The sequence below is a fragment of the Dromiciops gliroides genome, chromosome 6 (genome assembly GCF_019393635.1).
Source record: "Dromiciops gliroides isolate mDroGli1 chromosome 6, mDroGli1.pri, whole genome shotgun sequence".
Classification (NCBI taxonomy): domain Eukaryota; kingdom Metazoa; phylum Chordata; class Mammalia; order Microbiotheria; family Microbiotheriidae; genus Dromiciops; species Dromiciops gliroides.
The window spans coordinates 254,606,273-254,678,361 of NC_057866.1; positions in this window are offsets into that span (position 1 = coordinate 254,606,273).

Consider the following 72,089-nt stretch of genomic DNA (forward strand, 5'->3'; position numbering starts at 1 on the left):
AACTTTCCCCTACTCTTCGTTATTTTAATTCTTCACAGCCAAAGGTACATATTTTAGCCTTTGGTTATTCCCTCTCTTGCTCCTGCCCATGCTAAGATCAGTTAGTTAGAAAGGACATTAATTTCTCATTATCCTGGGATCAGATTGTTTTCGAGACAACATTCTAACTCAGTCAAAGTATCTCATTAGAGCTGCCATGCATATTGTTACCTAACATTGCATGCCATTTTTCTTTTGAGGTGCATTTACATAAACATTTCTAATCATAGCCCAATAAAGAGATGTGGTATAATAATTTATGACTTTTAGGTATTATGTCACATGAATCATAACATATGGCATTGTGTAGTACAATGGCAATCTGGGCTTCAGAGGGGCCCTGGAAAACCTCTAGTGAGATGTGAATCAGCCAAACTTGATTGAAAACCCCATCTACCCTAATCCAGGTTTACACCTTTCACTCAGCACTCAGAACTCTCAGGCAGATGGTACAATGGAGGAACCCTTATGTTAGCAAAATGTCGAAACTCTTTTGCTAGACTCCCCAATTGTTAGTAATGCAATTTTTCAAGCACCAAACATCAAAACAATGGTAAGGAATGGTAGCAATAATGGTAGTCACTAATCAGAGGTGCAATCCTATGTGTATTTTTCCCCCAGCCTCCAAGGAGAGTTTAATGAAAGGAGGTTTACAACTTTGTTGCCTTTGAATATATCCATTCAGCTTTTATAGAAAATCCAAATTTGCCAGGTTTCATTTTCCCAGGGCGAACAAGAAAACATTTAGTCAATAGGGTTGAAAGGAATGCACCACCAACATTAATTACTTTCATCTCAACTTTCTTTTCAATTTCATTTATTCATTTGAAATGGATGCTATGAGCTAGACTCCCTAAAAAGGCAATACGAAGTATGGTCATGTTCTCAATCCATTAGATGACCTTTAGCAATATAATGACTTCATAATCATTAAAAGTGTCTGGAGGCCCAGATATGTCCTTTCATTGAACTGAGAAAGTCCCAGTGAGGAAACTCCTTCTAACAATGAAACTTTAGTTTAAGGAGATGGAGACGTAATCTGATATAGCTCATATAAAGCTAGCTTTTAGACAATCTGGGCTCAAGTCCCATCTTTGATCCACACTGACTATGGCCAAAGGCAAATTTTTAACCTCTCAGTGGCCCCAGGCAACTCTTTAAGACTGTCAGTTGTAGAGAAGGTGTTACTCTACTTTAGTAGAGGGTCTTTTCCCATAAGAAGTTCTTTAACACAATGGCAGGTGTGATACAAAATATAAGAAAAATAAGAAAATACAGTGATTAAACAAAAACATCAACACATATATAAAAGGAAATAAAGTTATAGTATCCAAGATAATAATCAAAGGTAATGTATTAGCAGAAAAAAGGCATAATATATTTTGTTTTAATGGGGTCTTGGTTCTATTACCATAAAGGAAAAAGGCAACCAAAAAAAATTACCATAATGGAAAGAAAAGACAAGGAAATTAGAGAGATACTATGTCAAGATATTATCTCAAACTCAAAAAACACTTATGGAAGACCAAAGCTTGTAGAATGAATCAACACTATTATCTTCTGCTATATTTTTCTTTGAATATATATTTTTATAACAATGAACAGAAACCCATGAAGAATCAAGTGACTCTCATTGGCTAATTTTTTTTTCCCCTTCCCATCACTGAAACAGCAAGTTGATGTAACTCTTAAGAATTTCATTGATTTCAAATATATCTTAAGGCCTAATGATAAATTGTATTTTCATCATGTGCTTGGTAATTAAGCATAGTCCACCCCACCCCCAATTCATCATTATCAATCACACCACTGAAGACTGTACATATTTCTCTTCTATTGTGACAGGGATTCTTGGCCATAACTAGAAAAAAAACAAAACAAACAAGAATGAAATGAGCTAAGAGGGATAACACAGAATTCCACTTTTTAATTTAGAATGTTACAAAACAGCTTTCATTTTAAAAAAATTCTGACAGTTTATATTCAATTTTTCAACTAACAGATGTTTATGTATAAAACTACATGATTGAAATTCGGTGTCAAGGGGTTTAGTCTTCCAATGCAGCTGAAGTTCAGTGCATTAGTAGATGCTACAGACCTTGAAAAATTCCCCATTTAATTACATAGGATAATGAAAATAATCATAATTACAAAAAGTATAAACTTTAATACATAGTTCATTTCTAGAGTCAGTATGATGTTATTAGTGCAGAGGACTTAAATTTCACTTCTGTCTCTGACAACTATGTCACAATTTTTTTAGCTTTATTTCCTCATCCATAAAATCTATTTATAATAATATTTACATTATCCACTCTGATGTCTCATTGTAATCTGCACACAGAGCATGAGCTCAGAAATATTTAAATACAACACAAAAGAATCTATTGTTTCTACAGGAGAATGTATTAGTTTTCCAAGGACCAACCCAGATAGCTAAGCATGGAGATGTTCCTCATTGGTAGACTGATTGCCTGATAATCATTTTAGTTTTCATCCTGATACCTCATGAAACATAAATATTAAAAAAATGTTCTTTCCATTGCTCCTGTCACAGTGTTCAAGTGGTAGGAAAGGGGAAATAGGATGCTAGGAATTGCAGTCATTGGACTATAGATAAATTTCAATTTGACTGTTGGTCTTAGGCAAGATCCTTGTCCAAGTACCAACAAGTGGAGATATTACTAGATATAAACCATCCTAATCCTGATATTCTTTTGTTTTAGGCAGACAGGGTTAGGTGTCTTGCCCAGGGTCCCACAGCTAGTAAGGATCTGAGGCTAGACATGAACTAGGCCCTTCTAACTCCAGCTCCAGTGCTCTATCCACCACACCACCTAGTTGCCCTAGTTGCCCCTTCAATCTTAACATTCTTTCTATAAATGCTATAATCAAAAGAAAGGAAGTTGGGGGCTGCTAGGTGGCACAGTGAATAAGGTACCGGCTTTGGATTCAGGAGGACCTGAGTTCAAATGTGGCCTCAGACATTTGACACTCACTAGCTTATCAAGAGGAGAGGAGAGGAGAGGAGAGGAGAGGAGAGGAGAGGAGAGGAGAGGAGAGGAGAGGAGAGGAGAGGAGAGGAGAGGAGAGGAGAGGAGAGGAGAGGAGAGGAGAGGAGAGGAGAGGAGAGGAGAGGAGAGGAGAGGAGAGGAGAGGAGAGGAGAGGAGAGGAGAGGAGAGGAGAGGAGAGGAGAGGAGAGGAGAGGAGAGGAGAGGAGAGGAGAGGAGAGGAGAGGAGAGGAGAGGGAGAGGAGAGGAAGTTGCAGCAAAAAGAAAGGATGGTTCCCTTTCTGATACACTTGAGATCTTATGGGTTTTATTGTTTTTCCAAAGCACCAAGAAACCAGATTACATAATATATTTGGTCAATGCTTATTGAAGTAGTAATATTAGGTATTTAAAAAAGAAAACAGACCAACATGAAGTTAACTGCAGTGCATTTACCATCATCACTTACGAAGAATGAAATGGTAGAAAATTCATATTAATTTGATAATGTTCCAAATTAAATCCAAATATATATTATATATAATAATATATCCATAATATTATATTAATACATAATAATATTAATAATACAATAATATTAATAACATATTATTATTTAATATATTGTTGATATTATTATCTTAATAATATATGTTGTTATATTAATAGATAATATTATATATTTATAATATACATATTATATATATACTCTTTCACAATGTTGACTTCAATGCAAAGATGGGAAAAGGAAAGGATGAAGGAGAATATATTTTAAAGTCTACTTCAGGAAGTCAGAATTAAAAAGGGCAAAGACATGTAGAAGCTTCACACATAAAATCATGAACAGTTTTCTAGAGAAGTGAATTTTTAGGCACTAGACATGCTAAGCACCAAATAAGACTAAAAAATGAAATAGATTATTTTTAACAGGTCTAAAAACACTTATTATTGGTATGGGAGTTACTCCTGAGTCAACTGTCTGTATACAGTGAGACTATGGATTCCTTAAAGTTAATATCAGAAATAGTAAAATAATAATTATAACAATCACAACATTAATAAGGAAAAGATATGGCATACAATTGAAACAACTTAATTCTGTACCATTTAAATAAGAAATTGACAATCAAAAATAGGAAATGGACAACAGCAATGATATCAACATTGAAAATAATAATTTTATTCAGAAGTTTAAACAATGTACATAAATTGCCACAATGAGAAGACCATAAAAAGATGAGAAAATGCTTTGGTAAGCAAAATCCATCTTATTCCCAAATAGAGAAAGACATAAGCCAAAGGCAACCCTAGGTTAGAATATAAACTAATTTCTAAAGTTCTAGGAAGGATGATAGACAATTATGAGAAATATTTTTTTCCTGAAACAGAGAGAAAGGTAAAACCAGTTTAAAGAAAGCTTGGCAGGATATTCAACTAATAAAATTCTTCCTAATATCTTAATTTATGAACATGAGAGGAGGATGCAAACCAAAATAATATTGGAACAGATCTGAAAAATCATTATAATAAACCATCAAGGCCAGTGGAATAAATATATTTGGACTCTAAAATTGCTATCCCCAGTGTGCTTTTAGATGTGATGTTTAAAATCTAATGTAGATTCTAACCTGTGCCCCCCCCCCAGTTTTTTTGGGGGAAACTGGCTAAAATTTACTGGTAAATTCAGTAAGAGTTTAGGCTTTTTAGTATTTATTAAAGAGTAAAGACAACACATGGGATCCCATAAAGCCAGAAAAGTCCAACTACTTTCTATCTATTTTCCTCTCTTTCTCTGTTCACCTTTTCTCTGTCTCCCACCAAACTAAAGTCCCAAATGACAAGAGGGACCCTCCTTTTCTCCGTCTCCCAACACCAAGCCAAAGTCAGAAAGCAAAAGAGAAAGATCCAGCAAGCCAGCCTCTGCTTCCTATTTCCTGTCTCCCTCCCCAAAAGGGTAGGTCCTTCAAGCTGATTGGTTGAGAGTGGTCTCCTGTTGATGGCATAGTCCACAGTCTCTGAGAAAAACACCCCACTCAGGGTTGGCCAGGCACGGTCTTGATTTAATCATTCTTAAGGAGGTTCTCAGTCAGTTTCTCAGTCGCCAAATTCAATCAATTTCAAATCAATCTTCAAGTGGGGCCCCTGGGTATCTGCCAAATCCCATTATTTTATCACAAGAGGAACCAGGAATTTTTTTAAATTGTATTTTATTTTTAATTTATGAACAAAAATAAGCCTCTCCTTAACATAGTATATTGAAAAAGATGATTGTATATGAAACTACAAATAGGCTATGAGTAATATGCTTTTCCTTTTAAATATACAACAAAATTGTCATATAAATTTCTTTTTTTTCTTCCTTCCCCCCTTACCCTAGAGATGGATACCATTGGACACAAATAGGTATGTGTATATACATATGTGTGTGTAAAATTGTTCCATATATAAAATTATTCTATATATCTAATTATTAGTTCTCTTTCTGGATGCATAAAACATCTTTTTATATGTCCTTTATAGTTAATTTGGGTATTTATAATAGACAAAATAACTTATTCACTCAAAGTCATTCTTAAAACAATATTGCTGTTGCTGTATAGTGTTCTCTTGATTCAACTCATTTTGCTCTTTATCATTTCTTGCAAGTTTTTCCATGTTTTTCTAAAATCATTTTTCATCATTTCTTATAGCAAGTATTCCATCACAATCATTTATCACTTGTTCAGCTATTCCCCAATTTATGGGCATCCCTCCAATTTCTAGTTCTTTGCCACTACAAACAGAGTTACTATAAACAGTTTAGAACAAATAGGTTCTTCTCAGTAAGGAATTCAAAAAAGACACAGGTATGAACTGAATATGAAGGGATGATATCTGTAAAGCATTTATGTTTTGTTCTTCGTGAGGCAAACTGGGTGGGGTGTATTATATCTAGGGCCAGATTTGGGCTTGGGGCCTATTGGGTCCAGGGCTGCTGCTTTGTCCAATATGTCACCTAACTAACCCAAGATGACATCTTTAAAATAGGGTTGAGGTGTAGGAAGAATAGACTGGGGGAGGGGGAAGAGGAGAGATGGTCTGGGGAGAGGTAGTTCACATGAAGGAAAAAGAAAAAGGTTTATGAAGGGGAGGGGAAGAGGGGGAAGGAGTGGGGGAGTTAGTTAACCTTAATATCATCAGAATTGCCTCAAAGAGGGAGTAACATACATACTCAAGTAGGCATAGTAATATATTTTTGCCCTGAGGGAGGGGAGGGAGAAAAGGGGTGGAGGGGAGAAGGGAAGGAGGAAAGGGCAGATTGGGGGAGAGAGCAGTAAAAAGCTAAACACTTTCAAGGAAGGTGAAGATGCTCTGCATTACCGCACATTACTGAATAGCTTGATTTCAGAGGGACGGTTGAGGAGAGAGGGAGGAAGAAAAATTTAGAACACATAATTAGCTCAAAGACCTTAATCTCATGAGAGTGGGCTCAAGGAGGGCATAACATTAGCACCCAAGTGGGAGGAGTAATCTAACCCTACAGGAAAATAGGAGGGGAAGAGGATAAGGAAGGAAGGGTGAAAAAAAGGGAGTGCAGAGTGGGAGAGGGGACAGTCAGAAGTAAAACACTTTTGAGGAAGAATAGATTGAAAGAAGATAGAAAATAGAGTAAAAATCATGGGAAGGGAATAGGATGGAGGGAAATAGTTATGATGATTGATTATAATGGCACAATGTATGGTACCTACTTTGCTGAGCTATCATGAAGAAAATTCTTTGTCAAGTGTTAGGTATTTTATACAGGTTATGATGAACAGGATACTATCAGAAAAACCTGGAAAGACCTACATGAACCAAAGCAAAGTGAAATGTACTGTATACAAAATAACAGCAATAGTGTAAGATGATCTGCTGGGAAGCATGTGGTTATTTTCAGCAGGGCCATGATCCAATATAACCCTGAAGGACTTATGAAAATCGCAATCCATCTACAAAGAAAGAACAGATGGTATCTGAAAACAGATAGAAACACTTGTTTCTTTTTTTTTTTTGACAATTCCTTAATCTGAAGTTTTGTTTTTTTAACTGTTTTCTCTCACAACCTAGCTAATGTGGGAATGTTTTCCATGACTACTCATGTATAATTTATTTTGAATTGCTTGTTTTCTTGTGGGTGGGGGGTAGGAAGGGAAGGAGGAAGAGAAGTTGGAACACAAAGTTTTAAAAACTTTATGTCAAAATTTGTTTTTGTTTTTTTTACATATATTTTAGAAAATAAAATTCTATTCAACTATTTAAAAAAAACAAACAAAAAACCCCCAAATATGTTCTTTTCCTTTTCCTCTAATCATCTTTTGAAATAGACCAAGTCGTGGTATTGCTGAGTCAAAGGGTATAAATAGATTAATAACTCTTTGGGCATAATTCCAGATTGCTCTCCAATATGGTTGGATCATTTTACAATGCACCAATAATGAATTAGTGTCCCAATTTTTCCACATCCTTTCCAACATTTGACATATTCCCCTTCAATCATTTTAGCCAATTTGAAGGTATAAAATGATATCTCAAGGTTGTTATAATCTGAATTTCAATAACAAATAATGATTTAGAGCATTTTATATAACTATAAATTGCTTAATTTTTTCATACATAATTGTGAATCTTAGGATATGAGGCATAAGAAGGAGGAAAAGATACTAATGGTATAGGAAAAAAATATTGATATGAATTTAAACAAAAAAAAAATCTGTGTAATCATCAATTACTATGAGTCTATATTACTATTCTCTCAGCAATATAATTTTTTTCTGAGATACACCAATATAAAAACTTCTCTGTTCTAGATGCAAATGCTCATAGGCACATAGATTGTACAGTGGATATAGTGTTGGACCTTTAGTCAGGAAGACCTGTGTTCAAATTGTGGGGACCAATTTTTAATTGGGGAGTGCTAGCTAAGCGGCTCGCCACAATATTGGGGCAAAGAAGGAGACCGGCAGCCTCCCTCAAAACAGAACAAGATTTATTTTAACAAGAACGAACTTAAAAACACACACACACACACACACACACACAAACAGGATCAGTAGGATCAAGGGAAAGGAAATAAAATGGGGAAAGGGAATTTATAATACCTGAAAAAATACCACCACCCAGGAATCAGCTGAAAATATGCAGCAGAATGCCTGTTGCTTTCCAGCTTCCACCTAGAATGCCCAATTCTCCTCCCCCAAACCTAGAAACACCCCACACAGCCCCAGCCAATGGGATGGCCACTCTGACAGTCACATGACTGCCCTCACTAGGCTTCCAATCATTGTAATTTTGCCAGGCCCCTGTAGGCGTCAGTGAGTGGTGATGATGTGAGGTGCCAGGGCCCTGGCAACGGCTACAACCAGTGGGTGGAGCACCACGTGGTTTGCGGAGCCCGAGGCCAGTGCTCACTGAGGCATAAAAACCTCAAATAACAATTAATTCTTTACAAAATCCAGTCTCAGACATTTACTAGTTATGTGACCAAGCCAAGTCACTGAACTTCTTTGTGCTTCCATTTCCTCATCCAAAAAAAAAATGGAAGTAAAAATAGTACTTAATTACCAGGCTTCTGGAAATAAAATGAGATATTTGTAAAGTGCTTTGTAAACCTTGCAGCACTATATAAATGCTGCTGCTTCTGCTGCTCTTTTATATTGTTGTTGCTGTGTGTAATAAACTCAGAACAAGAACAAAAAGTCACCTGTACTAAAACAAAGGGTATTCTCAATGAATATACTAGTAGAGAACAAGAAATTGTTCACAAGCAATATTCAGCAATAAATTACATTTCAAACAATTCATATTTAAATGAAAAATACAAAGAACCCCAAAGTGCTTAATTTTTTTTTTATTATGAAAAAGCATTTCATTCGAAACAGCAGAACTCCCCCTTATAGGTTCTCTTCAAACAAGGTGCCTTACTTATGTATGGCATGTCATTCATAATTGCTCAAAAGAAATAACAGAACGCACTCTACTTAATGAACTTCTGATTACACATATCAGTCAAGGCATAAAGCAAGGTATTGCTCATCAAAGGGTTACCACTGTGATGAAGGAAATAGTGCAGAATACAAATAGAAAAGGCAGGCCCTATGGGTGGCAATGTCCTCCATATGCTCCTATATGCTGGGGACATTGTATTGGTTTTCTCAAACTTCAGAATAGTCTAGACCATACTGGAAGGATCAAAACAATTGTTTTGAATGTTTAATAAGTGTTCAGTGCTGTTCTAAGTGTTGATGATCTATATAGAAAAAAGCTAGATAGTGTTTTGTTTTGTTTTGGTTTTGGGGTTTTGGGGTTTTTTTGGTGAGGCAGTTGGGGTTAAGTGACTTGCCCAGGGTCACACAGATGGTAAGTGTCAAGGGTCTGAGGCCGGATTTGAACTCAGGTCCTCCTGAATCTAGGGCCAGGGCTCTATCCACTGTGCCACCTAGCTGCCCTAAGCTGGATAGTTATTGACCTCAAAGAGCTCACACTCTAATTGGAGGAGACAAAACATATAAGAGAGTTGAGCTACAGATAACATGGAAAGTCCTGGAAGGCCTAATCTCAAATCAGCTGGTCAGATGCCCCACTGACCATTATTAAAACAACAACAACTCCCTGTCTTGTTGGTTTGTTTTTTGTTTTGTTTTGTTTTTTACCTACTTTACCTTTGTCAGAGATGTTTTAAATATGGAGTATGGGAAAGATAGAACAGGAGAAAAAAGCAAAAGTTTTCAGAGACCGTACTCTAACAGCCAGTAAATTTGTCTGAAATTCCAAAGTAGATCATGAAGGAGATATTTATTAATCATCTGGACAAGAAAACAATGATTACCATGTACCAACATGGATCTTCAAGAAAAATTAAAAAAACTCATGCCACTTTCAACTTCTTTCCTGTTATTATAGGATTACTAAACTTGTAGATTAGAGAACTATCATAGATAAAATTTGACTAGATGTTGGAAACATATTTGGTAAAGTGTTTCATGATATGGTCTAGAGATGGATGCTAGAAGATAATATAATTGGACAGAGAAATAACAAATCTAAGATCGTAAAGACAGGAACTTGCCTGATCTTTCCCAAATTCCTCTCCAAACAACTTTAAAATAACACCTTAAAATGGAATTCTGGAGTGGCAGAAGTAGCAACAACAACAACAAAAATGGGATGAAACAATTTTCCAGAGAAAGACAATTTAGGTCAGCAGGAAATATCCATCTCATTTGGGTGAGAATGGATCACAATCCAGCAACCAGTACATTAGTACAAGCCCTACATCAGCAAAATAAGGAGCAGACCTTGGGGACAAGTGGTGGCAGCAGCAGTGGCAGTGGCTTTTGGAGCTCTCAGCCCACAGATAGTATAGGGGTGAGTGAATAATCAGTCAGAAGTAGACTACATAACACCCTTTGTTGGCAGTAGCTGTAGGACTCTCTTTCATTGCCCTGAGTCATTTAAAATATTGTAGGACTAGCCTGTTTCTGCCCAAATTATTGGGGAACTAGGCTGGGGTTTTCTAAAATATTGCTATTTATAAATTAATGGCTATTGTACCCAATTAGCATTTATTAGATCATATTAAACATTAGGAGAGCATTTAATACAAGTTAAAAAAGCCCCAGTACCATATTGTTTCTAAGAGAGAGCACATGGCTCCAACCAGAGTCCAGAAGTTGTACATTACCTAAAGAGAGAACTGAGCTATGGGACATCCTTCTTCCTACCAGACAGCCTTCATCGCTCAGCATGCCACAGTCTCTTTTCCTCTTCCAATAGAGGTCACTCTTACACACTGATCAAACTTAATTGACTAGAATCCTTCACTTCCATTGGTTTACATGACCTGAGGGTGGTGCATATTTAAATGAGATGTACCTAGCAGATATCAAGGCCCAGTGCAAAGACAAACCTCCTGAGGGCAAAGGCAATTTCAAATAGGTGTGGTTTCTATCTCCATTTCTATTGATCCAACCATAGGCTCTTGGGCTGGTCCCAAAATTGCAAGTGGGGCTGAAGAGAAAGCTAAAACTGGGTCCCAGTGTCCTCCAAGAAATCCATTATCAATAATTATTTTCTCACAACCCATACATAGTTTTGGAGCACATTCCCAGGGAAAGGAGGAAAACTAGCAAAAGCAGAGACTCTGGCCACAGTTCAAAGGCAGAAAAGAGTGCTTGTGGTTGCTCACAGACCTGAGCATAGGCCAGGAAACAAGTGACCGTAGCTTTCTTTAGATCATACCACCTTGGAAGAACTGAAAATTTACAGATCCCCCAAAAGCAGTTCTGAAAAAAAAGTAACATGAAAAACATGAAATTTGGAAAAGTGGCCCCTCCACCCAAATTTAACATAAAGTTAAAAGTCAATAAATAGGTAAAAAATGATCAAAAAACAACAACAACAGCAACAGAACTTGACCATAGAAAGAATATGATGACAGGGGATATCAAAATACAAATTCATGAAAATAACAAAGTCAAAACAGCTATATCCAAAGCCTAAAAGAAAAATGTGAATTGGTTTCAGGCCCCCAAAATTTTCTGGAAGAGTTCAAAAAGAACTTTAAAAATCAAATAACAGTGGTATTGCTGGATCAAAAAGCATGTTCAGTTTTATCTTCCTTTGGGCATAGTTCCAAATTGTTCTCTGAAATGGTTGGACAAGTTCATAATTCAATCAACAGTTTATCAATGTACCTATTTTCTCTTATCACTTCCAGCATTATTCATTTCTGATAGGTACGACATGGTACTTCAAAATTGTTTTAATTTGCATTTCTCTAATCTATGGTGATATAGAGCATTTTTTTAATATGACTACAGAGAGCTTGATTTCTTTTTCTGACAACTTCCTATTGTATATTTCGACCATTTATCAATTGGGGAATAACTATTATTATAACAAATTTGACCCAGTTTCATATCTATTTATGAAATGAGGCCTTTATCAGAGAAACGTGATTCAAAAATGATATTACTTCATTGTTTATGGTACCTTTTAGCAAAATGTCATTTCCTGATTATCTCTTTCAATTAGGTCAATTTTATTTTTGCTTTGTTTGAGATCTGGATTGCTACCCCTGCCTTTTGCACTTTAACTAAAGAATAATAGGTTCTGCTTCAATCCTTTATTTTAGCTCTATATATGTCTTTCTGTTTCAAGTGTGTCTCTTGTGAAGAATGTATTCTTGGATTCAGTTTTCTAATCCATTCTTCTACCTGTCTCTGTTTTATGGGTGAACTCATCCCATTCGCATTCACAGTTTTGATTTTTTTTTCCCTTGAAAGATTATACTTAGTATAGCTGGATACGTTATTCTTGATTATAATCCTAGTTCCTTTGCCTTCCTGAAAATCATATGACAATCCCTTTGTTCCTTTAACACGGAAGCTGCTAAATCTTGTGTGACACTGACTGTGGCTCCATGATATTTGAATTGCTTCTTTCTAGTTACTTGAATTATTTTCTCTGGAATTTGATTTTGATTTCCTGGGAGTTTTTATTTCAGGATCTCTTTCACATGTATTGCTACATTCTGTCAATGTCTATTTTACCCTTTGGAACTAAAATATCAGGGCAGTTTTCCTTGATAGTTTCTTGAGAGATAATGCCTAGGCTTTTATTTTTAATCATGGCTTTCAGGTAATCCAGTAATTCTCCAATTATCTCTCAATCTATTTTCCAAGTCAGTTGTTTTTCCAATTAAATATTTTACCTTTTTCTATTTTTTTTTCATTTTTGACTTCATTTTATAGTTTCTTGGTGCCTCACATTGTCATTAACTTCCACTTGTCCCATTATCAATTTTAGGGAATTATTTTCTTCAATAAGCTTTTATATCTCTTTTCCATTTGGACAATTATGTTTTTTAAGTACTTCTTTCCCTCAGTGAATTATTGTACTTCTTGTTCCATTTAACCTACATTGATTTTTTTAAGGAGTTCTTTTCTTCAGAAATTTTTTTCTACCTCTTTTGCTATTAGGCCAATTCTATTTCTAAGGTGTTATTTCCTTCAGATTTTTTTGTACCTCTTTTTCCAAGCTGTTAATTCTCTTTTTATAATTTTCTTGCATCATTCTTATTTTTCCCCACTTTCTTCATTAGCACTCATCTCTTTCTATAACTCTTCTAAGAATTCTTGTTATATTTGGGTACTGTTGACATTTTTCTTTAAGACTTTGCTTGTAGCTGTTTTCACATTGTCTTTTTCTGGCCATCATAGTAGTTTATTGTGGTTAATTTTTTGGTGCTGTTGTTTCCTCATTTTTCAGTCTATTTCTTCACTTTGAACTTTATGTTAAATTTGGGCTCTACTCACCTGCGATTGGGAAAGAATTATCCCAAGCTTTGTGTATTTTATACTGCTATTTCCAGAGCAAATTCTGGGGGCCTTCAAGTTCTTGGTGCTTCCAAGGTGGTGTGATCTGAGGATAGGTGTGCTCAGTGTTCTTCTGGACTTTGTTGTGGTCTTTACCCAGTATAGGTTTCTGAACCACTGTAGCCACATACCTTGATACTTCTTTGAAATTGAAACCAGGGCCTTTGCTCCCATTTGACTGAATATAGGCACCTCTTTCCACCCCTGAAACTATGATTCAGAACTCTCTATGGACAGTAGAGTTGTCAATCAATGCTAGATGTACCCAGGGTCACCAAAGAGTCCCCTGTCATCATTTCTTGACTAGTTGTCTGACCTCCTTATGTTCTCTGGACTGAGAGATCCCAAAACTGTCACTGCTTCTGCAGCTGATGCCACTTGCTCCAGGCCAGTTTCCACAATGATGTCATAAACCTCTCTTGCTGACCTCCTAAATTTTCATAGGCTGGAAAAATGTCTCACACTGAGCTTTGGTTCTGGTACTCCAAAATTTTACTTGAAGAGTTATTTTAAAGTTCATTGGTGGGGAATGTTGGGACAATTCAACTGTGTTGTGCCCCGTATTCTGTGATGTTAGCTTTGCCCCTGAGGAGATAAAACAAAAATGAGATCTCTTTCAATTCTAAAATTCTGTACTTTTATGACAGATAGAGTAAATGTATTATTTATCTGAAAAATAAAGGATAACCTTAACAAATTACAGAATCTTGTTGTTATCTTCCCTCATACAAAATAGCTTTAAAATGGTGGTACCTAACAGTGAGAGACAGAAAGTTAACTTCCTTAAGAAACACACTATCCTAAGAGCCCTATTATTATATGTATGAGGCAATATTTCTTGTGAATAGTATTTCCACATCAACTGCAAAGTAACTATAATGACACCAAATATTTATATAAAGAATTTTTTTTTTAGAAAAAAATTGAAACAGCTTTTTTTGCCTTTAGGTTTTTTGTCCTTTTGTTTTAAACTGGGCACCATCAGACAATAGCTTTGTTTAAAAGCCCATCTTATTCAGAGGAAAGGGATTTGAATATTCAGCAGGGCTCCAGGCTAGTGTTTCTATGGCTAGGTTTTGTTTTTTTTTTTTGTCTTCCAGGAAGCCCTTGACAAAGGTCACAAACAATTTGCTAGTTCCTCTTATTAAAATAAAGATGGAAAACCTTGATGATAGCTCTGCCCAGAAGCTAACTTCATCATCTGTAGCGGTTCCAACATATGCTTGTGAGATAATGAAAAATATAGCATTAAATACAGTGGCAGATTGAATCTTGTTTCAGGGTAAATATAGTAAGTCATTTTTTTTCTTCCTCATTTCCTCAGATCCTGTTTAGCATTAGACTGCTAATATCTTCACTGATACATGACAAAACCATCACATAATATACTTCATTTCAGACCAGCCCCCCCATAAAAGTGAGCAATGGAAAACCAGGGACATTATTCACATATTCATAATAATGAAGTGCTCTAAGCCAGCTGTCTTCCAGAAGGCCATGATACCTAGGTGTTTGCAGGAACTAAGAGGTCCAGTTCCTGAGAAGCCCCACTGCTGTTTATCTCATTTAAGTTTTGGGAATGATTGTAGTAGGATCTAAGAAAAATCACAGCACTTTCCATTGAAAATATCTTAGGATATGTTTTATGGTATAACTATACTGATTTTTAATATATTCTGTTAGGATGAAATTAAATTTAGAAATATGAAAAATAAAAGTCTATTGGTATTAAAAAGAAGGAAGAAAGGAAGTAGGCTGGGAGGGAGTGAGGGAGGAAGGAAAGAAGGAAGGAAGGGAGGGAAAAAAGAAGGAAATAAATAGGGAGAGAGGAAGGAAGGGAGAAAAACATGTATGAAAATAGATTTCTTCTATTACTTTTGAACTATAAAATTTTATTTAAGAATTGTTCCATGTATGGGGCAGCTAGGTGGCAAGGGGCAACTAGGTGGTGCAGTGGATAAAGCACCAGGCCTGGATTCAGGAGGACCTGAGTTCAAATTTGGCTTCAGACACTTGACACTTACTACCCGTGTGACCCTGGGCAAGTCACTTAACCCTCATCGCCTCAAAAAGGGAAAAAAAATTATTGTGCCACATGGACTCATGGACTTTAAGACAGAGCAAGGGGTCAGCTAGATGGCACATTGGATTAAATGCTGGCGCTGGATTCAGGAGGACCTGAGTTGAAATCCAGCCTCAGACACTTGACATGGACTAGCTATGTGACTTTGGGCAAGTCACTTACCCCTCATTACCCCCCCACACACACACACACACAAAGACAAAGCAAGACACTGAATGGGACACTTGAAAGTCAAATGTTTGACCTTCCAAAGAACTGGAGATATGGACAGATATCACAAATTTACTCCTGCCAATTTGACAATAACAACAAACCTTGAGAAGAATGTAATTGAGCTGGAATTTGCCTTCCTGGGACCTTCCCAAGAAATATGGACCCCCCCCCCCCAGGAAGAGGAGAAAGAATAAAAGTAGATAGAGGAGAAGTAGGAGGTGTAGGAAAGAGGAGAAGGAAATCAGATAACAGCAATCTCTTAGGCTTCTATACTTGGAGCTGGCTAATAAGATGAAGAAAGGATGGAAATTCATTGGAAAAGAGGTAAACTCTGTTGTCATTTGAGTTCTTATCCTCCAGTGTCATTTATATCGTGAGAGGCCAAAACAAAAGAGAAAGACAAGTTGAAGAGATGCTTTGCTCTAAGAAGTGACTTGGCTACTATTCAACATGAAGAATCTTTTTGTGTCAAGAGAGGGTTGGCCAGTTTTATCTGCATTGCCCAGAAAGCCAAGTGGAAGAGCCTAGCAGTCATCTCCCTAAAGGGAATTATTTGACTACAAAAGAGTAAGATTTTCTCAGTATTCTATTAAGGGTTATTGTGAGTTTTAAAATCTTATATCTGTATTATCAGTCTAAGCTTAGAAGAGGAGTAGATTTTCATAGCAAGAGAATTGTGAGGACTAGAAGGGAAGCAGCTAGCAAAGAAACAGCCTTATCTGGAGAAGATTTTCTAAAATATCCAAAGACATCAACACATTCAATTTAAGAGTTGTGAGTTGCCCCCTGCATACAGGTTTCCCCATGGGCCTCCCTGATTGGTTCATACAAGTATGCTCATGCTCTCCAATATAAAGTACATGCATTAGTAGTAGAGTGTGATTCAGGTTTATAGATGAACTATGATATACTATTATTGAATCTACTTTATTTTGAGTAAGTAGGTTGTTATAATTATTCTTCCTTTTGTTTTATGTTTGAGTCCTTGCATTATGGTTGCTGATTTTATCTTGTTGGGAAACACACTAATGAGTGCTTTATAAGCTACAGTTGCAAGTAATAGGGATATATTATATTCATTTCCACGCAGAACCCTACACACACACACACACACACACACACACACACACACACACACACACACCAGGGTCCTTTGGACCCTAACAGAGTTTGAATAGTCATCATTTTACTGGTTCCTCTCTGGGAACCCCATACCTTCTGATGAAAAGACAGGATGGGGTAAGTGAACCAACCCAGAAAATAAGAGTAGAGGCAGTGGCTACATTGCATATGTTTGCCTGAGATTTCTTGGGGGGTTACTTAGCACTGGCAGGGACTTACCATTTGGGGTTTATGGGATTCCTAGAGCCACAAGGATTCAAGAAGGAAAAGTGATTTTTTTAAACAAAGTTTTTTTGTTGTTGATGTGTTTTCCTTTTACGAATCAGATCATTTCCTAGGATATAATTCTGATTACTTGAATTTTTAAGTATTGATATTCATTTATATGTCTGTTAATATAAACAAGATAGAGGATAATGTTCTTAGAACATCACTGCTTTGCAATGCAGATAGAGCTACTCAGAGGAGACTTTGTTGAGGGAATACCACCTGAAGGAATAAAGTTATCGAAGATATTTTATAAGATGCAATTGAAAACATAAAAGAATTTGAAGTATTAACGAAAAGGCATGAAAAGTAAGATAAAACCTTATTAATTTTCAGTAAATTATCTGAAATGTAGACACCCAACATTCCTAATAGGATAGGGGTTTCAGAAAGTGATTGGAATCTGATTATAAAAACCTCTCAGAGAGGAGAAAAGGATTCTTCATGGATTTAAAATGATGTTAATTAATGAAAGAGTATCCAGAGATAAATTATTAGAATTAACTTGGAATAAAAATCCATTTGAAATGCAAGAAACAGCTACAGATGTTAATAAGCTTCCCCACATCATAAAATATAATACCACATTACACTGGAACCACAGACCTAGGTTAGGACTTTTCTCAGAAAAAGTGCCATGCCCCTGCCTTTGTAAGGCACAGGGGACATTTGAGTAAGAAACATACCTGAAACCTTTCAATAGTGGCAGAAAAGTAGATGATCAGAAAGTTTTTAAAGGCACAAAATATAAAGACTGACCTATGTGAAATCATGCAGAGATGAGAAAGGCAATTTGATATTGGCAGGACACTTCAACCAGCATAAGCTCATTTTTCATTCAATATACAATCCAGCAAAAATGGAATTTGGAACTTGAGAGGACAGTCAACTTCACAGACTGTTAGTAAGTAGAGCATTAAGAAATGAATAATCAGATATGATTAGACTGAAGCAAGTGTGCCCTGGAATACTATATACCTAAAAATGTATATAATAGGACTTGATTATAAACAAACATTGACAAATTTTGCTGAGTTCTTGAAAACAACAAAACATTTTTAATAATAATATTCAAATATTAAATTAAAATTAAATGTAATTAAAATATTACACTCCCAAATGTAAAAATGAAATAATTCATGAAAATTCAACATTTAACTGAAATGAAAATTAATTAAAATTTAACATCCCATGCAGAGTAAACAAAGATCCAGGCCTTTTTTTTTTTTAGTGAGGCAATTGGGGTTAAGTGACTTGCCCAGGGTCACACAGCTAGTAAGTGCTAAGTGTCTGAGGCCAGATTTGAACTCAGGTACTCCTTACTCCAGGGCCAGTGCTCTATCCACTGCACCACCTAGCTGCCCCGATCCAGACCTTTTGTTGGACATTAGCCATAAGGAGCTATGTTAAATTTTGGGGAAAATGACTAAGAAAATACTTATTTTTATATTTTTGGTGAGGCAATTGGGGTTAAGTGTTACCCTGGGCAAGTCACTTAACCCCAATTGTCTTACCAAAAAAAATTAAAATTAAACAAATATAGTAAATTAAACATATAGTTTTCAAATCTGTCCTGCTTGTCTGTGACTATTTCTAACTTTTTAATTATTTTCTGTGCATTTTTTAAAAAAAGAGATATCACTTATTCTCTAGTCTTTTCATCACTTATGACTCCATCTTTTGGCTAGAATTTTTAAAAAACCTCGGCATGCTCACTGGCCTGGGGCTCTGCAAACTTCACAGCGCTCCACCAAATGGTTGTAGCCGTTGCCATGGCGCTGGCACCTCACGTCATCACCACTCACTGATGCCTACATGGGCCTGGCAAAATTATAATGATTGGAAGCCCAGTGAGGGCAGTCATGTGACTGTCAAAGCAGCCAGCCAATTGGCTGTGTGCTGTGTGTGGTCAGCCTGTAGTCTGCTGGGAAGAAGGGAGGTTTTTTGCCATTCTATCTTGAAGCTGGAAGGCGACAGGACGCTGGTGTGTGTTCTCAGCTGATTCCTGGGCGGTGGTGTTGTTCATGTTGTGTAATTTCCCTTTACCCATTTTATTCCCTTTCCCTTAATCCTACTGATCCTGTTTATGTTTTTTTTAAGTTCATTCTTGTTAAATAAATCCTACTCTGTTTTGAGGGAGGCTGGCTGTCTCCTTCCTTGCCCCAATATTGCAGTGAGCAGCTTAGCTAACACTCCCCAATTAAAAATTGGTCCCTACAATCAGAAATGCTTGGAAGTCTTCTCTATTAATAGATTTACTTTCCCCCTATAGGAGTAGATTCAACTTTGCAGGACAAGTTATTCTTGTAAGCCCATCTCTTTTTCCCATGGAATATTTTAGTCCATGTTATATTATTTATAGTGTAAGTTGTCAGATCTTTTGTGATCTTGGCTGTGGTTCTATCCTTTTTGGATGTTTGCAGTATTTCTTTTTTCCTGCAATGTGGGAGCTCAGGATTCTGCCTTTGATACTCTTGGGACTTTTTTCTCTAGGGGGTGAATGGTATGTGTTTTGGGTCCTTAATTGCACTCTGATGCTAATAGATTTTGCCAATTTTCATTTCCAGAAAATTTTCCTAAAATTTAATAAAATTTCCTGAAATGTAATGTTAAGGGTTTTTTTTAAATTATGGTTTGTTCTGTTTTTCCAATCTTGTGATTCTTTTGAAGTCTCATGGAGTCATTGACTTCTGTTTGGTCTACTCAAGTACTCGTGGGTAAAGTTTACCACTTTCTGTTTTAACTATTTATTTTACTTTCAATTATATTCTACATAGATTTTTTTTTTCATTTTAACATTATTGTATCATTTCTTCTAGGTATTCATGAAATCTCTCAGGAAAATCTATTTTCTTTTGGGACTGTTTTCTCATTTGTTAGGGAGCTGTTCTCTTTTTCTGGCGGGGGGGGCGGTGTTGGCTCTCTAGATCTGCAATAATTTTTGATACTGGTTCTTTCCTTCTTTATTATATTCAACCCTATGCTAGTCATAGCCCAGTCTTTCCCCACTCCCTATTCTAGTAAAGATATTCAACCTTATGGTTTGCTGTTTTTGTTTTTGTTTGTGTTTTTTTCTCCCACTACATGTGGGTGTTTACACTTCAATGCTAAACACCTGGTTAAAATATTTGTAAACAATTATCACCTATTAATAGCTTACCAACCCTACTCAACTTTCTTTTCTTAGTCACAACTCCATAGTCACATACTTTTCTTCCTTATCTATCCTTTATTCCCAACTCTCTCCCCCTTATCCTTCTTGAGTCCACTTCTTCATGTCCCACTCCTTTAGTCCTTCTTTATTCTTTCTTGCCTTCTTTGTCTTACATCCTGTCCCTCTTTCATCTCCTGGTAAAATCTGAACTAATAATTGGGCCTTAAAATTGCTCTTTTAATACTTCCATATTTGTTCTTCCCAAATTCAAATTCTTATCTATTTCACTAGTCCAAACCCTCCAAATCCTATAGGATTTCTTTGTCCTTATTGAATTTGTGTCCTTTTCTTTTCTCTTGATGCTTCTAACACAAAAGTCAGAAAAGTGACTTGCTTTTTCCTTTGTAAATAATCAAGTTGAATTTTTGACAAGTTTGTATAAACTAATACATTTAGAGCTTTAACCCCTCCCCCCCAGTTATCTAGTCCATCCCTCTCATTTAACACATGAGGAAACACAAGGCTAGAGATGTGAAGAAATTTGCTACAACCACAGTAGTACACCTGCCTTTAAAGGATTTTAGGTGGCACAATACTGGGCTTGGAACCAGGAAGATTCATTTTCATGAGTTCAAATCCAGTCTCAGATTGTGTGACCTTGGGCAAGTCACCTAACCCTGTTTGCTTCAGTTGCTCATTTATAAAATGATTTTGAGGAAAAAATGGTAAACTGCTCCAGTATCTTTGCTAAAAAACAAAACAAAAAACAAACAACAACAAAAAAGAAGTCAGGGTCATGAAGAGTCAGACATGACTGAGATGACTGAAGAACAACAGCTTCCTTTAAAATATATTGTTCAATTTAAAGAGAGTGGGGCTGGTAACTTTCTGCAACTCTGCCTCCCTTAAATCCAATTCAGGTGCAAGTAAAGACATCACCCTGTGCTATCACTGGTCCTCTTCAAAATAAAGGATGGAGAATAACCATATCACCTCTAATTATCATGATCATAATTGGGCTTAATAAAAGTTCTTTAATATGAGTTTCCCAAATATCCCATGAGGTGATGTTTATGTGTCTTTATATGTTACAAAGAATGGCACATAGTAGGCACTTGTAGAATCTTGTAGATGATTTATTCTTGCCTTTGGACATATAATAAAACTGATTCCATTTACTCCTTTTTTAAAGGAAAACCTCTGAGCCACCCTTTCTTTTAACTGCAAGTTCTCTATAGCTTCTAGCTTTACTTAAAGGGAGGATATCCATCCTGACATGATTCATTTTCCTCCAGTACTATATAGATTTAGTGGTCATCAAACAAGTATCTCACATTTAAAGTGCAAACAGTTCAGTTATTTTTATAGACAATTTTAAAACTGTCTATATCTGTCTATTTATTGACAATATAAAAACTGTCTGTATTCATAGCCCCCTTACACTCTCACTTGTCAGAGTCACTACAGAAGCACAAAGGAGCCACATTGAACTGGGACATTTTGGGTTTTACTTTGTTCCATGAGTTTCCATGGCCAAAGATGACTAGATACTTTGTCCTTAGCTATTTTTTTTTCTGAAAGTTGACACATTCTGCCACCCAGTCTGTTTGCATAGCCTTCCTAGGATGGTATTCTCTGTCATATCTTGAATTGCACTAGCATAGGCTTCAACTCCCTAGATTCACTTACACATCATTATGGCTCATCAGTATAGAGCCCTGATTGATGCAACAAGGTGTCCCCGATGATTTGTTAGCATAAAAGTGACATATCCCTGCAAAAAAGTGACATATCAAAATTTATGAATAAGAAATATGGTTTGTTTGATGCTGTGAAATGACAAGATGAACCAAATTTTCTGTCTATAGAGCATGCATCCTGAGTACCTTACTGTATGGCGCGAAACATGGACTATGTATAATAGACAAGAGAAGAAGCTTAACAGCTTCTACATGCACTGCCTTTGGCACATCCTTGGCATATCTTGGTCAGATAGGATCACCAACACAGAAGTGCTCCAACGTGTGCAACTTTCAAGCATCTACATGCTACTGAAACAAAGACGGCTGCACTGGCTCGGTCATGTGCACCGCATGCAAGACAGGCGCATTGCTAAAGACCCACTCTATGGCAAATTAGCCTCAGACCAAAGACCTGCTGGACACCCCCAGCTTCACTACTGAGATGTATGCAAGCGAGACTTGAGGGCTCTGGGAATAGACATCTGCAGCTGGGAGGAGATGGCCAAGGACCACACCCGATGCAGTTCAGTACTCAGGAGTAGCTTGCACACAGCTGAGATGGGCCTTCAAGCTCAGGAGGAAGAAAAACCAATGAGACACAGGAAGCTACAGGCAACAGAGAGTGCAGTTTTCTGATGTCCTCATTACAGCAGGAGCTGCGGTTCCCATACCAGACTACACAGCCACACTGTGGCCTGTGACTCAAGACACTGTCCATGGTCGTCCATGACTGGTGGAAGCCTACTATACTATACTACTATGATGCTGTGAACTACTATGAAACATATATTAGAAAGAAAAAAGTCTGAACATGAAATGACCTATTAGAAGAATGTTTCAGTGGAGGAAAAAGGTGGTACTGAGAGTGTATATTAAATTGTAGCAGTGGCAATAGAAAGGATGTGAAATATAGAAAGGAGAGGATATTAACAATAATTAATTTGGTAACTTATTGGAATTGGAAAGGGTAGTGTCACAGATAACTCAGATTTCAAACTTGAACCTTACTATAAATAATGATATATAAGATAGAAATAAATACAGGTTTAGTCAAAAATATAATAAATTTGGTTTTAAATATATCCAGTTTAAATTGCCAGTGGAATATATAGGTGGAACTACATTATAGGCAGTGGGAGATAAGCTGAAAAAATGCATTTTAGTGTCATTTGGAGAAGTGATAATTAGCAGGAGGAGGAGGAGGAGAAGAAGAAAAAGAACAAGAAGAACAAGAACAAAAAGGATGAGGAGCAGGAGGAGGAGGAGGAGGAGGAGGAGAAGAAGAAGGAGAAGAAGAAGAAGAAGAAGAAGAAGAAGAAGAAGAAGAAGAAGAAGAGGAGGAGGAGGAGGAGGAGGAAGAAGAAGAAGAAGAGGAAGAAGAAGAGGCTCCAAGTGAGGGAAGATTAGAGAGAAAAGAGGTACATGAATAGACCTTTGGGGAACACCTTAAATGACTCAGAAGAAGATGAAGATCCCAGGCAAAGAACAGAGGACAAATGACTAGAGATGTAGGAAGAGACCCAAAAGAGTACATTATTTATGAAAGGGAGGATGTAAGAAATGCTACCAAAAAAAAAAAAAGTCAAGGAAGATGAGAATGAGGAGACTATACACTGTATTAGTCATTTGGAAGTTAATGGAGAATTTAAGTTAGTTTTAATAAAGTAGAAGGGGGAGAACATCAAAGAGAAGAGAAGTATTGAAAATATTAAAGTATTACATTGTGCAATTTTCTAAGAAGTTTGGCAATGAAGGTGTGTGTTTGTGGGGGGAATGTAGGAGCATTTTAGTTTCCTTCAAAAATCAACTAACATAGCATCTCCTACATAAAGTATTTACTGATCTCCATTGTCTTCATCTGAGGCTGGATTTGAACTCAGGTCCTCCTGAATCCAGGGCCGGTGCTTTATCCACTGTGGCAACTAGCTTCCCCCAGTATTCAGTTTTTTGGGGGTTTTTTGTTTTGTTTTGTTTTTGTTTTTTTTTGTTGTTGTTGTTTTTGGTTTGGTTTGTTTTGGTTTTTTATGGTGAGGCAAATAGGGTTAAGTGATTTGCCCAGGGTCACACAGCTAGTTAGTGTTAAATGTCTGAGGCCGGATTTAAACTCAGGTCCTTCTGAATCAAGGGCCGGTGCTCTATTCACTGTGCCACCTAGCTGCCCCAGTGTTCAGGTTTTTAAACTCATCCAGGAGGCCTAAAATCCTTGGTTTTATTTTTTTAATACATCCTGTAGTACAAATTCATTTTACTAGTATAGAGATCATATTGGAGAATGATAATTAGCAAAAAGGGAAGAAGGAGGAGAAGGAGGAGGAATTTTTGGAATTCTCTTTTCACTGACCTCAGTCCCTATACCAAGAGGCTTCTGACAGAACAGAGCTGGTCCCAGCTATATGCCAGTCCCCCGTTTTTCAAGCCTGCTGCAGCTCCCACCATACCCTAGCCCCTTTCCTTTGTTCCCTATGCTCTTTAGTTCTTTGAGGCAGAACAGGCTTTGACCTCTCCAAATTTCCCCTTCTTTTATAAGTGAATGCATGGTGTTAAGGCCTACTGCTTATTTTCAGAATGATGAGCAGCATGTGATTACAGAGACCACAGCACATCAAGGAAAATACCAAATGGGTCCCAGAGAACAAGCTGGTAGACTGAGTTGCATGCCCCATAAAAGAGTAGGGGCTGGTGAGTGAGGGATTGAGTAAACTCATTACAGATGAGTGTTTTCTGCTATTCATAATGCTATCCGTGTTAGGATCCTTGATGTCTTGGCTTATGGATACAGCCATAAATGCTTTACTTATTTTGCATAATTGCTACTTGTGGATGTTTTCTTGAGCTAGAAAGGAATGAAGATTTCCAGTTTTCTATTTTGTTGGTTCCATGAACCAGAGGTCTACAAATTGTTTCATTAAAACTACCGACCAATAGCTACAGCGGTGCCATCTTGCTTGGCTTATGTATGTTTTTGTAATGTGTTAAATTATTTTTGATATTGCAGCTTTTCAAAATTAACTTATTAAAATGTCACTGAGGGTAGAAAGTTGTTCGAGAAGGAAATTTCTTCCTAATATTTTTCTTCCTAAATTTTAAAACATTTTCCAGAATATGTACATATAGTTATCATTCCTCTTCCTGCCCTAATACATAAGGAAACATCTGTTATCATAATGGTACCTCCACTGACAATATGCAGACTGTAAATGAGACCATAAAAGCATTCTAAATCTTGAGATGTGCATGATTACAACTGAAATATAAAAGGGAATCACAGGTATTCCATCATCTCGGTCAATGGCTATAATTCCAAAGGCAGGAAATGTAGATTTGATACTTTCAACTGGATTGAAGAGGAAGGAGAAAACTATCCATGAAAATCTGCCAAAACTGGTACCATACAGCAGGACAAACAGGAAACGTAAGAAAAGAAGCAATCATTTGAAGGAAACAATACCTAAGAAGAAAGCCAGCAATAACATCTATGACTTCTTTCCAAATATACAAAGTGTAAACAACAACCAGGGTGAATAAAGAGTTCTTAATGTAAGGCATCAATCTAGACTTCATTTCATTGAGCCTTGTTGATTTGCAAGAAACGTTTTCAAATGTTTTCCTAAAATCACTAAGCAACTCAGATTTTTAAATATTTGTATAAAAGATACAAGCAAGAGAAAGTAGGATTTAGACTGACTAGGTCACTTCGAAGAGGTTCATCGCCAGGTTGGCCACATGAGAATTACATGCAGATAGATAGATAGATAGATAGATAGATAGATAGATAGATAGATAGATAGATAGATAGATAGATAGATAGATAGATAGATGGATGGGTGGATATTAATGGAATAATGAAAAAATCTAAACTATATGTCAGTTGCACTTTTCATTCATGAAGGGAGCAATCACCCAAATTAAGCTGCAGTTATTATGATTATGATTATTTGAACAAGCATTTTAAAGTACATAATATGTGCCCAGAGACTGTAAATACCATTGGAAATACAAATGAGAGTAAAAACAATCCCAGTTCTCAAGGAGCTCACAATCTAATGCTTGTTATTATTACTTGCTTATTATTTCAGTGGTGATATATGATTGAAAAACATGGAATTTGACAGTTTCTAAAGTATTAAGGTTTCAAACTGCTCACAGATGAATGGAAAGATGAATGGTGCTTGTAAGTAGGCTGCAGCAACAAAGAATTGAGCAAAAAAAGTTTTAAGGAAATAAATGAATGCCAAAAAGAGTGTACTGGTGTGTCAAGAACACTTCTACGGTTCCAATAACTCAGGTTCACAGCCATATTGTCAGTTTCAGCTTCTCACTTTCACACACCACATGTATCTAAGAATTTACTGTCTTGCTGATTTTACCTTTACAACATCTCTCACATCTTTCCCTTCCTCTCCACTCTACATTGCCACAAGTCCAGTTCAAATCTCATCATCTCTCAGCTGGACTACTGCAATACCTTCCTAATTGGTCTCTCTGCTTCAGATCTCTCCCCACTCAAACTGTCCTCTACACAGCTTCAAAAGTGATTATCTGAAAGCACATGTCTGATCATGTCACCTCATCCCCACCCCTTACTCAATCTCCAGTGGTTCCTTGTTACCAGTAGGATAAAACGCAATCTGTACCTTTTGGTTGCGTTTAAGGTTATTTGCAACCTAGCCCATTCTTACCTCTCCAGATTTAATATACATTGCATTACTAACCCACATAAGGCTCCATGGCTGAACCTGTCTGAAATCACTATCCTATACACATCACATTTCAACTCCTGTTTTTTTGCTTTTGTCTATGCCTAAAATCCACTATTTACTCACGTTGGGCTCTTGGGCTCCATAGTTGTGTTTTAAGATGAAGTCTATTAGTCACTTTCTGTGTGATGCCCTTCTCTGTTTTTCCCTTCCTCCTCTTCTCAGAAAGGTCCTCCTATCCATCAAGTAATGTTGTATCTGTTTTGTACGCATCTTCAATATGCCTACAATGTACAGGTACTATTCTGCATTATAAGGTTAGATCCTTGAAGACAAAGGCTTGCATTTTTATTTGTATCCCTCATGCTTAATACAATGTTTTACACATATGTACTTAATAAATAGTGACTGATTGATTTATTAATGTAGTGAGTTTGAGGGATAATTTATGGACAGCTGGAAAGGATACACATCAAGGTCTTACAGGATAACAGGGATAAGAGTTGTACTGGATGAAAAGGTATAGATGAGGACCTCACATATCCATTTGCATAGTTTTTATTTTGTTGTCACTAACATCTATTTATATAACATTTTATAATATAAAAACCATTGAAATTTATGATCTAATTTAATCCTCAAAATAACACCTTGAAGTAAGTGGTGAAAATATTGATCTACTTTAAATATGAGGACAATGACAGGGAAGTTTAAGGAGGAATAAAAGTACTATTATAGTGTTATCCCCCTATCACTGTTGAAGAAACTAAGGTAAACATAAATTAAGTGACTTATCCAGGGACACACAGCTAGTAGGTGTCTGACTTTAAGCCTAGCACTCTCCCCAGTGCCAAGTCAAATGACTTGCCTGAGATTACTCAGATAATAAGTGGCAGTACTGGGATTAGAACTGGCATTTCCTAATACAAGTTTTTTATTTTTCCTTTCCATTATGCTAGGCTTCCTTGTCCTCAATAAATATGTGATTGATGAGTCACACCCTCATCTCCACCAATCAGAATTCCTCATTTTCCTTAAACCTCTGCTCAAGTGCCACCACTACTGTGAAACCTTCCCTGATCCTTCTGGTTATGTGTGCTCTCTCACTTCTCAGTAATATTGCATTTGTTTACATTTGTTTCTATAGGTTTTGTGTCCTCAATAGAATATAAATTCCTTCAAGGTGGAGGGTATATTTTTGTCTTTGAATCCACATCCCTGGCACAGTTATGGCATCACAGTAGAAACTTTAAAAATATTTATTAATTTAAAAGGAATATATTACATTATGCAGTATGTTTTGATGTTATATGAAAATGTTTCCATTTTATGATGTAAAATTCAAACAATATTCCATAGGCATTACTACCCTAATTTTTGTTTAATTTTATTTATATTCATAGTATATTTGGATGTGAATTAAAAGGTCCTATTCACAGAGACCCACAAAAGTCTGTGATTCATTGTGTAAAGAATAAATTGTGAGATGGGTGTGTACTTTGGGAGATAATTGAACAATTGAACAAACAAGAGGAACTCTGATCACAGGGAACATTTATTGAAACTAGGTAACTAGGCCTCCCCTAGTAGTTCCCCCACACCCACATGGGCCTGGCCAGATTATAATGGAGACAGCCCATGTGGGTGTGCTGAGCCAATTGGAGACTCAGCATGACTAAGTTAGAGTCTTGTGAGAGAGTTTTCTGAGAGAAATGGGGAAGGAAGGTAGACAGTTAAAGGAGCTATTGGTGTTTAATCTTTGGACAAATACAGAAGAGACTGCAAGCTAATTCTCCTTGGAACTACAGATTTCATGTGATGGTGAGTTTGTGTTTTTGAGGCAAAGCTAGCTTTTTGGAAATGGATGGTCTGTAGGCAGGTTTGGGCTGCCTGGGGCCTTTTTACTCCAGAGATTTAGATTCATTCACATTGTCCTTAGCTCTATTAACCTCACTTGTGTTTTAAATTTGCTCCCATTAATAAAACCTGTTTTGTGTTTTTGAAAGAGGCTATTAATTTCTTTATTTACCCCAATATTAAGGTGAGCCACCCAATTAACTCTTCCCATACTAAATTGGCCCTTACAATTCCATATTTGCAAATATAAACAAAGGTGGCATAATCCCCAGAAGGTAGACCAAAAATATCAGAAAGAGATAGAGAAAACAGTGTTGCTCAATTGACACATGTGATGAAAACCCTTTGTTTCTATCTGCATTTATTGCATTGCCATCAATAATATTTTTTTAAAGTTTAGTGGTTTGTCCATGAATTTGAAACATTTTATAGAACATCAGATATTTTTCAATGTATTAAGCAGTTTCACCATTTTCCCCTCTCTTCTTTTTCTAATTTTTTTTTTACATGGAATGACTTTCAAATTCAGAGAAGGGATACAGGGGGAAATCTGGGTTAGGAGAAAAGATATCAAATAAAATCTTTTTTATTAATAATTTGTGACTATAAACTTACTTTTTGTTTAGAATTTTATTTTACAAATTACATTTAGGGGCAGCTAGATGGCGCAGTGGATAGAGCACTGGCCTTGGAGTCAGGAGTACCTGAGTTCAAATCCGGCCTCAGACACTTAACACTTACTAGCTGTGTGACCCTGGGCAAGTCACTTAACCCCAATTGCCTCACTAAAAACAAACAAACAACAATAACAACAACAAAAAACAACAAATTACATGTAAAAACAAATTTTGACATCAATTTTTTTTTAATTTTGTGTTCCAACTTCTCATCCTCTCTCCCTCCCCACCCCCACCCCCAAGAACTCAAGCAATTCAATATAAGTAATTTATGGGTAGTCATGCAAGACATCTCCATATTAGCCAGGTTGTGAAAGAAAACAGACAAAAGCAAAACTTCAGATTAAAGAACTATCAAAAAAAAGTTATGCTTCAATCTGTTTCAGATACCATCAGTTCTTTCTCTGTAGATGGATTACAATTTCCATTAGTCCTTCAGAGTTATATTGGATCATTGCATTGCTGAAAATAACCATGTCCTTCACAGCAGATCATCTTACACTATTGCTTTTATTTTGTATACAGTACATATCACTCTGCTTCAATTCATGTAGGTCTTTCCACGTTTTTCTGATAGAATCCTGTTAATCATATTTTGTTTTTTTTTTATCTAAAAATTCACTTTAAGGAAGGCTTTAGGAATTAAAATTATTGTGTTTCTTTTAATATGAGGTAGTTATGTGTAGATTGTACAGTAGACTTGCAGTTAGGAAAGTCTAAATTCACATTCTGCCCCAGACACATTTTAGTTTGTGCCCCTGGGGAAATCACTATACTTTCCTCTGCCTCAGTTTCATCTATTAAAGGAGTATAATAAGAGCAATTACCTTGGCCACAAAGTAGTTGAGAAAATCAAATGAGGTAATGCTTTGCAAACTTTCAAGTCACATATACACATGTATCCATGTGTAATTATTCATATGCTATTATAATTACCTGAATTAAGGAGGACAGAAAGCAAGAAAAGATTCATAGTGCAAAATGTGTACAAAGAGTGGATCTCTGCTCCAGTTAGTTTTAGTCAAACCTTGATTTCATCTCACTCTTTATTGAAGGATAAAAACTGGTTCCTCCAATTCATCAACTTCTCTTGTCCTTTCTCCCCCAATGTTTCTTTTTATTCCCCACTTCCCATTCAAGATGGGTGATGACAATAAAGAAAGATACTGATTTTTCTACACACACACACACACACACCTCTGTGTATGAGCTGAGCTACACTGGTTTCAGCACTTGGAAGGCAAATGCATCTTCTTGATTAAAATAGCTTTCACTGACAAGCTGAATGTCAAGTCATTCAGCTGAATCAACTCTCATCAGTGGCAAAGTTTCTAGGGAGTCAGAGCTCTGAAGACAGGCCAGTTCAGATCACTCTGGCAGAGACAGATATGCCATCAAACTGCTGCTGGTCTCCTGACAAGAAATGTGTGCTTTGTGATTAATAACTAGAGGAAAAAATTTAGAAACTACAAACTTGCTGCCAAAGTATTGAGTTAGCTAGGATTAGGTACTTCCCTAGCTCTCACTCACAAAGCCTGGATTATTCTTTCTGTCGCCAAGCTGTCATCCTAACACAAAGTTGCTAAATGTTCTCATGAGCATTCACTGAAATAGGCTGTTCTTAATTTTACCAGACAACTAATTATAACTGGGATGATATAATGAAATATGGAAGAAAGTTAGAGACTGACAAGTCTTGTAAATTCCAAGTATAACCTTAACCCAGATATGCCAAAAACTATTGATTTCAAACATAACTGCAGTCTATTATGTTCAAGAAGGGGTTAGGAAGAAATATAATACTTTAAAAAATGTTAGTCAGAGAGATGACAATTTTAGGATTATTTGTAATATTCTATCCCATATGTTGTTCACATATTAAAGCAGTTATTGAAGACAACCTTTGTCAGGTCTTTTCTACACTATTGTTTATCTCTTCTATGATCTCCTACATAATGATTAACCAATCTAATGATGATGGGGATAGTACATTAAAGGATCCCTGGATGGGCTCCATGATAATGGATTTCAAGAGGAATCCTTACCTGTTATTCTTTCTATTTATTAATATTCTTAGAAATTCCAAGAATTTATATAAGATAGAGTGTAAAATAATGCTTCATGCTTGTCAAACTGTATGGAATGAAGGATTTTTCATTTGTGATTACTGCTTGTATAAATACATGTGATGCGCGCGCACACACACACACAGGTTTGTCCCACTTTAAGAAATGCCAGTATGCAAATTTGGTAGAGTCAAAGTGGTACTACAGCCAAGCTCTCCCAACAGCTTTAAAATAATTCTTCAAACTGAATTCTGGAGTGGCTGAACCAACAAAAGATCAGGGTTATTTTTTTTCTAGTCCAAGACAACATAGGAAGTTGGAAGGAGAGAAGTGTAGTATGAGAGTGGAGGGCTGACCTGTAGTGCACATGGATGAAATGACAATGACTTGATAGTGGTGATAGCAGCAACAGCAGCTTCAGGAGCTCTCAAGCCAGAGATGGTAAGGGAGTCAGGCAACTAGTCACAAAGAGATTACAGGGGCCTCTGTGCTAACACTAGGCACAGGACTAGAAAGTGTTTGACAACTCCATTGACTATACCCACTTCCAGATCACGGTTCAAAGGCAGGGAAAAGTATTTAAGACATGAGGGAAAGGGGGCTTCAGGAGAAATATTGCTTGAGACTGCAAGGGACCATCCTGGGTAAGGATCATAGCTCAGACCTGGAAAGCAGTGGTCATATCTCTCCCTGGATCATACTATCCTGGAGCATCAAAATCTTCCAAAACCCCAGAACTAACTGAAATTAGCAGTACAGAAAACCCTGAAACTTGGGACAGTACCCTTCTTTCTGTCTCCAATTCCAGAAATAGAGCTCAATATTGTCATGAAATTCACAGTCAAGAAATACCCTGGGGGTAGGGGGGCAGCTAGGTGGTACATTGGATAAAACACCAGCCCTGGATTCAGGAGGATCTGAGTTCAAATCCAGCCTCAGACACTTGACACTTACTAGCTGTGTCACCTAACCCTCATTGCCCCACAAAAAAAGAAAAAAAAAGACATATTTTATAAAAATGAGAAAATAGCAACAACAAAACCAATACTTGATCATATAAAGATAGAGAAGACCAAGACACAAACTAGAAGACAATGATGCAAAACAGCTATTAGCATAGCATCAAAGAAAAATATGAATTAAGCACAAGCCCAATGAGTATTCCTGGACTTGTTCAAAAATAATTTTCAAAATCAAATAAAAATGGCACAGGAAAATTGAATAAAGAAACTAGAGCAAAGGAAGAAAATTACAAAAAGACAATATCTTGTTAAAAGAAAACAAAAAATCCTGAAGAGAACACCTTAAAATACAGAATTGGCTAAATGGAAAACAGGTACAAAAGTTCATTAAAGAAAATAATGCCTTAAAAAATATAATTAGGGGGGCAGCTAGGTGGCACAGTGGATAGAGTACCGGCCCTGGAGTCAGGAGTACCTGAGTTCAAATCCGGCCTCAGACACTTAACACTTACTAGCTGTGTGACCCTGGGCAAGTCGCTTAACCCCAATTGCCTCACTAAAAAAAAAAAAATTATATACATATATATATATATATAATTAGGTAATTGAAAGCTAATGACTCCATGAGACATCAAGAAACAATTAAAAAGGCAAAATGATTTTTAAAAAAAGTTAAATATTTCATCAGGGGAAAAAAACACCAAACTACTGACCTGGACAATAGATCAATGAGTAAACAACATTTTTTCGGATGAGATAATGGTATACTTAGAGAACTGTAGAGAATGAACTTAAAAACTACTTTAGCAAAGTTATAGGATATAAAATAAACCCAAATCACCATTTCTATATATTACCAACAATGCCCAGCAGGAAGAACTAGAAAATTCTATTTCAAATAATTGCAGACAATATAAAATACTTGGGAGTCTACCTGCTAAACCAAATGCAAGGATTGTATGAATACAACTTAAAAATACTTTTCACACAAATAAAGGTAAATCTTAACAATTGGATAAATATTAATTACTCATGGGTAGGCTGAATCAATATAATATAGATTATAATTTCATGGAACCTAATTTACTTATTCAATGTTATACTAATCAAACTACCATAGAATTATATCATTAAGGCAGAATAATTAATAACAAAATCCATCTGGAAGAACAAAAGGTTAATAATTTTAAAAGAATTAGTGGGGGAAAATGTGAAGGGAGGCAGCCTAGAAGTATCAGATTTCAAACTGTATTATAGTATTAATCATCAAAAACAATCTGGTACTAGAGGGGTAGATCAGTGAAAAAGATTAGGTACCCACTCTAGGGCCAATTTGTACAAAAATATTTATAACAACTCTTTTTGAAGTGTCAAAGAACTGAAAATTGAGGAAATGTCCCCAGTTGGGGAATGGATAAACACATTGTGGTATATGATTGTGATGGAATACGACTGTGCTAAAAGAAATGATGAATAAGCTGATTTCAGAAGACCCTACAAAGACTTATGTGAATTGATACAAAGTGAAGTGAGTAGAACCAAGAGAACATTGTACACAATAACAAGATTGTAATGATCAACTTTGAAATACTTACCCTGATCAAGAAGATGACCCAAAACAATTTCAAAGGACCCATAATGAAAAATGCTATCCACCTCCAGAAAGAGAACTGATGAACTGAGTACAGATTGAAGTATATCTTTTTTCTTTTTCTTGTTTTTGCATGTATTTCCTTTTGCAAATTGGTTAATATGGTAATATGCTTTGCATGACTTCACATGTATGATTGATATAAGATTGCTTTATCATAAGGTAGGATAGGAATGGGAAAGGAAAATTTGAAACTCAAAATAAACATGAATGCGAAAACTTTTAAAATGTAATTAGGAAACATTTAAGGAAATAAAATATTTTTAAAAGAAATGCTAATGTGATTTAGCACCTGTGTTAAATCAGGTGTATGGTCCCCTGTTCTACTATAGGTTGGCTTTATTATGCCAATCTGTTCTCACACAAATAGATCTGGGATTCCCAGAGAAAGACCACCACAATGAGATTTCCACTCAATTTCTCTCAGAGTCCCTCATTTTGTGAAGGGATAGACTCCTAAAGAGATAATTTTTCATTCAAATGGACTCTTTATAATTCAATAGCATTTCCCCAAATTGTTATGCTAAAGCAGTTCTCATATTAAATCTTACTTCTCAGTTTCTATGGGCAATGCAGACAAGCCCAGAAAACTCTTCACTCATCAGGATATTTCATCATACAGTCAGATCTGGTGACTTCTCTTCTGTTTTCTCTCTCAAAAGTATAAGAGACAGTATGTAGCAACCAGGAAGATCTAAGAGGTTTCAACTCTCTGAAACCATATATGGCATAGAAAGACAATATTTCAAAGTGTAGCAGAGTTCAACTCTCTCAATCAGCAGGGACTAAACCTCTTCTTTAACCAATCCCTAAAGTAATGCAGCAGCAGGTTTCTTATCAGGTGACTGCTCCTATGGGCCTTTTCTTGACTTCTCTCCTGCTAGGCTCTTCATTGCCACTAATGGCTCAATTTAGGCTCCTCCTGAGGGTGAGTCATCTTTGCCTAAATACATAAATTATGAAATACAACTTTCTGTCAGTTATAAAACTAACAGACCTTATTTAATCTGCCCACAGTAATTGTAATTTCTTACAGCACAACAATATCACATTACATCTTTGAACCACAATTTGTCAGGTCACTCACCAATCCATGGAAATTTCTTTCTTTTTTTTTTTCAATTCATTGCTACCACAGTGCTGCTATAAATATTTTGGTGTGTATGATCACTTTCTTTCTTCTTATCAATGACATCCTTGAGGTATAAACCTAGTAATGGAATCACTGAGTCAGGGTATCTATATTTAGTCACTTTATTTACATAATTCCAAGTCAATTTCCAAAATTATTGTGCTGATTTACATCTTTGCCAACAATGTAGTAGTGTGTCTGTCTTCCCATTATTCCTCCAACATTGACTATTTCTGCTGGGGGGACTTGCAACCTGGATCAGGGGCTAGCTCAGTCAATGAATTGGAGACTTATAGCAAATGTTGTAAAATAAAAAGAGATTTATTAGGAGAGAGGAATATATGGAGAGGGAACAGATCACTATGGAAAACTGTCCCACTGGAGTAAAAGAACACCTGGTCTTTTTTGTGTTTACAAAACAAAGGGGAGGGAAGGGGATCTTTGAATAATGGGGTATCAGTAGGATATGCATTATCAATCCATATCTTTCTTATCATCTTGCAGACCTTGGTATTGCTTATAAGCATACCAGGGTCTTGCTCAGCAACACCCATTCCTGAAGTGTGACTCCTTGGGGATTGGGATCTTAAGGTGTCTTGGGGTCCTTCTATATTCCCACAACATTACCATTTTTGTCATCTCGGGCAGTTTAGCATGTGTGGGGTAAATCCTCTGGGTTGTTTGGATTTGCATTGCTATCATGATTAGTAATTTGGAACATTTTTTTGGAACATTCTTACATATGCATTTTAAGAGTTTTCTATTTGTCTTTTGACAACTTGTTCATATCTGATGGAGGAGGCTAAAAGGGTAAACAGATAAGCTAAGACTTCAGTTAACACCAGTGGATAAAAGAGTTAACAGAGAAACTAAGGTTTGAGTTTTTATCAACTGTAACCTTTACCTGAAGGTTTGAGTCCCTATCCACAGAAGCTTAGACTGTAACCAGGGATCAATAATATTAATAGCCTCATCCTAAGGTCTCATCCTAATTTGGACTTCCTGGGGTCCTAAGATAGCCCCTGAGGCAGGTAACTTTTTCCTTGGAGGTGTGTTTTGGGGGTTTACATATCATAAGTTGAACCTAAGAACACATTTGGTCCTTTCTGCACATGTTCCTAAAGACATGCTTAAACTTGTCAGACCCAGAGTGTCTCTGTGGTTTTTAATTCTCTTTACTTAAGATGTGGTTCCTAAGTGTCCTGTCATCTAGGAATATTAATGGCTAGTAATGGTTAATGATCCCTAGTTACTGTCTCCATTGATGGTGTTGGTTAATAGGGACTTGAATCCTCTTGGTTACTGTAAGAACATAAACCAAAGTTTCTCTGTTAACCTTTTTAGCTACTATTGATTAAATCTTAGGTTATCTGTTAACCACTTTTATTCTCGTGGATCACCTCCATCCCTTGGTTGTTGTTTTTTTTTTTTTATCCCCCCCCCAGTTGAATTTTTTTTTCTTTCTCCAAGAGTTTTCTTAATATTTATGGAGTCAAAAACCCCTTTGATCATTTGATTTGTACAAAATTAAAACTACAACTTTGGTAGTATTATCATTGTTATTATACTTTTACTTCCTAGCCAATTAACACTGAATATTTGTCAAGTTATCTAAAATTGGTCTTAATTTCTTCAAGGAGCACTATATAAATAAAAATTTGAATCTATAAAAATGTCTTGTGTTTTAGTAGATTCACATATTTTATGCATTTTGCATTTATTTGTAATAGGATATCCCTTCCTATTATTGTTTTTCCTACTATTTGTTTTCTTATATAGAAATGTTGTTGTACGTTTATTTTGTAGCCTATAACTTTGTTAAATCTATTAAGTACCCTACTTAATATCATTGATCCATCCAAAGGGAAACTTGGAGTTTTTCCAGTAGGCTTTTTTTTAATCAAATAGAGGGTTCTGTTGTGGGCTATCTACTTTTTTCATTTATAATGATGTTTGTATGTCTTCTGGTTTTACTTATATCAAGATTGTCAAGGTTGTGTTATTCATTTCTTCCATTAGTATATTCACTAATTTGAGCATTAGACAAGACTCTCATATTCAGAGTACTAAGAACTAAAAGTTTTATTATACTACCCTCCAACACCACTCCCTTTCCCAACACTATGCATTATCCTTGAATAAACAGAAGGAAGTTGCATAGAAATTCGGGCCATTTTGTACTATTCTTTTATTCATAGATGCAGTCAATTAATAAGTATTTAAACTACCAACCCTATGACAAGCTCTGTGCTAGAACCTGGAATACAAATTCAAAACTAAGGGTTGTTATTGAATGGAAATAAAAATTGCTTATGTTTAGCACTTAAAAACCTCACAAAAATGCATAAAGACTGAAATATTGCTGATAACAATGCAATAAAATTATATTAAAGGGTCAATGAAAAAAATATTTTAAATTAACTAGAGACTAACTTAATCCTAAAGAATTGTTATATCAAAGGGGAAAAAAATCATAGAAATGACAGAAAATTTCATTAAAGAGAATGTCAATGACATTACATTCCAAAACTTTTGGATTGCAGCCAAATTAATCCTTAGGGGCACATTTCTACCTCTAAATTCTTTTATTAACAACAACAACAAAACAAAGGAAGACACATCCATGAATTGAGAATGCCATTAAAACACAAGAGAACCAATAAATTAAAAGTCCAATTAAATACCAAAAGAGAAATGCTGAAAATTAAAGAAGAAACTAACAAATTAGAAAACAAAACCATGAAATAAAACTAGGAGTTGTTTTAAAAATAACACAATTGGTTGATTTTTATACTCATATGGCTAATTAAGTTTATAGTTTTTTCTAATATTATAATAATCTTGCATTCATGCATTCATTTTTGGGGGGGGGGGAGAAGTGACTTGCCCAGGGTCACACAGCTAGTAAGTGTCAAGTATCTGAGGCCAGATTTGAACTAAAGTCCTCCTGAATCCAAGGCCAGTGCTTTATCCACTGCACCATCTAGCTGCCCCCTTATTCATGCATTCATGATATAAATTCAATTAAGTATATAATCTTAGTAATATGCTTAGTAATTAACCTTTTTGCTAAAATTTAAAAATTTTTGCATCAGTGTTCATTGACCTGAGTTGATTTAATAAAAATTACAATACTACCTGAAGTAATTTATTTATTTCCATTTAAACTGCCAAAAGATTACTTCATCATTCAGTCACTTCTCAGAAATGTCCAACTCTTTTTTTACCCCATTTGGGGTTTTCTTTGCAAAGTTATTAGCCATTTGCTTCTCCAAATCATTTCACAGATGAGGAACTGAAGCAAAAAGGTTAAGTAGCTTACCTAGGGTGGCACAGCTAGTAAGTATCTGAGACCAGGTTTGAACTCAGGAAGATGAGTCTTCCTGAATCCTGGAGAGTTACTCTATCCACTACACCACCTAGTCCCCAAGATTACCTTATAGAAGTACAAAAAAAAATGAAACTGATATGGTCCTTTAAAAGGTCAAGAGAAATAAAGAAATAGGAAACAAAGAGTTTAAAAAGTACCAAATTTCAAACAATGCTACAAAGCAGGAATTATTTAATAAATGAATGGATGGATGGATGGATGGATGGATGGATGGATGGATGGATGGATGGATGGATGGATGGATGGAGAATAGAACAATTTTGTTTTGACTAATAAATACAAAGATCAATCAGTGGAACTGATTAGGTATACAACATACCTAATTTTTAACCACTCAGTCATGTCCAACTCTTCATGTTCCTGTGGACCAAAACATGCTAATGCTGCTTTCCATGAGATTTTCTTGGCAAAAATACTGGAGCAGTTTCTCTTTCTTTCTACAATGGATTAAAGCAAACAGAGGTTAAGTGATTTGCCTAGGATTACAGAGCTAGTAAGTGTCTGAGGCTGGACTTAAACTCTGGTCTTCTCTGACTCCAAGTTCAGTAGTCTATGTACTGAGCCACCTAGCTACTACTAGATAATACTCTAGTATTCAATAAGTAAAAAGATTCCTACAACTGGAATAAGAGCTCATTATTTGCTAAAAACTGCTCAGAAAATTGGATAGCAGTATGCAAAAAAATTATAGACCAACAATTTATGCCTTATATAAAAATAAGCTCCAAATAAATGTGTGATCTCCATAAACAAGTTCATATCATAAACAAATTAGATATATGAAGAAAACATTACCTATCAAATCTATAGATAAAAGAAAAGTTCATTATCAAACAAGGAATAGAGATTTTGATTTTATGAAATTTGAAAGGTTTTTCACAGTTGAATCTGATAAAGCTAATATTTAGAAGGAAACAATAACTGGGGACTAGAGAAGGAAATGGCAAACAGCTCTAGTATCTTTGCCAAGAAAACCACAAATGGCATCATGAACAGTCAGATACAACTCTAGAATGACTGAACAATGTGAGATTAAAACTTCTTACCACAAACAACAATAGTAACTGGAGGGAAATATAGCCATTTCCCAATTCATAAGTGGTCTAAGGATATGAACCAGAAATTCTCAAGGAAAGAAACCTAGGATATTCATAACAACATAAAAATGTTCAAAATTGGTACTAGCTAGAGAAATATAAATTAAACCAATTTTTAGATTGTGCCTCACACCCATCAGAGTGGCAACCATAACAAAAAAGAAAAATGTTACGTATTGGAAGGGCTATCAGAAAATAAGAATACTGATACATTGTTAGTGAACCTGTGAATGGGTATAGCCATTCTAGAAAGTAATTTGGAATTATATCCAACATGCCACTAAGCAGAACATGTCCTTTGACCCAGTTATACCACTCCTAAACCTATACATCAAAGAGTTCAAAGAAAGAGGAAAAAAGTGCTTTAAGTATAAATATATTTGTAGCAGCCTTTTGTGGTGGCACAGAAAAAAAATAAAGCCTGAAAGGTAAAGAATTAAGGAATGACTGAATAAATTATGGTATATAAATGTGATAGAGTACTATTATATTGTATGAAATGTCATAAGGCAATCACAACATCACAAGATTTATGTGAAAATGAGGTTTATTACAAGAGAAATGAACATGCATATGGAACCCAAAAAGTTCATAGTCTTTATAGAAGTTTGCATATTTATGACAGTACAACAAAAGGAGGAGGAGAAAACAGGACAGGGTGTGACATGGGAGGGGAGAGGTACAGTGGGAAAAAGGACAAAACCCCTCCCAATGGGGAGGATCAAGGCCATGGCAAAAATCACATTCTTTTCCCTTGGAAATTGCTAGATTATGAAGATAGGAGGGTCCTCTTATCCATCTGCAAAAGATCCCAAGTGCACAAGCATTTTCCCAGCCTGGCACAGATTGATTGGTGCCTGTCTCACCCTCTGCCCCCCCCCCCCCAACACACTAGGAATCCAGCTTGGACAGCAAACAACAAAATATGTCAGGGGAGCTTTGTCCTTGATACATTCAGGGTCTCCTAAATGTGCTGGGTCCAGTGTTTCTGGAAAACATGTTAACTCCTGAGTGACCCTGGATAAGTCACTTAACCCTCATTGACCCACAAAAAAAAAATAACTCAAAAAAACAAGTTTCAGGGAACCCCTTAACAGCCCTTAACAGAAATGAGAAAATAGATGATTTCAAAATGATATGAACTAAAGAAGACTGAAATTCTGTTTTGTACCTAGTTATTTGCATGTTGTCTCCTCCATTACATTATGAGATCCTTAGGAGCAGGGATTATCTTTTGCTTATCTTTTTATGCTCTCAGCTTAACACAGTGCCTAAGGTGTTCTTAATAATTACATGTTGATAATTTGTTTTCTATGCCAAAAAGAATGACTTCTGCATTGTAAAGAATAAAACCACCACCACCATAACTACTACTACAAATTGCTGAGAGTTGTTATATAAATAGAAGATAAAAACAAAGCACATAATTATTCTTGATTAGATCAAGTCCCCTGATACAGGTGAACTATATTCTCAAATACTAAAAGAATGTTGGGGGCAGCTAGGTGGTGCAGTGGATAGAGCACAGGCCCTGGAGTCAGGAGTACCTGAGTTCAAATCCAGCTTCAGACACTTAACATTTAGTAGCTGTATGACCCTGGGCAAGTCACTTAACCCCAATTGCCTCACTAAAAAAAAAAAAAAAAAAGAATGTTGGGCAATTATCACTGTTCAAAAAGATGGTAGATAATAGGAAAGGAACTAAAAGGTACTAAAGGAGGACAAATGTCCCAATTTTTAAAAATGGAAAATAAGTGTCTGTTCTATAAGTCAATAACCTTAATTTCAGTTATGGGAAAATTCTAAAATGTATTTATAACATCCATTCTGGGGCTACTTCTCCAACTTTCATTTATGTTGTCAGAGTGGGTTTCCTGAGGACAGTAACTACAAGTCTGCTTAGGCTTCTGGCGGTTACCCTAAAAGTCTGAACCAAGTAAAGGTCAAGATGTTTTCTTCAGTTGTAAGCATTCTTAAGTAAATCCCCACTTTAAGATAAAAGTTTGTTAAGGCTGGGTGACATAACTCCCATGTAATAATGCATTCATTTTGAACATTTTTTCATTTGATATGGGTGCCTATGGGACATGCAAGTTGAGAGCTCAAGTAGGCAGTCTGTGATTTGGGACTGGAGCTTGGGAGAAAGAACAGCTATAGAATCGGCACTATAGGAGTGAAGGACACTCCTAATAGAGATCTTAATTGAAATCACTAAGAGTGAATCTAGAGAGAAAAGAAAAGATAATTAAAGACAGATTCTTGGATACACTCATGCATCAGGGACAGGAGATGTATGATGCCCAAGCAAAGAAGGTTGTCGGATTCACCAAACACATATGTATATGTGATATACATGAATGTATATAAATGTGTGTATGTATGTGTACAAATATGCACTATATTATCAATTATATATATATGTATGTAATTATAATTCTATGAATATGTCCATAAATGATTTTTCCCCATATAAATCAGGGTAGAAGCTGGTCATACTCTGATCATTGCAGAGGAAAGGCCCCATGTAAATCTGGAGAATTACCACTGATTACAACATTTTCTTCATGTTTGCTAAGCAGAGAGCTGTTGTGATACAACAGGTTTCATGTTTAAATTTCATATATATGGATTTAAGTTGCAGCTCTGATATTACCCTTCTGATGAGAAGAGATGAGCTTGTTCCCGATTAATCATAGGCCTCCCTGATCTACACTATTTATCTTGGCACACAAACACTCTGTAAGAATGCCTGCCTAATAATAACTGATGACCCTGGGCAGCTCTAATCTGCTTTTCAATAGATAATGAGGATTTTCCTTTTTCTAATCCAACTCAAACCTCTCTTTAGCTTCCTTCACTCTTCTCTTTTTTTTCCCCCCTATTTCTTCCTTACCCATTTGAAAATAATTTTTAATCTTTACCTCTAAGCATATATAAGTTTTAAAATATTATGTCTTTCTAATAATGGAAGAACCTGATAAAGACAGTCAGTAAGAACAGGCCTCATGACTCAAGACAGTGACGCCTACCACAAGGCAGTGTTCCTATTCAACACTGCTCCCTCATATATTGCTGTAACTGCTTCTCTCTTGTCTTTCTCTCTGTCTCTCTCTGACTCTGTCCCTCTGTCTCTCTCTGTCTCTGTCTCTGTCTCTCTGTCTCTCTGTCTGTCTCTCTCTCTCCCTATCTCACTCAGAGTGGAAGTTCAACAGTCACTCATAGCCCAATCTCAATATTGATTGGCAAAGGAGTTTTAACCTGTTTTGCTTTTTCTAACTTCAACTAGTTCTCCCCAACTTAGGTCACCTTATAGCCACATACTCATGGAGGGTGGAAGGCTCACCATACCAGTGCCACTTAGTGCAGATATTAACAATTAGCTTTCCCCATGTAATGATTGGAATGATGCCACCTGCTGGAGACTTACCATAGGAAACATCCACCATGAGGAGAAGGTCTCTGAGGGCAAGGCCATGCGGCTTTTTTCTGGCATCAGGAAGTGAAGTTTGCTTGTAGGAGGAAGAGGGGGCAAGGCTGATGCTCTGTCTCTTTTGTGTGAACTCTGGTGGAGAGCAGAGCTAGGAATGTACTCTCCCTTTAATAGATAAATGAATCGAGGCCTTTCTCTTTCTCTTCACCAAATTCTTATTCTCCTTAATAAATGCTTAAAAGTCTAACTCTTGCTAAAGCTTATAATTTATTGGTGACCACTCATTAGATATTTTAGACAGACTAGCTGGAATTTTAGCACCATACACCCAGCTACAGCTCAGAACTCCCAGACTGAAGGCATTCACCAATCTTGGTGTCTCAGCAGTAAGTAGTATAGGTGGGCACCATCACACCAATTTGAAATAGCTATTTCTTTCTTCCTTTTTTTTTTTGAGGCAATTGGGGTTAAGTGACTTGCCCAGGGTCACACAGCTAGTAAGTGTTAAGTGTCTGAGGTCAGATTTGAACTCAGATCCTCCTGACTCCAGGGCCTGTGCTCTATCCACTGCACCACCTACCTGCCCCTGAAATAGCTATTTATATGGTATAATCAAGGAAAAATGGAGAGACAAGGGATGAAACCCACAAATAATATAACAATGAAATGGGATAGTGGAGCGAATCCAAATTTGAAACTACATTAGCTCTAAACTCATGGGAAGCATAAAGAATAAACAAGTTAAGTTTTCATATATTCAATAGTTCATGAATTGTAGAACAGAATTCAGGATAAATTTAAAAGGGAAGCCAAATAAGGAGGACAAAGTAATTATTGCTTCTGTTTTACAACCCCTACTCCGCAATAAACACAAAAGTAACAACATTCAAAATTAAAGGATAAATAAATAAAATAGAAAAGAAATGATAAACAAAACTAAAAGCTGAATCTTTGAAAAGGGAGAGGAAATTGATACACTTTTAACTAAACTTGTCAAAAAGGAGAAAATTCAAATAAACATAATAAAAGAAAATGAACAAGGTGATATAATAACAGAAAATAAATTAAAATATTTATCTGAATCTAGCAAATGTAAGTATATGCTAGAAAAACTAAGGATTGAATCGAAGTGTATTACTTTGGAAATACAAATTGTCTAATTCAACCCCCTAGGAAATAGAGATGACAAAAAAAAAAAACAATCTCAGAAAATGAAATTAAACTACTCATGAAAATATTACCAAGGTGGTGGGGGCGGGGGGGGATAAATCAGTGTTCCAGACAGATTTACAAGTGAATTCTATAAAACTTTTAAAGAGCAATAAATAATTATGCTAAACAAATTATTTTCAAATGAGAAAAAACAACAAGATCTTTTTTATGGTCATATATAGGAGAAGGATAAAATACAGTATGAGTACTACAGAGAAATATCACTAATGAATAGCATTAATGAAAATGTTGAAAAAAATAGAAAGGACTATAGCAATATATGTATGTATATGTGTGTATATATGTATGTGTATATACATACATATATACATGGGTACACATGTACACACATGTCCAGGCATATGTATTTATATATGCACAATGTGTATATATAAACATACATATACAACATGTGTGTTCATATACATACATATATATATAAATATAAATTCTCTATCTAATTTCTTTTCATAAGAGGGATTCAAGAATGATTCCAAATCAAGAAATCAATGTAATTAAGAATATTCAGGGTGGAGTGAAGATGGAAGAGGAAAGACAGTGACTCCCCTGAGCTCTCCTCCAAACCCCTCCAAATACCTTCAAATAATACCACCAGACAATTCCTGGAACAGCAGGACCTACAAAAGAACAGGGTGAAATAATTTTCCAGGGAAAGGAAGTTCAGGAGAAAAGGTATGTCCCACTTCAGTGGTAGGGGAGTACAGTCAGCACAGATTGTGGGAGTGCAGACTGAGACCCACAAAACCAGGACCGGGCCTTGGGAGCCACTGAATCTTCAGCAGTAGCAACTGCTTCTGGAACTCAGTCCACAGGAGGTAAGGGGGTTGAATAATTGGCCAGAAGGAGAGTACAGGGGTATTTTTACTAACACTGAGTCAGGACTCTGATTTTTTGCCCACATTCAGATCCAGGTCTGAGTCTTGAATGGAAATCTCAGAGCAGGGAGGAGCACTAGTACACCATAGCTTATGGGCACAGTGGAGCAGGAAGCTGCTCAAAGTTCCAGTGAAATAAAGCAGGCTTGTGGTCACTTGTAGACCAAAACACAGGTCACGAGAGTAGTAGACATGTCTCTCCTTAAATCATACCCCGTTGGAAGAACTGAAAATTTACAAATCCCTAGAATTATCTCTGAAAATAGTTGCAAAACCCTTCTGAAGCTTGGGAAAGTGCACCCTCCACCCTGGAAACAGAGTGTCCCTTTAACAAAAAGTTAAAAGTCAAGAAATAGATTGGGAAAATAAGCTAACAATAGAAAAAATATTCTGACCGTAGAAAGTTACTATGATGACAAGAAAGATCAAAATACACCCTCAGAAGAAGATAAAAAAGCCAAAGCTCTTACATCCAAAAATTCCAAGAAAAATGTGAATAAAAGGGCTCAAAAGAAGGGCTCAAAAAGGACTTTGAAAATAAAGTTAAAAAGTAGAGAAAAATGGGAAAAGAAATGAGAATGATTCAAGAAAATCATGACAAAGTAGTCAACAGCTTGGTAAAAGAGACACAAAAAATGCTGAATAAAATAACACCTTAAAAAACAGACTAGGCCAAATGATAAAGAAGTACAAAAAGCCAATGAGGAAAAGAATGCCTTGAAAAGCCAAATTGGCAAAATGGAAAAGGAAGTACAAAAGCTCACTGAAGAAAATAACTCCTTAAGAATTAGGATTGAAGAGGGCACCTCAGGGGCCTAGTGGATAAAGCACAAGCCCTGGATTCAGGAGTACCTGAGTTCAAATCCAGTCTCAGACACTTGACACCTACTAGCTGTGTGACCCTGGGCAAAGCACTTGATCCTCATTGCCCCACCCCACCCCCAAACAAAAATTAGGATTGAGCAAATGGAATTTAATGACTTTGTGTGAAATCAAGAAACAATAAAATAAAACCAAAAGAATGAAAAAATAGAAGGCAATGTGAAATATATCATTGGAAAAACAACTGATCTGGAAAATAGATCTAGGAGAGATAATTTACAACTTATTGGCCTACTTGGAAGCCATGATTTTAAAAAGAGCCTACACATCATCTTCCATGAAATTGTCAAGGAAAATTATCCTGATATTCTAGAACCAGAGGGTAAAATAGAAATTGAAAAAGTAAAGCAATAACCACCTGAAAGAGATCCCAAAATGAAAACTCCTAGGAATAGTATCACCAAATTCCAAAGCTCCCAGATCAAGGAGAAGATACTAAAGCAGCCAGAAAGAAACAATTCAAATATTGTGGAGCCACCATCTGTATAATACAGGATTTAGCAGCTTCTACATTAAAGGATCAGAGGGCTTGGAATATGATATTCTGGAGGACAATGGAATTGGAATTACAACCAATAATCACCTATCCAGAAAAATTGAGTGTAATCCTTCAGGGGGAAAAAATGTGAATTCAATGAAAGAGGAGACTCTCAGTCATTCTTGATGAAAAGACCTGAGCTGAATAGAGAATTTGACTTTCAAATATAAGACTCAAGAAAAGAATAAAAAGGTAAACAGGGAAAAGAAATCATAAAAGGTTAAACTGTTTATATTCCTACATGGGAAGATGATACTTATAACTCATAAGGACTTTCTCATTATTAGGACACTTGGATGGAGTATTTTTAGACAGAAGACATGGGTGTGAGTTGAATATGAAGGTATTATATCTTTAAAAAACAAAATGAAGGGGTGAGAGAGGAATGCAGTGGGAAAAGGGGGAAAAGAGAGGTGGAATGGGGTAAGTTATCTCACACAAAAGAAACAAGAAAAAGCTTATAAAGTGGAGGGGAAGATGGGGGAGGGACAGGGGAGTGAGTGAGCCAATTCTGATGAGAGTAAGGTTCAAAGAGGGAATAACATACACACTCAATTGGGTATAGAATTCTATCTTACCCTGTAGGAAAGTAGGAGGGGAAAGGGATGTGAGGGTGAGAGAAGGGAGGGCAGATTGGGGGAGGGGACAATCAGATGCAAAATACTTTTGAGGGGGCAGCTAGGTGGCGCAGTGGATAGAGCACCGGCCCTGGAGTCAGAAGTACTTGAGTTCAAATCCGACCTCAGACACTTAACACTTACTAGCTGTGTGACCTGGGCAAGTCACTTAACCCCAATTGCCTCACTAAAAAAAAAATACTTTTGATGAGGGACAAGGTGAAAGGAGATAGAAAGTAGAATAAATGGTGTAGAGAGAAATACAGTTAGCTATAGTAACTGTGAAAAAAACTTTCAACAAAAGTTTGTCTGATAAAAACTTCATTTCTCAAACATATAGAGAACTGAGTTAAATTTATTAAAATAAGAACTATTCCTCAATTGATAAATGATCAAAATATATGAACAGTTTTCAGATGACATAATCAATGCTATAGCCTTACAAAAATGCTCTAACTCACTATTGATTAGAAAGATGCAAATCAAAAAACTTCTGTGGTACTGCCTCATACTTCTTGGATTGGATAGCTGTCCTATTGAACAGCAAAGGAAAATTAGAAATATCATAGGGGATATTGAGGAAATGATACATTAATGCACTGTTGGTGGAGTTGTAAATTTATTCAACCATTCTGTAGAGCAATTTGGAACTATAACCAAAGGACTATAATTCCATGCTTACTCTTTAACTTAGCAATACCACTACTAGGTTGCTATCCAAAAAGAGATAAAAAACAAAAAGGAAAAGAACCTAAATGCACAGAAAAAATATTTATAGCAGCTCTTTTCTCATAGCAAAGAATTTGAAATTGAGGAGATACCCATCAATTGGGGAATGGCTGAACAAATTGTGGTATGTGATTATGATGGAATACTTTTGTGCTATAAGAAATGATGAGGAGGATACTCTCAAAAAAACCTTTGAAGACTTACATGGGCTGATTCAAAATGACATATACTACATACAAAGTAACAGCAATATTGTAAGATGATCAGCTGTGAATGACTTGGTTATTTTCAAAATAAAATGATCCAAGACAACTCTAAAGGACTTATGATGAAAAATACTATCAATCCCCAGAGAAAGAACTGATAGTGTCTGAATACAGTTTGAAGCATAATTTTTTTTCTTTATTTTCCTTGAGGTTTGTTGGTCTGTTTTCTTTCACAACCTGACTAATATGGAAGTGGTTTTCATGACTACTAATGTATAATTTATAATGGATTACTTGCCTTCTTAAGGGCGAGGGGGGCTGGGGAGGGAGGAAGGAAGAGAATTTGGAACATAAAGTTTTAAAAATGGATCTTAAAATTGATTTTACATGGAATTGGAGAAAAATAAAATGCTAAATAACCCCCCCAAAAATTTAAAAGTACCAAAAAAAGAAAGAATATTCAAAATAAAAATCAAACAAAGCCACATGATTATATAACTAAATGAGCAAAAAATATCATGCTTAAAAAGAATAAGGATAAACACTCCATTTTGAATATAAGAAACCTGTATCCAAACCCCAGAATTGGAATAAATGTAATGGGGAACCACTAGGAGCTTTGCAATAAATTCATGGGTAAAGTGAGAATGGTCCTTCTTCCTATCACTATTTGACTGAATTCTGAAAATCCCAGATATCTTGCCATGGAAACTTAATGGGCCAGTGGTGACTGATTGTACACAATTATGTAGGCAATTTTACCCAGAGGTCTTCAGTTATCCAGGGATTTTTGACCTTCAAATTTTTTTTTTTTCTGCAAATAAGCTACATATCCAATACACAGAGAAATTCATTGGGGAGATAGAGGAGATAGAAGCAATCTTGCATCATTAATTGCATTCTGCAATTCCCTTCCCACCACCAGGTCTCTCCTTCCTTGATCTTTCAGGGGAATTGAATTGTCAGGGAAAGTCAATGCCTTTTTGAGTGACACAAAGTGAAAAAAAAGGAAGTAGAGTTAATAACTTGTGTCAAACATCATCCGTGGTCCATGGTGGATGATGTTTGAAGGTGAAAAGTGAAGTGATTAAGGTTGGTAATAAGAACTGGAAGGGAAAGGTGACCAACAATCAGCAGCTTTGGAGATCGGTGGTTCCAGAATCTCAATGAAAGCATTTGTTTTTCACCCTAATTCCTGAAAATGGTGTCTGGGGAATCTGTTTTCTGGTTAGTCGTTTGATAATTCACTTCCCCTTCCCTTTGTTGAGAGAGGGATGTGTGTTTCTGAGGAAAGAGGTTCAAACCCATGATTAAATAAGCATTTAATCATAATTAAGCACCTACTATGTGCCAGGTGCTATGTTAAGTGCTGGTGTGTAAAGAAAGTCAAAAGACAGCCTCTTAAGCTCACTGTCTAGTGGTAAATAAACATCATGTTCAGACAAGGAAATAATTAACAGAGCGAAGGTACCAGAATTTAGAGGAGTTGAGAAAGGCCTGTAGAAGGGTTTCCCTGCTTTATTTTACCACTGTAGTTATTGTGAAGCTTCTAGTGGTTCCCCATTGCATGTATTCCAACTTTGGGACTGTTATACATATTTCTTATATTAAAATGACTCTGCTTATTCTTTTTAGAATAATTTATACATTTATAACCTGTAGAAGGTGGGATTTTAGTTTGGACTTGGAGGAATCCAGAGAATCCAGGAAATGGAGATGTTTTCATGTTGTCTCCTCCATTAGAATGTAGGCAAACATAATGGATGCTTCACTGAATCATTAGACAAAGTAACAAGATGATTAATAACTTCAATAAGGAAGCAAGATACAGAAAATAATTCACCTAAATCAACACCATTTCTAACAACAAAAACAAAAGTCTTGTCTAAAATTCAGATGAAATATGAAGGTCCCTTCTGCTTCCAGAACTGATTCTATTACAACAAGGGACCTATCTTAGCAAAACTTTGTATCTCCCCCAGTTCCTAGAATAGTGCCCTACACACAATAGGAACTCAATCAATATTTATTGAATTAAAAATACAAATTAACAAAAATAAAATATTAGTGTGGCCATTCATCCCAGAGATCTTCCTGAGAAAATGTTTCATGTGTAACTTGAGCCCCTCTCAATTTGATTCCCTGTTAAGAAGTTAGCTGATGGGGGGGCAGCTAGGTGGCTCAGTGGATAAAGCACCAGCCCTAGATTCAGGAGGACCTTAGGTCAAATCTGGCCTCAGACACTTGACACTTACTAGCTGTGTGACCCTGGGCAAGTCAATTAATCCTCATTACCCCACAAAAAAATAAAAATAAAATAAATAAATAATAAAAAGGTTAGCTGATGGAGGATGAAGAGAAGTAGCCTCAGTTTACCTAAAATATTTCTTTCCAATACTATAAGCATTTACTTTTTGTAAATTTTGTAATTCAATTATTATTCTTCTATGATCAATTTAAAAAATAAAAAAATTGAACATCCCAACAAATACAATTTAGCTTTTGCTGGGTTATTTATTCTAGCTTGTATCCTTTATTCTACTGTTTCAGAGGACTATCTCATTTCTTGTACTCCTGCCAGGATGAGAGAGGGCTTCAATCTTCTTTTGAATGTTTGGGCTACTCTCATTTTTTTTTCTTTTTTTGCCTGGGTCAGTGACTTTATTGGTAGAAGGAACTCCAGGTAGAAACCTCCCATATGAATACAGTTCTGCAATTCTTTAGAAAATTGTATCTGAAGCCATACCCTCTGACTCCAGAGTACTATGCCTCACAGCCTCCTGAGATCAGAGGCTGAATATAAAAGTTATTACTTTGAATAAACAATACTTAGGAAAAGTCAGGTTCATAATGGCCCTGGCAGAGCATATCATATACTCTGCGGTCATATAGTGGCACCCCAGGAAATCCAAAAGATTCAAATCCCCTAGGCCAAAGGGAAAACAACTCTCTTTCCCACCTCAGATATGAGGTGTGGCAGGACATGATGCCAGCATACTGTTAAGGTATACTAAGGTCTGCAAGAAGATATGCAGGATATGAATGTGTGCTGCATATCCTACTGATATCCCATTATTTAAACATCCCCTCCCAGTTATCTTGCCCTTCCCTCCCCTTTGTTTTTTGTTTTTGTCTGTTTTTTTGCAGGGCAATGAGGGTTAAGTGACTTGCCCAAGGTCACACAACTATAAGTGTCAAGTGTCTGAGGCCGGATTTGAACTCTGGTCCTCCTGAATCCAGGGCCAGTGCTTTATCCACTGTGCCACCTAGCTGCCCCTTCCCCTTTGTTTTGTAAAGATACACAAACAAAACAACAACAACAACAACAACAACAAAAACAGTCTTCTCTTACTCCAGTAGGACAGCCACCACTGTGATCTGCTCCCTGGCCAAATATTCCTCTCTCCTAATAAATCTTTTTTTTTTACTAGATTCATGATGAGCCTCCAATTCTTTGAGTGAGCCCCCCGAAACAGGTTGCAAGTTCCCTCAAAAGTCATACCACAATTTCTTTTCTCTAACACAGGAGATTCCTTAATGTTAGGTTCCTATGACAAGAACTAATTAACTGCAAAATCTTAGCTTGGTTTTGCTCAGAAGAAGGGGTCCATCCCAGACTTTGTCTAATCCCTCTTTAGTCAGTCATAGCATCTTTCTAAACTCAATTAATTTCTACTCCATAGGAAAATCAGAGAATTCACCACAGTCACAACCTGTCATTTTCTAACTCTACCTATAAGTGCAGAGTTATATGATTCAAACTTTTAAAAAATCAACTATTTAATATATACACACTTCCATTCTTCAGTTTGATTTTTCTTACATGTAAATGCCCAGTGAGAGATATCCAGTATATGTAGAAATGAAGGAGATGACTAACCACTGTAGTATATTTGCCAAGAAAAAAAACAAGGGGTCACAAAGGATTGGACACAACTGAAAACAATTAAACAACAACAAAAGTATATGTAAAAATATCTGCCACAGAAAATAATTTTATTTCTTTCAATAATGAACTTTTTTGGGGGGAGGGGCAATGAGGGTTAATTGACTTGCCCAGGGTCACACAGCTAGTAAGTGTCAAGTATCTGAGGACAGATTTGAACTCAGATCTTCCTGAATCCATGGGTGGTGCTTTATCCACTGTGCTACCTAGCTGCCCCCAGTAATGATCCCCCCAGTAATAAGTAAAAATCTTAGGAAAATTTAATGGGGGAAAAAGTGGACATTAGGGAACTGCCACATTTTGTTCATTTGATTCTGCTTAAATTCCAAAAAGTTTCATAGAATCTCAAATGGATTTCTTTTGGTAGAGCAAGAGGCTATACCTCTGTGCTTTAGCAACACATATATCCTAAACTAAGCTTTCACCAAGGTGGGAAGGGTAGTCAGTCTGTTGCAACTCCAAAGTCCAGACCAGAAGGAAACATTGGGCTTCCTCAATATAGAAATAATAAGACACACATACCCACACATTACATACAATTGGTTTCATCTTTCTTCAGCAGTACTCAGAAGGATTGGCATTTCAGAGCCTGCCAGTCATGGTGAGGATAAGAAGTAGCTGATTTGGTACCTGATTCATAAAGGTTCAGGCTGCCTGAGAGGGATATCTCCGAGGTCACTCTTAGACTCATGTCTAGACAAAGAGCATGATGCACATTGGGATGAGCATCTTGGGAACTCCTCCTCCCATGAAGATCTATACTTGGGGGTGGAGGGATTGAGACTTTTCTATTTGTTTTGGTCATGGAGATATAATTTTGTTCCATAACATAGAGGCCCATGTGATTATGCCTGTCCTCATTAATATGTTCTGAAATGGTAATTTCCTGACACATTCCCCAGCACAACATCACTGAGATGGACTGATAAGACCCAAGTCCTCAACTTGCAAATGAATGATTCTAATCATTAAAGTTTGAGAGGCAAACTACAGAGCAAAGAGCCAAACCCAGCTCTTGCCTATTATCGTACAGTAGCTAAGAAGTTGGGTTTTTTTTACATTTTAAAATAAAATAACACTTTATTTTAAAAAACACAAAGACCAATGGCAGCTAGGTGGTGCAGTGGATAAAGCACCGGCCCTGGATTCAGGAGGACCTGGGTTCAAATCCGACTTCAGACAATTGACCAATTGACAGGTACTAGCTGTGTGACCCTGGGCAAGTAACTTAACCCTCATTGCCCCACCAAAAAACAAAAAACAAAAAAATCCACCCACAAAGATCATTTTTAGCTTGTGAGTATACAAAAATGAGTAGAGGGGGAAGGAGCACATTTTACCTATTGGCCACAGTTTGCTAACTCCCAAAATAGTTTATTTGTTTAAGGTATCCTTATTACATAATGTAATCTTCCTTTGATATAATTTTGGTCACATATTTTGTATGATATCTTGGCATTTAAAGGATAGATTTAAAATTTTTTCCTATTTACTTATTTTATCTTTTTTTTTTCTCAAAAACTTGGGACAATTAACTCTTTGTCTTGCATGATTTTCATTTATGATTTCTTAAAATATAGCTTTCAAAAAACGGGCCTTGAAAAAAATCCCTTATGATTCCAATGGATTCTTTCGACTACAGTTTTAAACCCAAATCTTAACTTTCATCAAATGGCCAGTTAAAGGACACGTCTTTTGCTCATTGTTTGGGTTTGGATGGTTCAAAGTGAATATAATTAGCAATTATTTCTGTTCTGTTCAGAAACTCTGAGGGCATTCCCCTCCCAGACTGAGCCTTTTGTGATGACAAACTACGTCATCTTTGGTCTACATTCTTACCTAGCCCTTAATCACTGAATGGGTGTTGCCTCAGACAACTGAAATCTGGGTAAGACCTTAGTTTAAAAAGCCCAAGTTCATCCACTGAATCCTGGTCCATCACCAGCCATCTTGACTTTTGTCTTGCCACTGGACCCTGATGAACTTTGGAGAAGACGGTGAAGCTGATGACTTTGCACATTTCTAGCTCACTTAAATACAATTCACATGCAAGTCAAGATATCATCCTCGTGGTGTCATTGGGGAGAAGGAAGGACAAACAAAAACAATCTTCCTGTAACCCTTTAAATGAAATATGAATAATGCATGTGGAGTTCATACCGCTAAAATTGCCCTGCCATAATCAAACCACACATATGCATCCTTTGTTTTGCCGGCTAAAATAAAAATTTAATCATATCTCCAATAGTCATGAACAGCCCGTTTGACACAGTGAAATAACAGACCAGTATTTCCTCTGTAGCTTAGTCTTAGAAATCTGCTTGAGGCCCAGGGTCACTTAGCTACTATAAGTGATAGCAGGACTTCCATGTAGATCTTTTTTTTTTTTTTTTTTTTTTTTTTTTTTTTTTTTTTTTTTAGTGAGGCAACTGGGGTTAAGTGACTTGCCCAGGGTCACACAGCTAGTAAGTGTTAAGTGTCTGAGGCTAGATTTGAACCCAGGTACTCCTGACTCCAGGGCTGGTGCTCTATCCACTTAGATCTTTTTAATAAGTCAAATTAACATAGGTTTTTAAGATTTGCAAAGCACTTTCCATGTTAATTCCTTTATCACCACAACTCTGTGAAGTAGGTACTATCCTTATCCCCATTTTACAGATGAATAAAGTGAGACTGAGAGAGGTTTAGTGACTTAATGAGGCACATTCAGCTAGTAAGTGTCTGAGGTAATTTTTGAACTTAGGTCTTCCCTGTTCCAGATCCATCACTTTATTCATTGTAACACACAGCGAGTTACCTCTTACTCTCTATCCATTACTTCATGCTGCCTTTTACCTTGGACATGGTAAGTGTTTAATGGATGTTTGGGAATGAATTGAATAAAAAAAAGCAAATTTCTGGTATGTCAGTATCCTAATAATAATGAAGCTAGAGTTCCCAAAGTAAGTCATCAGTCTTCTCCCCATTCCTCATTTTCACAAATAAAAACAATCCTTTTTTCCCATACATTATTTCGAATTAGCTAGATAAAAGAAGGGGGGGGAAAGATATAAGAAAATATTAAAGGTTCCTTGTTTGAAGGGAATTCTTTGGATTGAAATTGAGCTTTCCAATCCAAACACAATTATGTTTTAAAAGCGAATACAAGATTATTGAACCTTTCACACACAGAAAAAAAAAAACAAACAAAAACAGCACCACTGCTATTATCTTGAAATAATTTCACTATAACAATTCTTGAGCCATTTTGGAATAATTTTTTAGTATGGCATGCTTTATAAGAGTATGTCTCTCCTGTGCTTGACAAAATGAGAGACTGCTGAAAGCATTTCTTTTCATTCTTCTTACAGAACAAAGTCCATTTTGTCTATTCAAAGGAAAAAATAAATGAGCAATAATCTGGAAGAAATCATCTTGACCAGCATTTAATGACTAGTTTGGTAGTTAACAGCCTGAAGCATTGCCCGAGGCCATTAAAGCTCTGAAAAATGGGGGTGGGGTGGGGGGACTATTAATTAAGTATAGGTGGCTGAATTAAGAATTCCTGGGGAAGGAGACAAAGAGTTCTTTTGATGATTTTGCTTATTTCTATATCTTTATATGATGTATGAAAAAAATCAAATAAAATCAAGGTATTTAAATCTTATAGCTAACCACGTTGCATTGGAAATGATTTATCTAAAGGAATGTGGAACTCAATGGACCAATTCCAGCCTTTTCAAGCTCAGACTACATTACTATAGGAACCACTTTAAAAAATTCAGGCTAACACATTAGTTGATTGTTGGTGAATTGAAGCCCAATCATGAGATCATAAGGTTTGGGGGAGCCCTTTTAAAAAAATTCATAATCCTATCTCAATAAAGGTAAACACATAGGGATTATAAATGAACTAAATCTGAAGTAATATAGATTTGGGGGGAAAACCTCAAGAGGGTCAGGAGATAATGAAGATTATACCTCAATATTGGGATTATGATGTTAGTTCTTTATTTCAATAAAAGTGGATAGAGATCTTTTATATCAGGGACAGGGCTTAGCTGTAAGGACAAAGTAATCTTCTGGGAATTATGCATACAGGCTCGACATCATTTTTATTGGATGGCTGATGAACTGGAAAACTCCAGGATAGCCTGGCTTTAATTTGTAATCTTAATTTTCATATAAATCGGTACAGTTCAGGAGGAGGGAGCGGGGGATGTGAGGAGCTTTGATGACTGCTAGTGCTGTAGTAATGACAGCCTATGAACACAGGATACAGTAGTAACTCATCTACTCTCTGATCCTGTCTTTTTGTCTATCCATCTGTCTTCCATCTTTATATCCATCATTTAAAGAAATTTATAGCCAGCAAGTACCAGAGGAGCTAATGTTAGTACAATCTGCTCTCCACCTCCTCCTTGAATGATCTATAGTAATCTACTTATCAGAAAGCTGCACACTACAATGGACAATAATTTAAGTTTCTGCCACTAAAATAATGGAAATTGTTTCTCAAGAATACACAAAATATATTTGGTATTTCTTGAGGTTCCTGGTCATAAAGGACCACATGGACACCTTCAAAAAACTGACATCTAGAGGTCTCCTTTCTTTCAAGAAATGTGTATACACTACATAGGATTGCATGTGGGGAAAGGTGTTAGGAATTGGTGACTGATATACATTTAAGCAAAGCTTTGGCTATTACAAGCCTATTGTAGAATATGGATGTTCTTCAAGATATCAGAGGATCAAGTTTCAGATGTGAGTGTTCAGATATACTCTCACAAATGTGAAAAATTCCCTTTCTGCATCTATTTGCATATCCCCTGCCCTCTCTCCTCCATTTTTCCAGCTCCATCTCATTTTTCAGTACCATACTATTTGTGTGTGTGTGTGTGTGTGTGTGTGTGTGTGTGTGTGTGTGTGTGTGTGTAGCAATGGGGGTTAAGTGACTTGCCCAGGGTCACACAGCTAGTAAGTGTCAAGTGTCTGGGGCCAGATTCGAAGTCAGCTCCTCCTGAATCCAGGGTTGGTGCTCTATCCACTGTGCCACCTAGCTGCCCCCAATACCATACTATTTTATTTATTTTTTACCTTCCTCCAACTATACTTCTAGGTCTGCCATAAACCTGCATCAACTATAAAATCAATTATTTTCCACTAATTGATTGTATTGTCTTGGACCCATGATCTTTGTCTTATGATGATATGATCTGTCTGCAGTGTGAAGTTGACCTATTCTATCATCTGCCAGAATTAAGAGCTAGGATCTACATGTTTGACTGTATTTGATTACAAAATATTTCCAAATAATGAGATACAGGATTATTGTTAACATAGCAATTATATCAATTAAACTGAATGAAAAAGTATCCAAATGATTGTCAAGGGATATGAAGTAATTAGAGAGTTTGAAAATTTATATCAAATTCCCATATGTTCAGACATGTTTCATAACTTCTTGTCTGTTGAAAGTTGTAGAGCTTCTAAAATTCCTCTCCTTTTCTCTTGACAGATTTCCACCTACCTAAAAAGTCAAGCCTCCTTCCGTCATTTCCTTCCTATACTTACTAAACTATAATAGCCATCAAGTGGTTTAATATCTGGAATATGGGATCATCATCATCATTATTTTCAAATCCCCCTATTTGTCTGTCTTTCAGTTGATGGCTGATTTTTTTTTAATTGAACTGCTCCTGAAACACCAAAAACAGAAATGGTTCATTTCAAAACACCAGTGTTTGATGGCATCAGCCAGCTAATAATAATTTTCTTTAGGTACTACCTTGTTAGTCTGTCTCAGCAATGGAAAAAGAGTGGCAACAGAATAAATATTGAATAACAAAAAGGGACACTACATTTAGTAAATAAAGATATATATATACATATACATATATATTTTAAATTAATATACTTAAAATTTGTCTAAGATATTACAGATGTCTTGCTTAAAGCATCAGAAGAGTTAAGATTAACTAAAACCATTATATAGAACTGATTCTTCAAAAATCAAGCAATGAATTAATCAATGAGCACCATATGCCTTGTCTTTGCCATGTGCTAGGGCAACCAAGAATCATTCTTAGCCTTCAGGCCCTATAAAAACAACTGGTAGGCAAAATTTGGCCCACAGGCCATATTTTTCTTGTTCTAGGCATACAAAGAAAAAGCAAAAACATTCCTTGCTTTTATAGAGCTTACATTCTGATGGGAGAGAGAACTGGCACATGAATTGGCACATAGATGATAAGTACAGAATACATGGAAGGTAGCCATAAAGGAAAAGATGCATGCAAACATATGTCAAATATATACAATGTAAGGCAGGCATTTGATCTAGTGTGATAAGGTAAGAAAACAGATGGATGGAATCAAAGGGTAGGGACTGAACCTGTGATTTCATTGGCATATGGAACTCCTGGTGAAATACTGACAAACTTCCTCCATCAAGTCAGTTGACACCAACTATGTAACTTATAGCCTTAGAAAATTGCCTGAAATGTTGAGAAGGTAAATGGCGGGGGGGGGGGGTGAAGGATACACATTTATTAAGTGCCTAGTGTGATAAAATTATTAATAATAGGGGTTTGGGGGCTTACATGGGCCCCCCTGCTGAGAGAGCCCAGCTGACCTTTTTAAGGTCAGCCCAGTGTCAGCAAGTTAACTTTGCAAAACCCTGTTCCTGCCAGAGGATCTGAACTCTGACCTCAGCACATTCTATTCATGGACCCCCTTCAAGTCATGTCAATCAATGGACTTGAATGCTACCAGCCAATTAGCTTGGAGCAGTGTGTAGGGACCACCTGTCTTCTGGACCCACAGGGAGTTCTACTTTCAGAGGCACAGGAACTTCCTCTTTTTGTGTGGCCTGAGACTGGTAGGTGAAGGCGGCTTTTTCTCCTCTCTCTCTCGTAGATCCTAGCTAGGCTTTCCTTTCTTTCAGAGGCATGTGTTCTCTCTTTACTAATATTTAATATGCTTCAATAAATGCTCAATACCCAAAACTGGTGCTAAAGCTTCTAATTTATAAGTAAACCCTAGCTAATTTTCCCTACACTTGGGACAGAAATAGACCACCACACATTTAGTTTTACTCATCAAACTACTATGTGCTAAACATTATGCTAAGCACTTTATAAATATTTTGTTTGATCCTCATGACAACTATGGAATGTACTTGACACAAGGTAACACAGGAGACAGAGGTTCATGGTGTCAGAGGTAGTGTATGAATCCAGGTCTCTAACCACTACACCATGCAGCTTCTCTTTTCACTTAAAGAACCTGGATTCAAATCTCAGCTCTGCTACTTCATTAACAGCTATATGATATGATGGAGGCCACTTAATCACTCTGAACCACGATTTCCTCATCTGCAAAATGAAAGGATTCAGCTAGGTGATCTCTATGGTCCTTTCTAGCTCTAAGTCTATGATTGATCCCCTGAGATATAATCAGGCAGAAGTCATCATTAGAGATCACAAGGTCTGTATTCTACATTCTATTCAAATAATATTCAAAACCTGAAAACACAGGACCTAAGAAACACTGGTATCAGATGTTCTTTATGTAGGAATGTTGAAAAACTACTCTGGTTCAAGATTTAACTTGTCTTCCCTGCCCCTTCCCCTTTTTTCACTCTTTCAAAAGTAAATCACTTGTAATCGGTGATTTTATTCTTTGTTTTTATTCTGCAATTTTCTTAGAGCAACTGTCTTTTAAAATATTGACAGCAACATAGACTCTCCCAACCCTACCTTATTATTTTGCTCCCTGGTCCCCCAAATCTATCAGTGAAGTGACATAAAACTTGATATAGACCAATACTCCTTCCATAATCCCCCTAGGGAAGCACACTCATCTTTTAAACAATTCTGTCAACCTAGATTTATCTCCATGGGAGAAGGAGTATAAAGCATCGTTTACATAAATAACATCGAGCTCTGAGTTGGACAACTCTCAGAGATGAGTAACTGCACTGAAGAAGAGCCATTAAATCAATCACCGAGCCTCAGACAATCAGACATGCGGTGACTACAGCCATACACAACCTGATCACAGCATAATCTCTCTCTGCTGCTTGATGAGGGAACAAAATATGCCCGTTCATTGAACAGCTGCTTTCATAAGGAATGCAATAATGAAAAAAATCTCCCAGAAACTTCCAATGCTCACACACGAAAACAAAATTTCCAGAGAGAAAATTAAAATGCCAACAAGATTTACACGTACCTATGCAGATGTTCCAGGGTCCGCATCTCTAAAACACCTTCCATTACTGTTAATGTAGGAGGAAAAGACCCAATCTTTGAAGGGTACAGTTGTTGAAACATAAAGGTTACAAGCAAGACTATATTTTTCAGCATTTAGTGCCAAAATGAAAATGGAAGGAAACATAGAGAAGGTTGTTCACATGTGTGGGCTCCTTGAGGGCAGGACTTGTCTTTCGCTTTATTTGGCATCCCCAGCATTTAGCTCAGTGGTGGCACATAGCAGATATGTAATGTATGTTTATTGACTGCTTGATATTGATTGAAATATATTAGATGAAACAAGCTAACTTTTCATGGGTTTCACGAATAGATTTTCTCCCACAGTAGTGTATCTTCACCATGATTGTCATTTTTCAAAGGAAGAAACCGAGGTAAGGATAAGGGAAGTAGCAAGCAATGGTGCTAAGACTTGAAGCAAGGTCTTCTGACTCCAAATCAATGGTACTTCCCAGCACATCAGGCTTCTTAGAAGTAACTAGATTCTAGCCACTACTTTGCCACATCGTATCAAAAATTAAATATAGTTTTTGTACCTATCTTTCTACAAAATAAACAAAACCAGAAACTCACATAGAGCAGAGAAGGTCATTTCCACCTATCCTACAGGAAGTCACACAGACAGATCAGAGAAGGCCATCCCCACCTCTCCTACAAGAAGTAAGCACCTCACAGAAAACCAGAGAAATGGTAGGAAAACTAAGTACAGATTTATTTCATCCCAATAACAAATAAGCATGATTCATGTGGAGACCCCATCCAAAGAAGGAGCTCAAAGACTCCCTCTTTCTGAGGGTATATAAGGTTTTTTTGTTCACTGGTTACAGGGTGTTTTCAGTTTCATTAGCATGATACAAATCAACCCAAAAGCAAACACTATAAAAAGAATGGATGCAATGCAAAGCAGTTTTAACAATTTCAGTTATAACAAGCATGTAGGAAATACAGAAGCACTGTCATAAGATTACATGATTCCAAAAAAGGTTTGACAAAGATGAGGATGCCCAGATGTCCCCACAAGATAGGGACTTATTGTCCTGGGGAAAGAAGTCGCCAGTTACTTGGGTTCAGTTTGGAGTTTAGTCAAAGGGCATTTTGCTCCTATTAGTCCAGTGTTTCATAAAATACTCTTGGATAATAAGGCAGCTCCATCGAATCCAGGTGATCCATACATTCATATTAACAGTCCATCGGGACCTGAAAGCTTACCTGTTTTTTAATGCCTTGATTTTATTTTGCCTTCTACATAAAATCTCACGAAAGAAATACATCATTTAACCTCACTCTTTAGAGTGAGGTACTTAATGGGTACTGCAGACAATCTAGAAGTTTCTAATTATACAAGGAATCTACTATCAGGTACATATATTATAGGACAAATTCTCAAAAATAACAAAGAACAAAGAAATCAATGAAAACTTTTATCTTATATAATAAAAACAATCTTTAACTGTACCTAAACATATAAAATATACCATTACTGATAAGTCAAGAGATAAATACCTTTCACTGACTCAGTGAGGCCTTCTTGGAATTTCTAACTCTGAGGAGAGAGAGAGAAAAAGAGAGACAGATATAGGGAGAAAAAGAATTAAGGAAACTACAAAACTAGACCTCTTCAATTTCCCAAACGTGTAGAATTCGGGAAGAGTCATGTTAAGCTGTTGCTATCTCAAGGCCCATTGGAAAAGAATAGGACTGGGGCACAGCAAAACCAGGGGGGTTTTACTTCCTTGGCCACTGGGAGACAAAGAGAAATGTACAAGCAAAGGCACAGAGTGTTGTCTTCACTCATGGTTGCCATTTCTTTACTTACTGATATATTACAATCTTTTTTGTTGTTGTTGTTGTTATTGTTTTTCGGGGGGGCGGCAGGCAATGAAGGTTAAGTGACTTGCCCAGGGTCACACAGCTAGTAAGTGTCAAGTGTCTGAGGCTGGATTTGAACTCAGGTCCTCCTGAATCCAGGGCTGGTGCTTTATCCACTGTGCCAACTAGCTGCCCCCTACAATCTTTTTTCCTACCACATCACTAGAATGAAGTTGCTCTCTCCAAAATCAACAATGACATTTAACTGCTAAATTCAATGGTCCATGCACAGTGTTTATGTTTTCCAACCTCTGTGAAGCATTTGACACTAACATCCTACTACTGGATTCTTTCTTGGTGGCTTTCCTTTCCTGCTGTCTATGATGTAGCATTCTCTTGCTCCTGTTACCTGCCTAACATTTCAGTCTTCCTTGTTGGAATATCCTCCTCCTCTTACCCACTAAAGTGTATGTTTCCTTCATGGCTCTATACTTTGCTTACTCTGTCTCTCTGTCTCTTTCTCTCTGTCTGTCTCTGTCTCTGTCTCTGTCTCTGTCTCTGTCTCTGTCTCTGTCTCTGTCTCTCTCTCTCTCTCTCTCTCTCTGTATGTCTCTGTCCCTCTCTCTCTGTGTTTCTTCATAACGTTTTAGACTCTCCTCATTAGTAATCCTATCAACGCTCATGGTTCTAGTTTTTAGCATTATGCATGTTGTTTTGTTACCAGTCTCTTAGATCAGAAGTATCAAACACTGCCACCAATACTCTCAAGTTCTACTGGAACCAGATTAAATGTAATTGGGAAATGTTTAACAAGATAAAATTTATAAAAAATCACAGAAAATGGTAACATTTCAGTGTTTGATACTTCTGATCTAAGAGACTGGTAACAAAACAACTGAGAATTTGAAAGAATTCCAAACTTTATCTGGCCAGTAAAAAAGAGATAACAAAGCTCTTATGTTTTAGATCCCTTGTTTTTTTGTTTGTGTCATTTTGTTTTGTTTTTCTGGAGGCCATTAACAGAAAAGATTTCTATTCAACAACTGTGATAGAATAAGAATCGCCTAAGGTAATTCAAAAGAAATAATAAGGTATAAGGAATTTATAAGAACATGGCTTTGGAAAGTTTAGGGAACATGCAAAATGTTTTATCCAAACTCCCAGAATTCTAACAAGGGATATGATATCCACTGAGTTGGTATATGGATAACTCCAGGGAGTATGAATGGTTAGTGACAGGATCCAGATTTGGCCTGACTTTGGATCCACAGTTTCTTCCATTATACCATAGGTCTGGGCATGAGTTTTCACATATGAAGTTCTATGCCCTTCTAACCTACTTTGTTCTGATAGTCCCAAGAAGATCCAATTTCCCTTCTTCTGAGGTAGTGTTATATGGAAGCATGACACTCTCTCAGAGAAAATTATCTCCCTGTTAGTTGGTTCTTTTTCAGTTGTGTCAGATTCTTCATGACTCCATTTGAGGTTTGCTTGGCAAAGAAACTGGAATCGTTTGTCATTTCCTTACAGATGAAGAAACTGAGGCAAACAGGGTTCGGTGACTAGCCCAGAGTCATACAACTAGTAAAAGTCTAAGGCCAGATTTGAACTCACAAAGATGAGTCTTCCTGACTCTAGACAATGTACTCTATTCACTGTACCACCTAGCTGCCCTTAATAAATGAAATACAGAATCACAATCTTATCTTCCTTCTTATGTTATTCGCCTTCAGAGAAAGAGATGACAAGTGGAAATAAGCATAATATGGTCTTACATATATGTATATAAGTGTATTTGTGTATGTTTATAGATATCTGTGTGTGTGTGTGTGTGTGTGTGTGTGTGTGTGTAAGCCTTCTTTAGGGAAAAGGGAAAGGACGGGGAAAAAAAGGCAAAAAGTGCACAGCAGAAAACAAAAGAAAACCTACTAAGAAGCAAAGAAAATTGACTAGCTTTGAAAACAATGTATGGTATTTATTATATAGGTGTTCTTAACATGGGAAATTTAGTGTTTTAGATTGAATTCTCTCTTATGTTCTGCTGTATCCATGGTAATGTGTTGTTGTTGTTGTTGTTCTCCTTTTGTATTTAAATTTTAAGTAAAAATGATCAAGAATGTTTAAAGTCATAAAAAGTCAAAAAAATTAAATGTCAAACTTTGGATGATTGTTCAAAAGCAAAATTTGACTCTATTATGAAAAGACTTTGGTTCAAGTCTTGCCTCTTTTGATCCTGAGAAACACATTTAACCTCTCTGAAGCTCAGTTGATTCATCTGTAAAATGAGAGATTCAGACTAAAAGACCTCTGAAATTCCTTTCACCTCTAGACCTATGATTTTATGTTCCATCATTTTGAAATAGACATTTTGAAGAAACACTAACCAGGAAATCATATTATTGATAAAAAGCACCATGAATTGATATTTCTGAGAGTGGGGCGCAACAGGGAGAAAAATTAAGGGAAGGTGGAAGAAGATTTACAAAAACAATTACACAGAATTGTGGTGAAAAGGTTGTTGGTTTTGATTTGGTTTGGTTTTTCTTTCTTTCTCTCTTGCCTTCTTCCCACATGTATCCATGTCCACAAAAAAGACTGGACCAGAATTATATTATGCTGCTACTAAGATCAGGGGGCATGAAGAAATGAGACAACATGTGCATCCAGGGGTGATAGTCATATGACAAAAGGCAGCTTCAGGGAATATGATCCTTCATAAGAGAGAAGGGACTCCCTATAAGTCTGTTTCTCCCTTAATGTAGCCTTTATGAGGTTTCTCTATCTCCTGGGCTCAGTGGATAAGTGTCTTCCTAATGGACAATACTTCTCACCATTACATGTTATAATCCCAAGGCTACTGTCATCTATTTGGAACTGTCTACCTCTATCAACAAGTATTTCTACCAACAGATTCTATTGCCAACTCCAATTATCAATGGGAGTCTTGATGAATTTGATTTATCTCTTGAATTTATCATGAGCTTCTCTATCATTCCCTGTGTCATATTCAATCTCAATTCTTTTGATACTGTTATGTTACTTTTCTCATAACTAGACAACACCAGAAAAATATTGGTCTTAAAAAAGGTAGACCTATGCTCATGGGAGAAATCTGAGATTGTTAAGGAAACTTCACACTTCCCTAAAGACATTCAAAACTATTCCTCCCGTTTATTGTTGGGGCCACTTCATTATTCATTTCTACTCATTATTCCAAATACTCATAGAAATGAACTCAAATTTTATGTCATAAATGAGCATTAGAAATTCTTCATCCACTTAGTCTTCCCGGCATAGCCATCATCTCAAAATATTCTTGAGTAGGTTAACTGTCTTCCACTAGGCTCCACAATATTCCAATGCTTGATGCCCCAAGCATAATGCCATCTGTAAACAGAAGCATCTGGAAAACCTAACCATCCATCAGAAATCAATTACCTTGGGGCAGCTAAGTGGTGCAGTGGATAAAGCACCAGCCCTTGAGTCAGGAGGACCTGAGTTCAAATCCAGCCTCAGATACTTGACACTTACCAGCTGTGTAACCCTGGGTGAGTCACTTAACCCCCACTTCCTTGCAAAAAGAAAAAAAGTCAATTCCCTGTATGATCACTGCTAATACTGTCCTTGATTGTATTTCCAATTACTGTATAGATGAGTTATCAAGATTTTGTCTAGTTTGGAATATAGAGTAGGTATATAGTTTTGTAACTTGATATTCTCATGAATAATATTTTTCCCCATTTACATGTAGAGGCAATTTTAGCCTTCTTTTAATTGAATTCCAAAATTTCTCTCTCCCTCCTTCACCTCCCTTTCCCACTAAGACAGCAAACAATTTAATATAGTTTATACATTTTCAGTCAAATAAAACATACAACCATATTAGTCATACTGTGAGAAAAAAAAAAACACAGACCTAAAGGGACAAAGGGAAAAAAATACAGAAAGTGAAAAATAGTAAACTTCAATCTGCATTTAGACTCAATCAGTTCTTTCTCTGGGGATGGATAGCATTTTTCTTTTTGATCATCGTATTGCTGAAAATAGTTGTCATTCACAGTTGATCATTGTATGGTATTGCTGGTACTGTGTACAATGTTCTTCCTGGTTCTGATCAATTTACTATGCATCAGTTCACATAAGTCTTTCCTGTTGTTTTGTTTGTTGTTTTTTTTTTTTCTGAAATCAGCCTGCTCATCATTTCTTATAGCACAGTAATATTCCATTACAATTATATACCCCAACTTGTTCAGCCATTTTCCAAATGATGGGCATCCCTTCAAATTCTAATTATTTGCCAATATAAAAAGAACTGCTATATTTTTGTACAGATTAGTTCATCCCCCCTCCATTTTAGGTCATGATCACTTTTTTAAAAGCACTAAGAAGGCAAAGGGTATTTCACATGTCTTTTATGGCTGTCTCTTCTTTAGATAATTTTTGAATCAATCTCTCCACAACCTTACAATTATGTTTCTACCATCAGAGATCCATTTCTTTTCCATATGTTTAATGAAAAACAATTCTTGTTCCCATCTTTGTCCTTTTTAGTGTAATTTTTACTTACCCATGAACATATTTGGTGCTATAATGTTTGAGTCAAAGTGTGGTATCCCTGATTGTGAAAATATTTTATTACAAACAACTTTGGATATGTTTGCCATTTTAAAAATTTGTTGTCATCCTTTCATTTTTATCCTAGGCAATAGTCATCAAATTCATCTGGAGGAACTAAAAGGACAAGAATTCCTAAGGAAATAATGAAAAAATATAGTATGAAGAGGGTTGAGCATTAAAAATCCTAAAATTAAATAATAAAGCATCATTAGCAATACTACTTACTACTGATTAAAAAGTAGGAAAGAATACAAGAAGAATAAATTAGGTAATCAAGAAGTTAAAGTGAATGAGTAGAGTAGCCTAAAGTACAATAAGTCCAAAATCAATGACTTTCCTGACTTTAACAAGGATTTCTGGGGAAACTGGTAAACAGTTTGTTAGAAAGTCAAATAATGAAAAAATGTAATGACATCTTTCACCTGAGCTAGGTGGTTTAGTGGTACACTGGCCCTGAAGTCAAGAGGACCTGAGTTCAAATCCAATCTCAGACACTTGCTAGTTGGGTAACCCTGGGCAAATCAATGAACTCCAATTGCCTCAAAAATCCAGGACCATCTCCAGCCATCCTGATATGTATCTTGCTACTGGATGCAGATGGCTTAGAAGGAGAGAGTGAGGATGGTGACTTTTCACAGACCTCCCTCACTTAAATCCAATTAACTGCAAGTCATGAAATCAATTCCTGTTGTCATGGTCCTCTTCAAGAACCAATGACAAACAAGAAAAAAAAAACACAAAAAGTTAGCCAGAAGTATGGGGCAAGAGAAAACGGGTCTCATCTAGTAAACAACATAAACAAATGCATTTATTTTCTGTCATCCATTCTAATAGAGAGAACAAACGATCAATAAATAGCCACAAATTCAATTACACACACACACAAACACACACACACATATATACATATGTACACATAGACAGATATATACATATATACACATATACACGCAGAGACATATATATGTATATATATGTATGTGTATATATATGTATGTGTATATGTATATGTATATGTATATGTATATGTATATGTATATGTATATGTATATGTATATGTATATGTATATGTATATGTATATGTATATGTATATGTATATGTATATGGGTTTTTTTGCAGGGCAATGAGGGTTAAGTGACTTGCCCAGGGTCACATAGCTACTAAGTATCAAGTGTCTGAGGCCAGATTGGAACTCAGGTCCTCCTGAATCCAGGGCCAGTGATTTATCCATTGTATGACCTAGATGCCCCTTCAACATAAATTATTTAAGCACCTTCTTTGCTCAAGGAACTTTCCAGGTGACAAGGACACTTTGATACTTCAGTGGACCTGTAATCTGTGATTTCATTCATTTGGGTATTTTTCTCAAAGGTGCATCATCTCACAACAGTAATTATTCAGACCATTGTATTACTGACCATTACTGACAATAATTAGATCATTATTAACTACTTCATTAGAAAAATATTTGTGTGAAACTTATTGGCATTTGTGTAGGCATTTGATCTTCCACCTATAAGATTCTGCCCTACTAAGTTACCTCCAATGCTTATATTAAAATTATACAAGATTCAGTCATTCAGTAAACATTTATGAAGTGTTTATTTTGTGTCAGGCATTGTGCTAAGCACTAGTAATACAAGAAAGGCAATAAACTCTCACTCCCTCCTCTCAAGAAGCTCACAGTATAGTGGGGGGAGACAACATTCAAATAACTAAATGTGCACATTAAATTGGAAACAATCAAGAGAGGGAAGGCACTAGAATTAATGGGAGAAAGGGAAATGTAAAAATTAAATTTAAAAACTAACTTAAATTTTAAATTAAATTGAATTTTAAAAATTTAAAAATTAAAGGGAAAAATCTTCTTTTAGAAGATGGGATTTTGGGGGCAACTAGGTGGTGCAGTGGATAGAGCACCGGCCCTTGATTCAGGAGGACCTGAGTTCAAACCCAGACTCAGACACTTGACACTCGCTAGCTATGTGACCCTGGGCAAGTCACTTAACCCTCATTGCCAGAAGAAAGAAGAAGAAGAAGAAGAAGAAGAAGAAGAAGAAGAAGAAGAAGAAGAAGAAGAAGAAGAAGAAGAAGAAGAAGAAGAAGAAGAAGAAGAAGAAGAAGAAGAAGAGGAAGAGGAAGAAGAAGGTATTTCATCTAGGATTTGAAGGAAACCTGGAAATCCAAGAGGTGGAGATAAGGAAGAAGAGAGTTCTAGGCATGGGGCGTAACCAGAGAAAATGGCTAGAATCTATGCTTGAAAGATATAACAATAGATTTAACTCCAACAACTTTCTGATGATTAATATCATTGATATAAAATAGAAATATGCTTGTTTAAGGTATGTGCCACTTTAAAGAAAAAATTGCTATGAAATGTACTCCCTTTGATGGCCAGATCCTCCAGATGCTGCTTTTATTGAGTTAAGCTCTGAAACATTGCCGAAGTATTCTAAGTGAGATGTGTAATCACACAAAAGAGTCATGAATAAAGTATTTATGAAGCACTTAATTTGTTCAAAACACAGTACTGTTAGGAACATAAGATAGCTCTCATTCTCAAAGAGCTCGCATTCTAATAGGGAGAGGCACCATACTTAGGAATGTTCATTTTCAGGACAGGTAGAGAGGTCCAGTGGGCCCCAGGTACAATAGCAAGGCAAATGATAATGCATCTTCTTTCATGTCATTTCCATTAAGAAAACAATATTTGCTTCATATGTTGATAGTGCCAACAGATATTAAGTTGAAATTTTTCTTTTCTAAATCTTCAGTAATTATGGATGCTGAGTAGGCAGGGGCCTCCTTAGAACCTGAAGAGGTAAGTGAGAGGTCACATCTATAAAAGAGTTTTGGCTACAGCAACTGGCCTAGAAGCCAAAGGGAAGAGGTTATCAGCAAGCCTAGTGGTTTAGGGTCAGGACAGTGGTGGAATAGCATTGACATTCTTGGAGCTATTTGACACTAAATCCTGGGCTGTCTCCACTGTGATCTAAAGGAAGCTAGTGATTAAGGTGGTGGCAGTGGTTTGACTGGAAGATTATAATCCTTGTCAGTTTCCTTCTTAGATTTTTTTTACCATTCCATGATTTCCATCTAGAGAGAAATCATTTTCAGTTATATCAACAAATTCAGCAATATGTGCCAATTAACAGTCTTTATTATTGGCTCTTTGGAGTGATATCGGAGGAGAGTAGGTGCTAAATATTTAAACCTGCAGGTCCTAGGGTTTCTTTGCATAATCTACATTGATTGTTAAGTTTAGGTTACTAAAGTATACCGTAATTTCCTTTGTCAAAGATCCACTCCTAATTGCTGTCATAAGCAAATTTATTCCTCAAAACAAATTTACATAATCCAGACATTAAAAAAAATTTCTTTGTTGGTATATGTTGGTACTGCCATTATTATGCTATATTCATAAATGCTTTTGGTTTTTGTTAATGTTACCTACTGCCTAAAGGTATACTGAGAAGTATAATGATGAGGGCTTGTGAACTATAGCTTTAGGAGTACCTAACCAAAGCTTATTCTAGCAATTTTGAGTAATCATAACCATAGAGTTATAACTTGCCTGCATGACAGGCAAGCTAGCCTAGCTAAAGTAGGAAGGCAGTCTAAGGTAGAGATAAGAAGCAGCATATGACAGGCAAGTCAAACCACCACTATTATGTTGACCATCATCTCCCCAACACCGTGATGAAGATAGGATGAGCCTTGGGAATAGCACTCTTTCTAGCCCAGTACCTAGACCCATCATCCTTTTGGAGATGCAGCCTGGCCGTTGTTCCTACAGGTGCTACAACCACAGTTACTAAAGACTCAAAGAAGAAAAATCTTGCCACCAGAATTCTTGGTACTGTCAAATGTTTCCATATGTGAAACTTATAAGATGTTTATCAATTGATAACATGCTTTGCTACACCATGGGGATAATGGAAATAGAAAGGAACATGTATTTATAATCCACCTACTATGTGCCAGACACTGTGCAAAGCACTTTGCAAAGATCATCTCATTTGATCTTCACAACTCTGTAAAGTAGGTGCCTTATTATTCCCATTCTACAGGTTAGGAAATTTAGGTTTAAAAATGACTAGTCCAAGATTACACAGTGTAAAAATGCTTGAGGCTAGATTTAAACAGAGGTCTAACAGAGTTTAACTCCAAGTCCAGGGCTCTGATTTTTAGCTGAAGCTTTTCTAATATATTGTCTCCCCCATAAAATGTAAGCTCTATGAGAGCAAGTGCTATCTTATTTTTTCTACTTATATCCCCAGCTCTTAATTCAGTAATTAATATAGTCTTTATACAAAGTAAGCTCTTTTTTTGTTTGTTTTTGTTTTTGTTTTTGTTTTTTAGTGAGGCAATTGGGGTTAAGTGACTTGCCCAGGGTCACACAGCTAGTAAGTGTTAAGTGTCGGAGGTTGGATTTGAACTGAGGTCCTCCTGACTCCAGGGCTGGTGCTCTATGCACTGTGCCACCTGGCTGCCCCCACAAAGTAAGCTCTTAATAAATGTTTCCTTTATTCATTCATTCAAATATAAGTGACATACTGAAGAGATAATGAGGAAATATCAGAATATTATAGCTTTGGTCTTGATATATTTGGGTCCCCTATGCATTGTCAGGGCCCTTGTGTAAAGATTCTCCAAATGAGAGTATACTTCTTGGATATCTTAGTATTGGAGAAATCTAAGAGTGAAAATTTAGTATTTGTTTTGTTTTAGATTGTTATTGAAAACTCAGTTTTCTGATGTTTTCTTTATAATTTCTTTGAGAAAACTCAAATTAAAAAGGTCTGTCATCATTACTAATAGTTGACAGAGTGATAGAAATTGTAGCTATAACAACAAGATAAAAATAAATTAAAGGAATAAGCTTTGGGAAAAGCAAAACAGAACCTTCTCACAATTTTTATGAAGGTCTATGTGGAGAATGCTAGTGAATCAACTAAAATTTATTTGAATCAATCTATTTAGTAAAATTTTAGCATACAAAATAAATCACCACCAGCATTTTCCACATATTAATAACCAACTACCACCACCAGGAAGAGTTAGAATTATTTTTATAATTCCCTCAATATCCTATGGGATATACAAAATATTAAGGATTTTTCTGCCCAGACATACACATGAACTATATTAATTCTACTATAAAAAATTATTTACAGAAATACAAATGAAAATAAATGGAGAGGGGGAGGCTAGGTGGCGCAGTGGATAAAGCACTGGCCCTGGATTCAGGAATACCTGAGTTCAAATCTGGCCTCAGACACTTGACACTTACTAGCTGTGTGACCCTGGGCAAGTCACTTAACCCCCACTGCCCTGCAAAAAAAAAAAAAAGAAAAAAAGAAAAAAAAAGAAAAGAAATGGAGAGACTATCAATAGCTCGAAAATAAACCAAACT